The sequence below is a fragment of the Phascolarctos cinereus genome, unplaced genomic scaffold, assembly GCF_003287225.1.
Source record: "Phascolarctos cinereus isolate Bilbo 61053 unplaced genomic scaffold, phaCin_HiC Scaffold_2;HRSCAF=192, whole genome shotgun sequence".
Lineage (NCBI taxonomy): Eukaryota > Metazoa > Chordata > Mammalia > Diprotodontia > Phascolarctidae > Phascolarctos > Phascolarctos cinereus.
Window position 1 is genome coordinate 36,683,697 of NW_027555625.1, and position 72,089 is coordinate 36,755,785.

The 72,089-nt window shown below is 38.3% G+C and overlaps 3 protein-coding genes across 3 annotated transcripts in view; all 3 read right to left on the minus strand.

Moving 5' to 3' along the window:
* Positions 1-2,315: 2,315 nt before the first annotated feature.
* Positions 2,316-23,759, minus strand: LOC110202771 (uncharacterized). Its single transcript, XM_020979057.2, has 5 exons — positions 23,311-23,759; positions 22,572-22,667; positions 10,234-10,360; positions 9,404-9,499; positions 2,316-7,573 (listed from the first exon to the last, which is right to left on the minus strand). The coding sequence occupies exons 2-5, from the start codon at positions 22,605-22,607 to the stop codon at positions 6,165-6,167; spliced, it is 1,668 nt and encodes a 555-aa protein (XP_020834716.1). The 5' UTR covers positions 22,608-22,667; positions 23,311-23,759; the 3' UTR covers positions 2,316-6,164.
* Positions 23,760-44,920: 21,161 nt separating this feature from the next.
* LOC110202781 (uncharacterized) lies at positions 44,921-57,514 on the minus strand. The gene is given in 7 exon segments (XM_078149301.1): positions 44,921-45,981; positions 45,984-47,182; positions 47,184-47,325; positions 48,960-49,055; positions 49,815-49,941; positions 56,868-56,956; positions 57,308-57,514. Coding segments are annotated over 6 exon segments (1,716 nt in total). The 5' UTR covers positions 56,901-56,956; positions 57,308-57,514; the 3' UTR covers positions 44,921-45,862.
* A 4,459-nt stretch (positions 57,515-61,973) lies between these two features.
* LOC110202780 (uncharacterized) overlaps positions 61,974-72,089 on the minus strand; it is a 283,878-nt gene continuing 273,762 nt past the window's right edge. The window contains 3 exon segments of the mRNA XM_078149297.1: positions 61,974-66,193; positions 68,843-68,938; positions 69,712-69,838. Of these exon segments, the coding sequence (XP_078005423.1) occupies positions 64,311-66,193; positions 68,843-68,938; positions 69,712-69,838 (2,106 nt within the window). The 3' untranslated portion in view covers positions 61,974-64,310.

Genomic DNA, 72,089 nt, shown 5'->3' on the forward strand with positions numbered 1-72,089 from the left:
GCTTGAAAGGAGATTAAGCTAAAATAACTGGAAACAACACTATCTTTACTAAGAAAAAGGAAAAAAACCCTTAATTTAGGGGAAAAAAACATATTAGAGAAAATGGAAACTATAAACCCAATTCATAAATTTAAATGTGAATGGATTATACACACCAATAAAATGAGAAGTGACAGAGTGGGTAAAGCAGAGAGGGGAGGAGAGAATAAGCAAATCCATAATGCCTACTGCATGCCAAGTGCTTCACAAACACCTCATTTGATCCTCACAACAAGCCTAGGAGGCAGGTGCTATCATTACTGCCTCCACGTTACAGCTGAAGAAGCCAAGGCAGGCAGCATCTATGTGACCGGCACAGGGTCACACAGCAGGCAGGAGTCAAGGAAAGGGAACAAAACTCATCGGAAAACACAAGGACCAGCTATGAAGCATTCGAGGCAGGATGAAATCAAGGAACAGTCCATCGATAATAACAGCTAGCATTTACAGAGCGCTTCCAGGATTACTGCCTGACATACAGTTTCAGACTGTTAGCCAATAATGAAGCCTACTGATTTCTGGTGCACTTGGAATGTTCGGCCACAGTTTCTCTGCAGCAACTTATCCTGAAGCAGATATTTCTACTTCTTCCTCCAAGGGTGACATGATATATAAAGGACTGCCTCATAAAATTAAAGTATTTCCCCTATAACTTTAAAAATGGAATATATCATTGTTCTCATGCAACCACAAGCGACTCACACGTCACGGCATCTCTTTCATGAGATACAGGAAAGTTCCTAGACTCCAATCCCTGGAATCTTTCAATGGCCATACCTGACCAAACGGAAGTAGGGCCTCCATCATAGGTGATGGGGGGAGAGGTTAGCAGCTGGACTTACTGAGCCACCCTGAGCCATAAACCTGAGAAGGTTTTTGTTCAAGTCTGCTGCAGAATGATAGCCCTGCTGACAGTAAGAGGCAGCAGCAGCCTCCACAGGGCTGCTGATGACTAAGTGGTTAGTGAAACCCCTGGCAGGGTCATAATCACTGAACTGGGCTGGGACTCCAGAGGCCAACTTGGAGGAACTTGATAAGAAGCGTGGGTGGCTGTCCTTGCTTCTGTTGGTACCAGTGTAAATGCTGGTAAGTGCTTGAACTGGCCTTACAGTTGATAGTGACTCTCCCAAAGTTAGCGATAAGGTGGCTGTTAGCACACTGGCATCTCTAAAATACGAAAATGCAGAAAAATAATGACAACACAAGAAAATGTCACTCCAGGACAGCAATGGAATCCACATTCCAAATTTTTACAGACACCTCTGTTCAATGCCCCGAGTCTAAACTGATTACTGGTAAAGCTCTGGTCTGTGTCTAATGATACTGGGGCAACCTCTTTCCTTGGCCCCACTTCTTTTTCCCTGAAAAAAACCCTATAGTTCTCAGCATCTGAAGAACCAAGATCTCATTCTCTTCTTGAGTATATTTATCCTGTTTTTGACCATTTTCTCCATGGTTGGAACAGAAGTCAATTCTATCTCCCTAACCTTGCACAGATAATGGTATGTATCATGGTCTCCATTCCCCTGGTCTAGTACTTTCTTGAGGCCATCACGCTATTCCTAATGTTTTCCTTCAGAAGTGTTGTGAGCTTTCACTTCAATTTTGCATCCATAAAATCCATGAATCCATGAGTTCCTAGACCATTTATACATAGTTTCCCAGTAGGTATCCCTCTAAACAACCCTAGTCCTATTTTCCATGTGTCTTACAGTGTCTAGCAACTCTTCAAAACTAAGTGGGTTCTACTTAAAGCCTTGGCTACTCAACTTTAATGATTTTGTTGTATTTGAGACCTGTATACAATTGCTCCAAACTAACTTCATCCCTCATCTCAGGCTTTACTTCCTTTAGGTCTACTCATCTCTATAAAGATTTGAGCTCTGTCCAGAGCACAAAGTCACATGGCTTCTTACCTCTTCAAGGATATGTAGCTACAATAATTGTGGAATATGCTTGACTTGGGGCAGCTAGGTGACTCAGTGAATAGAGTCCAGGGCTTGAAATCAGGAAAACTCATCTTCCTGAGTTCAAATCTGGCTGTGTGACACTAGGTGTGTGACCCTAGGCAAGTCATTTAACCCTACTTGCCTTAGTTCCTCATATGTAAAATGAGCTAGAGAAGGAAAGAGCAAGCCACTCCAGTATCTCTGCCAAGAGAATCCCAAATGGTGTCATGAAGAGTCAGACGTGTCTGAAATAACTGAAGAAGAAAAATGCTTGACTTGGTTTTTCACTGTCGACCTGAAAGTTGGTTAAAGAAACAACAAGCTAGGTGATAAGTAAATCCATATCATTTATTCCCTTAAGTTAGCAACATGTACATGGAGCCAGAGCTTTAATTCTGACCGACTCAAGAAATTTTAGGAGGACATGATGTCTGTGTTATGAAATATATCTATATATATGCATATGTATATGTGTGTGTGTATATATATATATATAGCCTCCATATGTTTTTAACATATAGCATGGGAAAGGAAGTCTCTTAGTTGAATAAGTTGTAAATACAATAAAATGGGAGAATGTCAAAGTGTCAATTGAAATTATAGAGCCAGGTTATCTGTGTCTTCCCTACATAACATATGGCCATAGGATACCAAAATAAGAAAAGTCCCATTATTCAAGGCTATGTCTGGTCCCAGGTGTCCTGTCCTTAGTGATCCCAAACAGGAAGAATGCTGGTCCCGCAGCTGCTGACACAGGAAGGGGCACTTTTAGTTCAATCAGGGAGAAAAGATTAATTCAGATTTTTGGCCCTTATTGGGGCTCAATTGATCTTAAATGATTATCATTACCTTCCCTAAAGGATTTTTCAAGCTTTTGCAAGCAATTTTGCCACATCACATCTTGATTCCTGGCCACCAGGACTCCCCTATAATAGAAAGGCATTTTTCCTGAGGCACTCTTTCAGCCAGCCTTGCTTTTCTGTGGTTGAGGCCCTCAAACTACACGTTGCCATGGACAACCATGTAATCCACGCTTTCTGTGTTTGTTCTCCAATGGTGTAAATCTCCTTTCCTAAGAAAGCTCTGAAGAGGGGGCAAAAGTATTTCTCTCACATGACAGGCCTCATCTTTTGCCTGCCATCAGCTAGAACTTTTTTGCCTAATCCTGTGAGCCCAGCCCCTTTTTCACACTCAGAAGAGATTTCATTGTATGACTGGGGAATTGATTACTTCAACAATGCCCTCTATGACATTCCGTTCATCTGTCTTAGGGTAAGCTATTGGATCTGGCATTAGGTGCTCTCCCTGATGCCACACTGACATTAGCCTCAGGGCAGATATCCTACTGTAGAAATGATCTCTTTTGAGATTATCCCAATATACTAGACTCATACCCATGTGCTCTTCCTAAGTAGACTCCTAACAGCCCTAAGGGTGAAAAAGTTCTTAGGGGTTCCTAAGGAGTATATTTAGGAATAAAAATAATTTACTCTTATTAACTCCTTTATGATTTCTCACTCATGCTTACCTTTTTATACTTTTCTGAGTCTTGTGTTTAAGTGCCAGCCATTTTCTATTCAGTAATGATCTTTTCATCATGAAAGCTTGAAAATCCTCCATTTTATTAAATATCCATACCCCTATCCCCCATAACATAATACTCAGTATTGCTGGGTAGATCATTCTTGGTTATAATACAAACTCCTTTGCTATCTGGAATATAATACTCCAAGCCCTCTGTTCCTACAGCTTATGTGATTCTTACTATGGTTTCATGGTATTTAAATAGCATCTTTCTGGCTGCTTGTATTTTCTCTTTGACCTAGAAGCTCTGGATTTTTGGCAGTTATATTTCTAAGAGTTTTAATTTTGGGATCCCATTCAGGAGGAAATTGGTGGATTCTTTCCATTTTTATGTTGCCCTCTGATTCAAATACATCTGGATAGTTGTGATTTAAATGTTGAAATATGATGTCTAGCCCCATTTTTTAATCATGGTTTTTAGACTTCAATAATTCCTAAGGTTTCTTTCCTTGGTCTCTTTTCCAGGTCAGTTGTCTTTCTGATAAGATGTTTCACATTTACATGAATATTTTCATTCTTTGGACAATATTTTGTTACTTGATGTCTCATGGATTAGCTTCCACTTAACCAATTCTAATTTTTGAAAGTTATTTTCTTCTGTGAGATTTTTGTACCTCCTTTAACTATTTAATCAATTCTGATTTGTAAGAAGTTATTTTCTTCAGAACTTTTTTGTGTATCTTCTACCAAGCTGTTAATTCTTGTGTCATAATTGCTCTTATTTCTTCTCCCAAACTTTGCACTATCACTTTTACATGATTTAAATTATTTCTCTATTAAAAAAAAATTCTCTTAAGCTTTTCAAGGAATTCCTTTTGGGCTTGTGTCCAATCTGCATTTTTCTTTGAGGCTTTCATGTAGAGATTCATACATCATTGCCTTTGAGTTTGTCTCTCAGTTTGTCTCAAGGTTCCCTGTGCCCACAGAAGCTTTTACTGTCAGGTTCTTTTTTTGTAGTTCTAATTTTTCTAGCTTATTTCTTTGAGTTTGACTTTTTGTTAGTGCTGGGCTCTGATCACCTGTGAGGGCAGGCATCCAATCTGGTCTTCAAATTTTTATGTCCTACTGCTTTCTGAGGTTAAGTCTAGGGACTTGAAAGTTTTTGTTGCTTCTAAGGTAGTGTGATCCAGAGAGAAGCTGGGTCACTGCCCTGCAAGTCTGCAAACTGGTATCTTACCTTAACCAGGTGAGGTTATCTGCTCCCTTGCCACTGTAACTGCTCCTCTCTACCCTGGACCTACAACTCAGAAGTGGGTAATGTGGTAATGGAGCTGCCAAATGGCCCCTGATCCTGCATCTACAGCTAGCACGGGATCCCCTGGAATCTCTTTTTAACAAAATGTTCAGTCCCCTTACCTCCCTTAGGCACTAGGCTGTTCACTGCTGAGCTTACACTCTTTGTACTGTACTCCTGACCAGTTTCCACCTCACAATCTACATAACTCTATGACTTCTTAGGTTCCTGTTAGAATTAGAAGACACTGTAACTTTTCTTTCACTTTCTCCCTCGGAATTCAGTTTGGTACATTTTTAGTTATTGCAGAATGAGTGTGTTGGGAAAACTAAGCAAAAAATACTAGCTTCATTCCACCATCCTGGCTCTGCCCTGTGTTTCAGTGTGAAAGCCTTCCCATATTCAGTAAATGCATAACATTCCACTCTAGTATGATTTCACTGATGCACAGTAAGAAACACCCACAGTCTAAAGACGTTCCCACATTAATTGCTTTCACAAAGTTTTTCTCCAGTAAGAATTCTCTGATGTCAAGTAACTTCTGTGATGCCACTACAGACATTCGTATATTCATACTGTTTCTCAGTAGTATGAACTCCTAGATGTCAACTAAGTTCTGATTTCAGGTAGAAGGCTTTCTCAAAAATATTACATTCGTAATTTTTCTTTCTAGCAAGGATAAGTCATTGAATGAGTTCTGAGTTGTAGTGGAAGGTATTCCCACACAACTTACATTCATAAGGAATTTCTCCAGTAGGAATTCTCTGATGCATGCTAAGTTGGGTCTTATTCTTGAAGGCTTTCCCGTATTTATTATGTTCTTAAGTTTTCTCTCTCATAAATTTTACTCTCTGATGCACAGTTACTTTTCAATTCATGCAGAAGGTGTTTCAAGACCTTCTATTCAAGTTTTTCTCTAGTATGGATTCTCTAGTTCTGAGTAAGCTGTTCCTCAGTCTAAAAGCCTTCCCACATTTATAAGGCTTCTCTCTAATATGTATTCTCTGATGTGGAATAAATTGTTTCCTTAGCCTAAAGGCCTTCCCATATTCATCAGATTTATGAGACTTCTCTCCAGTATGAATTCTCTGACATTGAATAAGTTGTTTCTTCAGTCTGAAGGCCTTCCCACATTCATTCATAAAGTGTCTCTCCAGTATGAATACTCTGATGTCGCATAAAATCTGAATTCCAGAAGAAGCCTTTCCCACATACATTACATACAAATGGTTTTTCTCCATAATGAATTCTTTGATGCTGAGTAAGCTGTGGCCTAAGTCTGAAGGCCTCCCCAGAATGATCACATTCATAAGGCTTCTCTCCAACATGTATTCTTTGATGTTGATTACATTGTTTCTTCAGTCTGAAGGCCTTTTCACATTTATTACATTTATAAGTCTTCTCTCCAGTATGAATTCTTGATGCTGAGTAAGCTGGGTCTTCAGTCTGAAGGCCTTCCCACACACATTACATTCATAAGGTTTCTCTCCAGTATGAATACTCTGATGTCGCATGAAATCTGAATTCCGAAAGAAGCCTTTCCCACATTCATTACACACAAATGGTTTTTCTCCATGATGAATTTTCTCATGCTGAGTAAGCTGTGGCCTAAGTCTGAATGCCTCCCCACAATGATCACATTCATAAGGTTTCTCTCCAGTATGTATTCTTTGATGTTGGATAAACTGTTTTCCCAGCCTGAAGGCCTTCCCACAGTCATCACATTTATAAGGCTTCTCTCCAGTATGAATTCTCTGATGCTGAGTAAGCTGGGTCTTCAGTCTGAAGGGCCTCCCACATTCCTTACATTCGTAAGGTTTTTCTCCAGTATGAATTCTTTTATGTTGGGTAAGTTCAGCAACATGGCAGAAGGCCTTCCAACATTCATTACATTCATAAGGTTTCTCTCCAGTATGAATACTCTGATGTCGCATAAAATCTGAATTCCGAAGGAAGGCTTTCCCACATTCATTACATTCATAAGGTTTTTCTCCAGTATGAATTCTTTTATGTCGAGTAAGCTGTACAGTAAGGCGAAAGGCTTTCCCACATTCATTACATTTATAAGGTTTCTCTCCAGTATGAATTCTCTGATGTCGATTACATTCTGAGTTGAAGTAGAATGCTTTCCCACATTCCTTACATTCATAAGGCATCTCTCCAGTATGAATTTTCTTATGTGCCTTAAGTGAAGTATTGCTACTTAAGATCTTCCCACATTCATCACATTTATAAGGCTTTTCTCCAGTATGAATTCTCTGATGCTGAATAAGCTGTATCCTCTGTCTGAAGGCCTTCCCACATTCCTTACATTCATAAGGCATCTCTCCAGTATGAATTTTCTTATGTACCTTAAGTGAAGTATTGCTACTTAAGATCTTCCCACATTCATCACATTTATAAGGCTTCTCTCCAGTATGAATTCTCTGATGTCGAGTAAACTGTATCCTCTCCCTAAAGGCCTTCCCACACTCCTTACATTTATAAGGCATCTCTCCAGTATGAATTTTCTTATGTGCCTTAAGTGATGTTTTGCTACTAAAGATCTTCCCACATTCATTACATTCATAAGGTTTCATTCCAGTATGAATTTTTTTATGTAGAGTAAGTTGTACAGTAAGGCGGAAGGCTTTCCCACATTCATTACACTTATAAGGTTTCTCTCCACTATGAATTCTCTGATGTCGATTACGTTCTGAGTTGAAGTGGAAGGCCCTTCCACATTCCTTACATTCATAAGGTTTTTCTCTAGTAAATTCTTTGCTCTCTGAAAGGAAGAATAAAGGGTTGATTAACCCTGCCTTCTTTCCCTTGCTCTAAAGCTATTCTTTACCACTTTTACCTGACAGGGCCAGTCTCAGTGGTCTTTCAATAAGGATTACACTTTATCTTATGTGAAACTATAATGACTCATAGTTAATATATACAAATGAATTGACTTAGGATGAAATTACCTGGAAGGATGAATAAGCCTTTACTCTACTGTAAATAGATGACATTTGAATGAAATAGGAAAATGAAAGATTATCCACAAAAATTATAGACCTTTCAAAGCTTCCAAATAGATCCTTACCATCTGAGGTGAAAACAGGAAAGGAAAACACTGAACAGAAAGAATGAGGAGGGGGCAGCTAGGTGGTGCAGTGGATAGAGCAACGGTCCTGGAATCAGGAGGACCTGAGTTCAAATCCAGCCTCAGTCACATAACATTTACTTAGCTATGTAACTTTGGGCAAGTCACTTAACCCCAATTGCCTCGATTAAAAAAAAAAAGAATAAGGAGAATCAACCAATTTAGAGTGAGGAGAGATAGGAAAAGACATCAAGTTATTAGAATAAAGAAATATGAGGAAAAAGGGGATCACATCAGATAACTGCTGTCATAAATTTCTGCTAAAAGTCCAATACATCTACTTTGTAAGGGACTGATTCAAATTTATAAGAGTAAGATCCAATTCCAAAAATGAAAATGATCAAGACATACAGGTAGTTCTCATTAGAGAAATTAATAGTTACCTGAAACATTATTCAAACTCAGGTAATCAAAGAAGTCAATTTGAAACAAGCTGGATATATCAACAAATAGTCATCAGATTAGCAAAGATAGCTTAAAATGATAATAAATCTTGGCAGTCATGCTGAAATAAGTATTTGTTCAGCTGCTGCTATCATTTCTCTGAAAAATAACAGAGCAATTTAAGCTAATGCTACACCTGTTCATATACATTGATCCAATGATCCCACTACTAGCTCTACATCCTCAAAATTTTACTGAAAAGAAACAGAATTCTCTCAAAAATATTTACAGCAGCTGTTTTTGAGACAGCACAATCCTAAAAACCTACAGGTTCAATGACAGAGTTATGGCTAAACAAATTGTGTCATATGAATGTATCATTGTGCCATTACAAACATAAATTTCAAACCACAAAAAAAAAAACAGGATGATATATAAAATTACAGACTGAAGGGGAATTAGCTTATGATTAAATATTTTAAAAAGGAACAGCAACAGAGCAACATAATCATAAAAAAAAGATTATCAGGAGACTCAGAAAAAAAAAGTCCATATTAATATTTTAAGTGATGTGCTTATTTTAAAAGGAAGAATGAATTGATGGAAATGAAGACGAAGAATGCCTCCATAAGTTAACATAATCTTCAAAGAACAGGAAAGGGGGCAGCTAGGTGGTGCAGTGAATACAGCTCTGGCCTTGGAGTCAGGAAGACTGGAGTTCAAATCCAGCCTCAGACATTTAACACTTCCTAGCTGTGTGACCCTGGGCAAGTCACTTAACCCCAATCGCCTCACCAAAAAGCAAAACAAAACAAAACAAAGACAAAAACAAAAAAACAAAGAACAGAAGAGAAAATACCTCCCCTATATTTAGGAAATAACTTGCTCTGAGACAGACAGTACATAAAGATGCATAAAAAAGTAAATTCTTTTAAAAAAAAACAACCCTCAGCTCTTTTCCACAGGAAAAGAAGCTATAATAAGATCACCGTGTTTAACATTTTCTAAGAACTCTAACCTAAAATGATCAACACATCTGTACTTTACAATCATTCATTTGCTTGGTTTTTATGTAGTCACCTGGACAGCTGTTTCTTGGGATATCTGTCTCTGGCATCCAAGATGCTTCCTTTCTTTCCATCTGGTATATCACATCTGGCTTGGAAACTGCAAATCCTGTTCATTGAAAAGGGAAAAATGCTAGGGATGGTAATTTAAGAATTCTGTCAAAAAAAAGATTTAAATACTTCACCTTAGTCTCAGTAGAGAGGTGTGAGAATGAGGTGCGGAATGTATCTAATATCATCAAGGGCACTAGTTACGTTAGCTGATTTTGTCTGAAACTGTTTTTTTTTGTTTTTTAACCAACAGGCTGGTGAAGGAGAGAAATAGGGTGTTTTTTTTAGGTGGAGGGGACATCAAGTAAAACATGCATAAAATTTAATAAAAGAATCCTAAACTAGCTTAAGCTCTGTTTTGGGGGAGGGGGAAGGAGGGGGAAGTAGACATGCTAGCAAGACCTCAAGGACGGTACAAATGACCACTTATGGATAGTCTATATTGTGTCGGAATAGGTTACAGGGTAGAACTTTGGGAAAATAGTTCATTTGACACACTCTCTGCTTAGACAATGGGAACACCTTGTATATGATGATATCTCCACTAGGATTATACAGAAAATCTTGGATTTGAAACAACACAGAGGATCTAGGACGACAGCAAACCAAGAACTCAGTTTGCATTCATACTTTGCAAAGATGTTTTCCCTCAAAACAGATACCACAAATACCCTATCTCTTGGCTACAAAAGGAATACAAATATCTTCCTTTTGTATGCCAAAGAATAACCATTAAAATCTTGAAAGTCTCCATAGTATATATTAAGACTCCAAAGGAGTAGCTGTCCTTACCCAAAGAGACCAAGTTCCTATAGTTCTCCAGCATCACATCCCCGTACAACTTTTTCTGAGATGGATTCAAATATACCCACTCCTCCAGAGAGAATTCCACAGCCACATCTTTGAATGTCACTGATTCCTGAAACACCAAAAATATTTGGATTACCCGAGTATAACTCTGACTGTTATGATGTCTGAATGTAAAGTCTTTGCCGTTATGGATTGTTTCATTCATTTATGTGGAACGCAGTACAGTGCCTGGTACAGAGCAGGCACTTAAGAATTCCTGTTAGATTGTAAGCTCCCTGAGGGCATGGGCTATTTTTGCCTTTCTTTTTATCCTCAGCACTCAACATAGTGCCTGGCACATAGTAAGTGTTTAATTAATGCTTACTGTTTTTAGTGGTTCCAACTATATCAATTTTACAACCTGTACCTGTGGCACCTATTTCTACCCTCTGAGCTCAGGTAATAGTATGCTTAAGCCTTTTCTACTTGCTGAAATAAAACAATGAAAATGAAATAGTGAAACACAGCTATCATGTGGTCCTAAGTCTTTCCTTGCAGGCTGAACATTCTCAGATCCTTTGAGCAATCAGCATAATCTCTTCACCACTAAAGTAGTCACTTTCTTCTCTTTAAAACAAAACAAAACATAGCATTTAATATTTTATTTTCCCCCATCTGCAAGTAAAAAGAACTATTAAGGGAATTCCAGTGCCATGATGGCACAGTGAAGGAACTCCCTAAAGCTTTCCTGAATTCCCCTAAAAACAATGTTAAAAAACCCTCAGAACCAATTTAGGAGCAGTGAAGTTTACCTTATTAAAGGTAATTTACCTTATTAAAACCTTAATAACACAGCACAAAAGGACTGTCTCACTGGGGTGGGAAAGTAGGCCTTGAGGCCCAGTTAAAGACACCAATAAGGCCCTCAGCCCCAGTACAAGAAGCTTGGGACACTGCAGGACTAGAGCCAAACTATGACACAAAAGTACAAAGTCATAAAATAGAAAAATTAGCAAAAAAAGAAGGTGACTACAGAAAATTATTATGGTGACAGGGAGGATCAAGGCACAAATTTAGCAGAGGACAAGCAGTGTCAAAACAGCAACACAGGAAGCCTTAAAGAAAAATGTAAATAGGTCCAAAGCCCAAAAAGAACTCCTGAAAGAGCAATGAAGGGCTAAAAAAACAAACACACGAGAAATAGAAGAAAAGTTGTGAAAAGAAATGATAGTAATGCAAGAGAATTATGAAAAAAGAGCCAACAGCTAGGTAAAAGAAACACACAAATGGAAAAAGATACACAAAAACGCAAAGAAAATAGCTCCTTAAAAATAGAATTGGTGAAATGGAAAAGAAGGTACCAAAGCTCAGTGAAGAAAGTAGTACTTGGGGGGAAATTTATAGCTTTAAAGGCTTAATCAACAAAACAGAGGAAGAGCAGATTAACAAATTGGAAATGTAACTTTAAAAACCACTAGAAAAAAAGTAAAAATCCCTAATTAAACACTAACTTGGAAATCTTGAAAATAAAAGGAGGTAAATAAAATTCAAAGGAAGAAAACCATTGAATTAATAAAACTAGAAGTTGGTTTTACAAAAAAGCCAGTAAAATAAACCATTAGTTAATTTGATTTTATTTATGTTTTTTAATTCTCACATTAATCATGTTGTAAAGAAGAATAAGAACCAATAGAAGGAACCACAAGAAAGAAGAAACAAAACAGAAGAAAAAAAAGAACAAATAGTATACTTCGATCTATATTCAAACTCCATAATTCTTTCTCTGGATGTGGACAGCATTTTCCATCATGAGACTTTTGGAGATGTCTTAGATCCTTGCATTGCTGAGAGGAGCCAAGTCTATCAAAGTTAGTCATGGCACAAGGTGGTTGTTACCATGTACAACGTTCTCCTGGTTCTACTCACTTCACTCAGCATCTGGTTAATTTGATTTTAAAAAGGAAAAAAGAAAACTAAGTTGCCAGTATAAAAATTGAAAGGGGTGAATTCACCACCAATAAAGAAGAAATTTAAAAAATTATTAGGAGTTATTTTGCCCAATTATAGGCCAATAAATCTGAAAATCTAAATGAAACAGATGAATATTTACAAAAATATAAATAGTCTTGATTAAGAGAAGAGGAAATAGAATAAATAACCTTATCTTAGAAAAAGAAACTAAACAAGCCACCAATGAACTCCTTAAGAAAAAATCCTTAGGACCAGAAGGATTCACAAGTGAATTCTACCAAATATTTAAAGAACAAATAATTCCAATACTATATAAACTATTTGGGAAAACAGGCAAAGGAGTCCTACCAAATTCCCTTTTACAAATCACATATGGTGCTGCTACCTAAACCAGGAAGAGTCAAAACAGAGAAAGAAAACTATAGACCAATTTCCCTAATGAATATTGATGCAAGAATTTTAAATAAAACACTAGCAAGCAGTTTATAGCAATATATCACAAGGATCATACACTATGACCAGGTAAGACTTGTACCAAGAATTCAGGGCTGGTTCAATATTAGGAAAACTATTAGCATAATTGACCATGGCAGTAAGAAAATCAACATCAATAGATAACGAAAAAGCTTTTGACAAAATACAGCATCTATTCTTGGAGAGCCATAGGAATGGAGTTTACCTTAAGACGATAAGTAATATCTATCTCAAACCATCAGGAAGCATTATCTGTAATTGGGATAAGGTAGAAGCCTTCTCCATAAAATCAGGAGTGATTATTCAATATTGTACTAGAAATACTAGCTCTAGCAATGAGAAAAAAAGAAATTGAAGGAATTAGAATAGGAAATGCGTAAACAAAATTATCACTATTTGCAGACAATATGATACACATAGAGAATCCTAGGAAATCAATGAAAAAAAACTAGTTGAAGTAATTAACAACTTTAGAAAAGTTGCAGGAAATAAAATAAACCCACATAAATCCACTATGTCTATATACTAACAATAGAGTCCACAGCAAGGAGTAGAAAGAGAAATCCCATTTAAAATAACTGTAGACAATACAAAATACTTGGCAGTCAACCTGCCAAGACAAATACAGGTTATCATCCCATCATGTTCAACTCACAGCTGTGTCTTCTGTCCATGTATATTCCTTTCCACTACCTTAATAATGAGAAAGTTCTTAGGAGTTACAAGTTCATCTTCCCATGAGGAATGTGAAGAGTTTAACCTAACTGAATCCCTTATGTTTTCTCTTCCATGTTAACCTTTTTATGCTTCTCTTAAGTCTTGTATTGGAAAGGCCATTTTATTGTATTCAGCATTGGTCTTTTCATCAGGAAAGCTTTAAAGTCCTTTACTTCACTGGATATCCATTTTCCCCACTGAAGGATTATGTTCAGTTTTTTTGCTCAGTAGGTGACTCTTGGTTGTAATCCCAGCTCTTTGTACTGCAGAATATCATATTCCAAACCCTCTAATCCTAAATCTTGTGTTATCCTGACTGTGGCTCCATGATATCTGAATTGTTTCTTTTTGGCTGCTTGCAGTATTTTCTCCTTGAAATAGGAGCTCTGCAATTTGGCTATCATATTCCTACGACTTTTCATTTTGTGATCTCTTTCAGGAGTAGATCAGTAGATTCTTTCACTTTCTATTTCACTCTCTGGTTCTAGAATATCAGGGCAGTTTTCCTTGATAATTTCTTGAAAGATGATGTCTAGGCTCTTTTTGACATGGCTTTTAGATAGTACAATAATTCTTCAATTATCTTTCTTGGATCTATATTCCAGGTCAGTTGTTTTTCCAATGACACATTTCACATTTCTTCTATTTTTTCGTTCTTTTGATTTTGCTTCCTTGTTTCTTGATATCTCATGAAGTCATTAGTCTTCATCTGCCCAATTTTAAATTTTTTAGGAATTGTTTTCTTCAGTGAGCTTTCATACCTCCTTTTCCACTTGGTCATTTCTACTTTATAATGAGATCCTTTCTTCAGTGAATTTTTATACCCACTTTTCCATTTGGCCAATTCTGCTAACTTAAGGCATTTTTCCCTTCAGTGGATTTTTGTGCCTCTTTTGCCATTTAGCCTAGACTGTTTTTTAAGGGTTATTTTCCTCAGTATTTTCTAGTGTCTCCTTTACCAAACTGTTGGGTTTTGGGATGAAAAATAAACTCAAGAGACACAGATATCCATTGTTGGCAATTGCTAGCCTCACTAATAAACTGATTACGCTTGGTACCTTGTGTCTCAGTTTTTATCACAACAATTAGCAACCAAGACCTCCATCTTAGCATACCCTAAGAATCTCTCCATTGTGGAGGAGATCTGGAAGCTCTCATTTCTGAGCCAAATTTTCTCAAAGCAAAGGTAAGCTCTTGAATGAGAAAACCTTAGTAAGAAACCAATTAGGAAAATTTCTAAAGCTCTTAGATAGAGGGGTGGGGAATCTGTGGCCTTGAAGCTTCACAGAACAAATCCCCTTAATAAAAGGCTTTATTCTATAAAGTTTGGATTCAGTGAAAGAGCCACATTTGAGGACCTAGAGGGCCTTATGAGGCCTCAAGGCTGAAGGTTCCCTACCCAAATCCTAGACAGTTACTGTATAAGTAGAATTAAAATTGATAACAATCTTAAAACAGTGCGCTAGATTTTTAGCACAAATTTCAAAGAAAAAACAAAATTCATAAAGAAGAGGGATGGAGACTGAAGAAAACTTTGCAGTTTCCTCTTTGTAGCAGCAGCTGGCCAAAGCAAGAGAGCTCTGCTTGAAGTTCTCCTTTTCTTTTAAGTGGTAGTGGGCCAAAGAAAAATAACATTCAGCTGGCATCCCTTAAATTCTTACTAGTTATTTGGCTCCTTTACAACTGACAAACTACAAATGATCATAAACAACCTACAGCAATCTGAAAGGGGAAATCCTGGAATTCTGCGCTTACACTGGGAAAAGCAGAGGATGCCCTACTAGCCATTGCCCTCTTCTACTCAGGCACTACTGCAGGGTCACTTGTGGCAACTTCCTAATTACCCTCCCGTGAGCCACTTGTGACTGCTGCTGCTGGTTTCCCATTTAATATCCCTTGACAATGGGGTCAGGTGACAGTATTCCTCTATCTCCAGAGCCCTACCCCAGGAAACCTGTTTAAATCCTAAAGTCAAGGCAATCTGCCGAGTCAGCCAAGACTGACAAAAGTGCATGCCATTCTGTTAAATTAAGTGACCTTTGGTCTAAGACCACTAGAGATTCAGTGGATGAACTATTTTAGAATGGCCACTCAAACCCTAACAATCTCACCCTAAAACAAATTAACTATAGAGTTTATTTGTCTGATAGGATATGCTCACTGCTCCTTTAAGGGCCCTGCTACCGAGTATTCTGTTTCCACTGTACTGTACTCTTTTGCTCCTCCATTCCATTCCTTTTCCACCATAGTAAGACTGGCTGCTGATGGATTTTCTCTCCAAAAGAGATTTATACCTGCTGTCACCCAGCCCAGAAATATGATACCCTTAAGAATCTATCTTGTTAATGCAGAAATTGTCCAATATAAAGTCAAAGATAAAGAAAAGAGGAAAGCTAGGCAAAAAACTCAGGAAATCTTAGCCACTCTCCAAACACCTATGGTTCCTTTTTGAACCTTGCCACAAAACCTCAGGTTACAGATATGCTTTTATTGCTGCAAAAGGGCTCTTTTACTAGTGATTGCAGAAGGAAAAAGAGGGATTCAAAAAATAATAATGGGATGCTGGGACAATCTAAACAGAAATTACAGCATGAGAGTACAGGGGTAAGTGTCTGTCTTACCTGTGTTCATCTATGCCAGCAGGCGTTTCCAAGCATCTATTTTATTCTATGTCCTAATAATTCAACCTAGTTTATTCCCTTTGGTCTAATCAGTCAAGGAGAAAAAACCATAAAGAATAAAACTTTCAAACGTCTTCAGGAAAGACAAAGCTCTCTTTTCTCTCTACATGTCCAACACTGGCCAAATTGGAAATTGCAGAGATGAAAGACAGATATAGAAACTAATTAGAGGCTAAATTTCTGTACAGAAAATTTCCAAATTATGATCTGAATGTTTTTGTGGTTTTTGGGGAACCAGTAAAATTTGTAAAGTTTGATGAAAACAAAGATTGGCGGGTCAGCTTCACAAAAAGGAGGAAGTTTAGGATGACCTGAGACTGCTTTTAAAGTTGCAGTTTGCATTTTAAGAACAATTTTATTTAATCTTGAAATCTGTTCAAGAGAGATTCAGTGAAATTTGAGAAGTGTTAATTAAGTTAAGAAGAACTTAGGAAAATAGTACAAGGGAAACTAGAGTAAAACTCCTATGAGTTTAAATAATTCCACAACTCAGAATTTAAAATGAAATAACTTTGCTATTTCTCATTAAAGTAATATGCAGGAGAATTAAAGATTGAGATTAGATCTCTAACTGCTCAAGGCTCACTTATGCAGCAAAAGCAGTCAGATCCATTTTTTGATCAACAAAATCTTTCAAAGCAATTTCACTTTGTCAAGTCTCCAAGTGTGAAGTTTGTAGGTGCCACTCCTGTGGAACTGGTTTTACAAATTTTTGAAAACATACACTTAAAAACTACACTTAAAGGGACTGACAAATTTATCGCAGTATGAAAATGTGATAAAAAAGGCAGAACAAGAAAGCTCATCAGACCACCTTCAGTTTTCTCTCTCAAAAGAAGTAAAACTAGCATTGATTTACCTCTCTTTTGCTTACTGCTTTTAAACAACCAACCTGAAGACACCAAGCAAGCCCTGCTATCAACTCCTACAAGGAGACTCCCAGATTTAGGTAAATCCCAAAGTGCTCCCAGAGAGGGAAAAAACTTGTTTTAAAATCAGGAAGCAACTGAAAAGAAAGTAAAATTTAATGTCTTTTTCTGTGAAGGCTATAATAAGTTAGGATAAGAAAACAGAAGAAACGGACTTAGCCTTCGAGCAACCTGAAAGGAAAAAGAAAAAAAATTACATCTACAGCCCTTCAGAAAATTACAGACTCCATCAGACACTGCTTTTTTCAGAAGTATAATTCTTATTAGTTCTAATTAATACTCTAGTTAGTTCTAATTAATATATGAAGTCAAAGTTGCATTTTTCATAAAAGCAGATATTTAAATCAAGCAATTATTAGGCTACAAAACAAAGTATCTTTTAAATGCAAATCACTTGAGATAAAACTTAGAGACAAAACTTAGAGATAAAAAAGGATCATCTACTTTACTATCAAAGAATTATGGAAAGTGGTATCTTTTCATTAGGGAAGGCTATAAAAAAAAGTCAAAAGATTTGTATGAGTGTACTGTCCAAAGGTATTGTTGTTTAATTTACATTTAATTGAACCTTGATGCTCACAAGTACATTCCTATACTTGTAATCTCACTGTTACTTTATAAACTGAGTTAATTTTTTTTTTAATTAAAGCATAATGATACTATAAGCAAACCTGAAGAGCAAGGAACAGTTTACCCGTCAGAGTTACGGAGAATGGAAGAATTTATGACCAAACAAGAGATAGAAAACATTATGAAATGCAAAATGAATAATTTTGATTACATGAAATTGAAAAGTTTTTGCAGAAAGCCAATGCAACCAAGATTAGAAGGGAAGCAGAAAGCCAGGAAAGAATTTTTATAACCAATGTCTCTAATAAAGGCCTCATTTCTAAAATATATAGAAAACTGAATCAAATTTAGAAGAATACAAGTGATTCCCTAATTGATAAATGGTCAAAGGATATGAACAGGTCATTTTCAGATGAAGAAATTAAACCTATCTATAGTCATATGAAAAAAACGCTCTAAATCATTATTGATTAGAGAAATGCAAATCAAAACAATGCTGAGGTACCACATCACACCTATCATATTGGCTAACATGACAAAACAGGAAAATAATAAATGCTGGAGAAGATGTGGGAAAATTGGAACACTAATGCATTGCTGGTGAAGTTGTGAACTGATCCAACCATTTTGGAGAACAATTTGGAACTGTGCCCAAAGGGCTATAAAAATGTGCATACCCTTTGATCCAGCAATAGCACTTCTAGATCTGTATCTCAAAGAGATCATAAAAATGGGAAAAGGACCCACATGCACAAAAATATTTATAGCAGCTCTTTTTGTGGTGGCCAAGAATTGGAAATTGAGAGGATGCCCATCAATTGGGGAATGGCTGAACAAGTTGTGGTATATGAATGCAATGGAATACTAATGTTCCATAAAAAGTAATGAGCAGGCAGACTTCAGAAAAACCTGGAAAGATTTACATGAAATGATGCTGAATGAAGTGAGAAAAACTAGAACATTGTACACAGCATCAGAAACACTGTGTGATGATTAACTTTGACAAATTTCCTTCTTCTTAGCAATGCAAGGATCTAAGATAGCTCCTAAAGACTCATGATGGAAAATGCTATCCACATCCAGAAAAGAACTATGGAGTGTGAAAGGAGATCAAAGCATACTATTTGCAATCTTTTTTTTGTTTTTGTTTCTTCTTTCTTGTGGTTCTTCTCTTTGGTTCTAATTCTTCTTTACAACATGACTAATGTGAAAATAGGTACAGCCTATATCAGATGGCAAGCCATCTTGTGGTAGGGGGAGGGAAGGGAAGGAGAAAAAATTTGGAACTCACAATCAAATGAAAGTGAATGCTGAAAACTAAAAATAAATTAATATTTGAAAAAAATTAAAGCATAAGTTAATTGATAAAAATGAGGCCTGAAATTTGAAATCTTGGCAGTTAATGGCCCTTGTGAAAATTGAAATTTAAAACTGTTAGCATTAGTGATTATACAACTATTAACTGATTTAATTTAATCAAAAAATTAATGTAATAAAGATTATATCAATTTAAAGTCATCAGAAAATTAAGTCCTCTTTGATGAAAGACAAAAATTAAATTCTTAACTGCTTAATTAGATACAGTAACTTCATAATGTAGAATACTGGAAAATATCATGAACTCTGTGAAAGGAAGAGGCAATTAGGGACTATAATCATTCACAGACAAAGAAAAGATGCTTATGAGTTTCTTTACACATTTAAGTATCAGCACTAAAATTAAAGTTGATTTTACACAACTGACTATAAATTGAGAAACCATCATTGGTCTCTGGTTGATCTACCTAGTCATTACCAAGTAAACTCCTCTATGAAATGGGTGGATAAATGCTTCTCTAGCACAGGAGAGGTTAACTTTGAGAGGGACATAGACAATTTCTTCTCCAAAGTCATCTTACTAATTGAAACTAGTGACACTACAGGGAGGAAGCAGGCAGGACCTTAAACTCTATAGTTGTGCTGGGGGAGTCTATTTGACTATCACATATAAAAACCATGTGACTGTAACCAATGCCAATTGTCCAAAAGGCCTCAAAAAAAGTGGAATGAACTACACATTTATAAGCTCTTAAGAACCCCTACATGTGATAGTATTACCATTAACGGGTTTTGTCTAATAAAAATGTACTAAAGTATAAAGGAAAATTCACTGAAATGAAGATTGTCTGTAGAGTCTTGGATATGATTGGGAAATAAAGACTAAAGGATTAAGCAAGTAGAAGAAAGTAAGAGAAGGATAAGATTAGAATATGGAAGAGGTACTTTTAAAGGGCTTTAATCAAAGGCCATTGGAGATATAGAAAAAGAAAAGGAAGTTCTAACAAGTAGAATTATACTAATTCAAACAATCAGAAATTATAGATTAGAATTTAGAGTTCACAGTGCAAGCCTTAGTTTAGAGAATTTAACTTCCTTAATTTTCTGGGCTACAGCCTGTACTCTCACCTCAGAAGGAGGAGGGAGCATGACACTCTTTGACAAAAATATGGTTTTTTAGTAACAAAACCAGGGAGACAAAAAAAAAAAGAAACAAAACCAATTTCCCTAATGAATATCAAGGTAAAATTTTAAAGAATATATTACCAGAAGATTCCAACAAATGTATCACAAAGACCATACATTATGCCAGGCTGTATTTATACCAGGAACGCACCCATTAGAAAAACTACAAGCATAACTGACCATGTCAATAACAAAACCAACAAAAATCACATAAATAGATGGAGAAAAAGCTTTTGAGAAAATATAACACCCATTCCTACTTTAAAAAAAAAGCCATAAGAAAGCACTGGAATAACTGGAGCTTTTCTTAATATGATAAGTAGTATCTATTAAAAACCAAGAGTAAGCATTATCTGGAATGGAGACAAATTAGAAGCCTTCCCAAAAAAAATCAGGGGTGAAAGCAAGGATGGCCATTGTCAACAATTTTATTCAATATTATACTAGAAATTCTAACTACACTAATTAAACAAGAAAAAGAAACTGAAGGAATTAGGCAACAAGGAAAAAAATCATCATACTTTGCAGGTGAAATGTTGGCATACTTAAGAGAACTCTAAAGAAGCAACTAAAACACCAGGTTGAAACAATGAAAAACTTTAGCAAAATTGCAGAATATAACATAAATGATCAGCATGTCTATATGTTACCAATAAAACCCAGCATCAAGAGATAGAATGTGGACAGCTAGCTGGTGCAGTGGATAGAACACCGGCCCTGGAGGACCGGAGTTCAAATTCGCCCTCAGACACTTGACACTTGCCAGCTGTGTGACCCTGGGCAAGTCACTTAACCCCACTGCTTAGCCAAAAAAGAAGAAAAAAAAAGAGACAGAATGAGAAATTTCATTTAAAATAACTGCAGACAGCTTAAAATACCTGGCAGTTGTTCTGCTCACACACTCAGGAATTAGATGAACATATTTACCAAACACTTTTCACCCAAATAAAGATAGATCTAAAGAACTGGAGAAATATTAATTGCTCATGGGCAAGTGGACAATTCGAACTACATTAATTTACTTTTTCAGCGCCACACCAATCAAACCACCAAAGAATTTTTTCTATACACCTAGGAAAAATAATAAAATTTATCAGGAAGAAGAAAAGGTCAATAATATCAAGGGAATCAATTTTTTTTAAATGCAGAAAAGCAATCTAGCAGGACCAGATTTCAAACAATATTAAAAGGCAGTAATTGTCAAAACAATCTGGTGAAGGCAAAGAAACACAGTAGTTGATCAGTGAAGCAGATTCAGTACATAAAATACACAGGTAAATGACCATAATAATCCAGTGGTTCAAAAACCCAAGGATCCAAATTCAAAAACACAAACAAGGATCCAAGCTTTGGAGGCAAGAACTTACTATTTGATAAAAACTGCTGAGAAAACTGTAAAAGCAGTCTGGCAAAAACCAGACATAGACCAACATCTCACAGGGTATACCAAGATAACGTCAAACTGGGTATATGATTTAAACACAAAAGATGATATCATGAGCAAAGTAGAAAGAATTTACCTGTCATATTTATGTACAAGGGAAGAATTTATGACTCAACAAAAGACACAGAAGATCACAGGAGGTAATATGCATAATTCTAATGACATGAAATTTAAGTCTTTGCAAAAACAAAACCAATGCAGCCAAAATAAAAAGGCAAGCAGGAAAATGGAAAAAGAAAATTTACGCAGTAAAATTCTCTAAATAAAGGCCTCATTTCTGAAATATATAGGGAACTGGGCCAAACTTATAAAAGCCATTCCTCAACTAGAAAAACAAGGTCAAAGGATATTAACAAGCAATTTTCAAAAGAAGAAATTAAAACTATGAATAATGCAATGAAAAAGTGTTCTAAATCAATAATACAGAAATGCAAACTACAACTGAGAGTACCACTTCACACCTCTCAGATTAGCCAAAACAGAGGTGGGGGTCAGAAAAACCTGGAAAAACTTGCATGAACTGAGGCAAACAAAGCAGAATCAAAATAACACTCTATAAAGGAACAGCAATACTGTACCAATAATTAGCTGTAAAAGACTTGTCTGAACCATAGAAGATACATGAAAACTACAAAGGATTCATGACAAACAATTACGAGAACTGATGAACTCTGCTGTAGACTAAAGCATATAAAGCACTTGCTTTTATTTTTACCTTCTTTTTTCTTTGTAACATGGCTAATATGCAAATATTCTGCCTGACTTCCCATACATAACATGTATCCTATTGCTTCCATTCTCAATGGGTGGTGGAGGGGCAGGAGGAAGGGAAAGAATGAAGAACGCAAAATGTTAAAACGCTTACAAAAAATCAAAGTAAATGTAACAATTTCTTTGCAAGGAGAGGACAAATAGATGATTTCTGTGTTAACTTTTAGCTCTGAATGTATGATGCTCTGATCCCCACAATTTCTAGGGTTACATGAGAAAGAAAAGTATCCCATGGTCTTCAAACTGACAAGGTATTTCAGGAAAGAAGCAATTCCCACTCACCCTTCCAGGCCTGGCTGTCAGGAGTACAGGAACCATCCCTTTTGCACCCTGTGAAACCGCCTCCTGGGAAGAGCAGAGGCCCCAGAGGCAAAGGCTCTAGACAGGAAATGACAATTAGGAGAAACACAGGTCAGCTGGATGCGTCCCCGCCTCAGAGGCTAGAAAGTCCCACTTCTCCCCTGAGGTGCAGATCAGGGAGGAGAGTCTTTGGGACAATATCTCTTCAGAGATAAAGCAGAACAACAGATAGAGAGCACTGATCCAGCAGCACAGAAGGCTTCCTGGAAGAAGTGGTACCCTGGAGGCTTTCTGAGGAAGAGGAGATAAGACAGACAACCAGGGAGTCCCGCACGGACACAGAGGTGTCACCTTTTGGGGGCATGGGGAGGGGCATGGACCCCCGGCAGCATCAGGGAAGCCTCCCGGAGAAGGGGGTACCCCGGAGGATGCCGGGAGGAGATGAGGCGGAAGTGGAATGGGGACCCAGGACCAGACACACAGCAGGAGGGGATCCCTTAAGACTCTTAGCACGGGAGAAGGACTGAGGACTGAAGGGTCAAGCGTGAAGGGCGTGTCTAAGGCGGGATTGGAATCCGGCTCCGCCTCCAACGCCCCCCAACCCCAGCCCCTCCAGACTCCCATTCCGTGTACTCCCCGGCCAGCCCCCAGTGCTGGAACACCGCCGCGCCCCCGCAGGCCGCTCCACCTCGGCTTGTTCCCGCTTTCGGGCCCCACTTACCCCGTCACACTTCAGCTCAGGACAAAGAAGGGGAAGCCGATATCGGAAAGCAGGGAAAACCCCGAGAGAAAGGTGTTGGAAGTGTCGTAGTCAGGCCGAAGTCCCTCCCGCCCTTGAGCTTGGAAAATACCCCTGAGGCGAACACGGCCTTCTGGGAATCGTAGTCTGGAGGCTAAGATGCCCTCTGCGCATGCCTGCGGATAGAAACCCCCCCCCCGCCTGGATTGCGGTCCTGCCTCCCTGCCTGCCCCGCCCCTTCCTGCCAGAAGCCTCGCCCCCTCCGCTCCTCTCTTTAACTCCTGCGAGGCCTAGAGCCCACGGGGGTCCTGCGTGGGGTCTCAGAGCTGGAGGGGTCCTGGGGCTGTTTTGCGGTTAGTCCAGCCCGCAGTTTCTCCCAGTCCGGCAGCAAGTCACAACACGCCGCGGCTCTAATGAAATGCTTCCTGTGCGCCGGCATCCTCCCGCAGGAAGTGACGCAATACGCAAGAAGCCACGGCTCTGAAGAGGGAAACCACGGGGTGAGGGTGGATGGCAGGAGCGCGCGCTCAGCCCCCTGGGGCTTCCAGGAGGAGCAGGACACGAGTGGGCCCCGGACGGCTGAAGGCCCAGGCCACCAGCTGGGACCGCGGGACGACGGAAGACTTTGCTTTGCCCTGGGCTGTTTTGAGAAAGCAATGTCGGGGAAAAACCGAGGATCAAAGAAGGGCCGGGCCCTGTGTGCGGTCCGTGGGACGAGGATCACAGACACGGGGAGAAGGCAGAGCCAGGCAGAGCTCCCTTTGCGTCCGTTTCTTCTATCAAGGAGACTGACCCGAGGGAAACCAGGAGACGTGGAGAGCGTTTAGCTGTGCCTGGGGAACGCCAGTCGTTTGCTTAGATGGGCTCAATAAAACAGGAGAAACAGAATTGTTCCAATTTTCAAAAACCAGAAGAGAACAGAATCAGGAAAATGTAGGTGCAGTGTTGTTGTTCAGTCCTGTTCAATTCTTCCTGATCCCATTTGGGGTGTTCTTGGGAAAGATGCTGGAGTTGTTTGCCATTTCCTTCTCCAGCTCATTTTACAGGTGAGGAAACTGAGTGTTAAACAAGGTTAAATGACTTGCCCTGGATCACAAAGCTACTTGTTTCTTTTGTCATTTTTTTTTTAAATTTTTTTTTTAAAATAATTTATTTTTAATTTTCAGCATTCACTTTTATAAGGATTTTCAGTTTTAAATTTTCTCTCCCTCCCTCTTTTTCCCTCTCCCCAAGACAGCATGCAATGTGATATAGGCTCTACTTACACATTCATATTAAGCATATTTCCCATTACTCATGATGTAAAGAAGAATTAGAACCGATGGGAGGAACCATGAGAATGAAGCAATAAAACAAAACAACAAAAGAAAAAGAGAGCAAACCATATGCTTCCATATGCATTCAGACTTCATAGTTCTTTCTCTGGCTGTGGGTAGCATTTTCCATCATGGATATTTTGGAGTTATCTTAGTTCCTTCCATTGCTGAGAAGAACTAAGTCTATCAAAGTCAGTCATAGCACAATGTAGCTGTAACTGTGTACAATGGTCTCCTGGTTCTGCTCACTTCACTCAGCATCACTTCATATAAGTCTTTCCAGGTTTTTCTGAACCTACTCATCATTTCTTAATTTTTGTTGTGTTTTTAATTTTTTTTTTTGCTACTCATTTCTAATACCACAATAGTATTCTATTACATGCATATACCACAACTTGTTCAGCCATTCCCCAATGGATGGGCATCCCCTTAATTTCTATTTCTTTTCTACCACAAAAATAGCTGCTATGAATACTTCTGTACACATGGGTCCTTTTCCAATTTTTTTTATCTCTTTGGGATACAGACCTAGAGGTGGTATGCACAGTTTTATAGCCCTTTGGGCATACTTCCAAATTTTTCTCCAGAATGGTTGGATCAGTTCACAACTCCACCAACAGTGCATTAGTGTTCCAGTTTTCCCACATCTTCTCCAACATTTATCATTTTCCTGTTTTGTCATGTTAGCCAATCTGATAGGTGTGATGTGGTTCTTCAGAGTCATTTTGATTTGCATTTCTCTAATCAACAGTGATTTAGAGCATTTTTTCATATGACACTCTATTGACTAGGCTATCTAACTATTCTCATAGGCTCTGTGAGTGCTTTTATTATCTGACAAAATTTTAGGTTGTATTTTCAAAAGTTATTGATATGTTTATTTTTATATTGCCTTCCCACGTCCAAATTTATTTTTCCCCTTCCCTATACAAAGAATCATCCCTTATAACAATGAATAAAAAGAGATAGAAAGCAGTTCAAGAAATCTAACAAACACTTATTGCCTCAGACAACATAAGTCATATTCCACAAATATGGCAGAAAAGGAAAATGATAAATGTTGAAGAAGAGGTGGGAAAATAAGGGGACTGATGCACTGTTGGTGTAGTAGTGAACTGATCCAACCATTATGGAGTGCAGTTTGAAACTCTGCTAAAAGGGCATCACATTTGTGCATACCCTTTGATCCAGCCAGCAATACCATTATTGGTATGTATGTCAAAGAGATCAAAGAAAAGAAAAGGGACCTAGAAGTACAAAAATGTTTATACCAGCTCTTTTTGTGATGGCAAAGAATTGGAAATTGAGAGGATATTTAATGATTGGGGAATAACTAAACAAATTGTGGCATAAGATTGTGATGGAATACTATAAGAAATGATGAGCAGGTTGGTTTCAGAAAAAGATTTATAGGAACTGATGAAAAGTGAAGTGAGCTGAACAAAGGGAACATTGTAAACAGAATAATGGCATATACCAATCACCTGTGAATGACTTAGCTATTCTGAGCAATACAGTAATCCAAGACAATTCCTAAGGACTTATGATAAAAAAAAAATCCTATCTATATCCACAGAAATAACTGATGGACTCTGAATGCAGAACAAAGCATACTTTCAAAATATTCCTTATTATTCAAGATTTTTTTTTTTGGTTTTGGTTTTCTTTTGCAACATAGCTAATGGAAATATTCCACATGATGACAGAGATATAATCTCCCTCAAATTGCTTGCCTTGTCAAGGAGTAGGGAGTAAAGGGAAGGAATTTGGAACTGAAAATTTTAAGAAATATTAAAAATTGTTTTCACATGTAATTGAGAAAAAAATAAAAAATTTTTAAAAGTCCTCTTTCATTAAATATCACTTTCCCATCCTGTATAATTATACCCATTCTGCTAAGTAGATTATTCTAAGTTGCAATCCTACTTACTTTGCTTTATAAAATATCATGTTCCAAACATATCCTTTGATTATATGATATCTTGTGAGATCCTGACCTGTGAGGAAGTTGATTCATTGAAGACTCCTACTCTATTCCAATCAGTATCAATTTGCTATGATTATAAATTCTATATATTTGTCCCCAGAGCTAATAATAATATAATAATCACTTGCATAATCATAGCAGGCTAGCTAGAGGCCCTCCACCTTTGTTTTTCCTTCTCATGGTAACCAAGTCCAGTGTGATGGAGGTGGCTCAACTACATGGAAAGTCTCCCAACTATTTTTGTACCTCCAGACCATTCTCTCTTTTCCAGCAAGAGCAGGTATGTATTTTATAACCACCTAGTCGGCAAAATATTTCCTACGTTACCTGTGACCCTGATATGTTGTTTTGCTTATTTTAGTCTATGCATCAAATGTCAACCAGTGGAATTATTCTGTATTTGGTACAGCTGTTCTTGAATGTTTAAATATCTAACACTATAAAAATATGTCCCTGGAGGGAGGGGGCATCTCAGATTGTAAGGAAGATCTGAAGTTCACATTCATCACATGGACCTTTTTAAGAAATCACATTGTCTCAGAGCTCTGCCTTAGTCTCTCTTATTATAGGTTGGATAATTTTAATCACTATGCCTGAGAGACCTGGGTTTTGGTTAGAAGATTCCTGGAAGTTTTTATTTGGGGGTCTTTTTCAGTAGGTGATTCGTAGGTTCTTTCCATTTCAACTTTTCCCTCTAATTCTAAAATATTTGGGTCATCTTCCTTTATAATTTCTGGGGGGGAAAATGATGTTTAGGTTCTTTTCTTGATCAGGTAGTTCAATAATTCCTAAATGATCTCTCCTCACTCTACTTTCCAGGTTAGTTTTTTTTTTCTATGAGATATTTGACATTTTCTTCTATATTTTCAGTTATGTGACTTTGTTTTATTGTTTCTTGATGTCTCATAAAGTCATTAGCTTTGAACTGACCAATTCACGTTTTTAAAAACTTGTTTTGTTTTTTTCTGTGAGGTTTTGTGTTTCATTTGCCATTTGGACAGTTATGATATTTTAATGAGTTATTGCCTTCAGTATTTTTATGTGTGCCTCATTTACAAAGTGGTTAATTGTCATTCATAATTTTCTTGCATTACTCTCATTTCTTTTCCTAATTTTTGCTCTAGACTCTGATTATTGAAAGCACTGTCTTGCTTTTTCTTTGGCTCTTCTAGGGAATTTTGTTGAATTTGTGTACAGTCGTATTTTGGGGGCTTGCTTATATTTTAGTTATTACCTTTTTCTGAGTCTGCATCTTGAGCTCCCATAGTCACCATAGTACCTCTTGATGGTTTGGTTCTTTTTTGATTTGTCCATTTTTCACACTTTTCATTTTTGATACTGGTACTTTGGTTTTCTTTTTTAAATCAAATTAACCAAAGGTTCGTCCATCTTATTGGTTTTTCATAAAACCACCTCATAGTTTTATTTGTTAGCTCAATAGTTTTCATAATTTCAATTTTATTAAACTCTCTTTTGATTTTCAGAATTTTTAATTTGGTATTTATTTGGGGATTTTTAATTTCTTCTTTTTCTAACTTTGTAAGTTGCATGCCCAATTTATTGATGTCCTTTTTCTCTATTTCATTCATATAAGCATTTAGAGATATAAAATTTCCTCTAAGAACCACTTCTGCAGCATCCCATAAGTTTAGTTATGATGTGTCATTATTGTCATTCTCTTAGATGAAGTTACTGTTTCTGTGATTTGTTGCTTGACCCACTCATTCTAAATCTAATCCTAAGTATTCAGTTTCCTATTAATTTTTTTCTATATTTTCCATGGTCCTTTATTCCATGTAATTTTTATTGTATAATGATCTGAAAAGGATGCATTTAACATTCTGCCTTTCTGCATTGGATTGCAAGGTTTTTATGCCCTAGTACATGGTCGATTGTGTAAGTGCCATATATTGCAAAGAAAAAGGTATGTTCCTTCCTATTTCCATTCAGTTTTCTCTAGAGGTATACCGTATCTAACTTTTCTAAAATTCCATTCATCTTAACTTCTTTCTTGTTAATTTTACAGTTAGATTTATGTAGTTCTGAGAGGGGGAGGTTGAGATGCCTCACTAGTATAGTTTTGCTATGTATTTCTTCTTATAACTCCTTTAACTTCTCGTCTAAGAAACTGGATGCTATAACACTTGGTGCATATTGTCTATGGTACCTTTTAGCAGCAAGTAGTTTCCTTCCTTATCTCTTTTAATTAGATCAGTTTTTGCTTTTGCCTTGTCTGAGATCAGGATTGCTACCCCTGCTTTTTTTTTTTTTACTTCAGCTGAAGCATAATAGACTCTGCTGTAGGCCCTTACCTTTACTTTGTGTGTATCCCTCTGCTCTCAAGGATCCAATCAGTGGGAGACAGGCACCCAGCTATATACAAACAATATATAGGCAGGACAAATTGCCCCTATTTTCCCACATCTTCTCTAATATTTATCATTTTCCTTTTCTGCCATGTTAATCAATCTGATAGGTGTGACATGGTACCTCACAGTTGTTTTATTTTGCATTTCTGTAATCAATAGTGATTTAGAGCATTTTTTCATATGACTATAGATAGCTTTAATTTCATCCTCTGAAAACAGCATGTTCATATCATTTGACCATTTATAAGATACAGAATGATATGTATTCTTATATTTGACTCAGTTCTCTATGTATTTGAGAAATGAGGCCTTCATCAGAAACACTGGCTATAAAAACTGTTTCCCAGATTTCTGCTTTCCTTCTAATCTTGGTTGCATTAATTTTTTTTTGTGCAAAACCTTTTTAATTTAATGTAATCAAAATTATCCATTTTGTATTTCATAATGATATCTTTCTGATGTTTGATCATAAGTTTTTCCCTTCTTCATAGATCTTACAGGTAAACTATTCCTTCCTCTCCTAATTTGCTTGTCACCCTGTATGTCTAAATCATGTACCCATTTTAACCTTCTATCAGCTTTGTATATCATAACATGTTTAGCCATTCCACAATTGATGGGAACCTCTTCAGTTTACAATTCATTGCCAGTATAAAAAGAGCTGCTATGTTTTTGTACATGGGTCATTTTCTCTTTCTCTGATACCTTTGCACCTAGTAGTAGTACTTTTGGCTCAAAGGATATGTGCATTGTTTAGTAATTGTCTCAGGATAGTTCCAAATTTCTTTCAAGAATGGCTGGCCCAGGTTGTAGCTCCATCAACAGTGTATGTGTTTCCCTACAGCCACTCTAGCATTTGGCATTTTTGACTTTTTGTCAACTCTGCCAATCTGATGAGTGAGGTGGTACCTCGGAATAGCTTTAATTTGCCTTTACTCCTATGCTTTATGTTTTTGTTTTTGTTTAACAAGAATAGGTATTACATCTTGTCAAAAGGCACTGGGTGGCTAAGTGGATAGACTGATAGGCCGAAAATTAGAAAGACCTGAGTTCAAATCCAGCCTCAGACACTTACTATCTGTGTGAATCTGGCCAGTCACTTAACCTCTGTTTGCTTCAGTTTCAACTGTAAAATGGGGACAAGTGGATGAGGAAATCACAAACCACGTCAGTATCTTTGCCAAAGAAATCCCACAGCAGTCAAGAAGGGTCAGAGACAATGGAACCACTCAACAGCAACAAAAATCTTGTTAAAAGCTTTGTCTGCATCTGTTGATATAACAATATGATTTTCATTTTTCTTTTTATTAATATAATCTATTATGTAGTTTTCCTAATATTGAACCAAATCTAAATGCCTAATATAAATCCAACCTGGTCATACTATATAACCCTGATATGTTGCTGTAATCTTTCTCTGGTTTAAGTAACAACATTATATTTGTTTACAGAAAGAATTTGGTAGGATCTTTTTTCTATTTTCAAAAACAGGTTATATAATGTTAAAATAAGTTGTTCCTTAAATGTTTGAGGGGAGGGGGAGATCGAGCCAAGATGGTGAAGTAAAAGCAGGAACTTGCTTGAGCTCTCCACCAAACCCCTCCAAATACTTGTGAAAAATGACTCTAATCAAATTTTGGACCAGCAGACCCCACAAAAATACAGTGAAATAAATTTCCAACACAAGACAACCTAGATGGTCGATGGGAAGGGTCTGTTGTTCTGGGCTGGGAGAGGAGCTCAGTTCAGCACAGGCTGCGCCATGGGCAAAGACTAGGACTGGGCAAACCTGGCATAGGCCTTAGGGGACTGAATCAAGGGGAGCTGTTTCCAGACTTCTCAACCCACAAACGCTAAAGACACCTTAGAAGGTCTGTGGGAAAGGTCTGTCGGACTTGGGTAAGAAAGCAGCATAGTCCAGCCCTGGCCCTAGTGCAGCCCCAGGGTAGAGGCTGCTTCCCGAGTTCTTGGCCCATAGATGGCCCATAGTCTCTCTTTCACCCTTTCCCAGTGAAATCCTTTCTCACCCCTTGATTTTATTTTACATAATGATCCTGTTATGTTCATCTCACACCCATAACCTCTGTGTATATATACTCCTAACTGCCCTAACAATGAGAGTTTTTAGGAGTTACAAATATCATCTTCCTATGTAGGAATGTAAACAGTTTAAACTTATTATATCCCTTATGATGTCTCTTTCTTGTTAACCTTTTTCTGCTTCTCTTGAGTCATTTATTTGAAAGTCAAATGTTGTATTCATCCATAGTCTTTTCATCAGGTATGCTAGAAAGTCCTCTGTTTCACTGGATGTCCATCCCCTGCCCCCCTTAATGGATTATATTTTGTTTTGCTGGTTAAGTGATTCTTGATTGTAATCCTAGCTCTTTTGGCCTCTAGAGTATCATATTCCAGGCCCTCTGACTATTAATGTAGAAACTGTTGAATATTGTGTTATGCCAATGGTAGCTCCATATTTGAATTTTTTTTTTTGGCTGCTTGCAATATATTCTCCTTGACCTCGGAGCTCTGGAATATAGTTATAATATTCATGGGAGTTTTCATTTGAGAATCTCTTCAAGGGGTAAACCAGGTGGAATCTTTCCTTTTCTATTTTACCTCTGGTTCTACAATATTGGGGCAGTTTTTCTTGATAATTTATTGAAACACAATGTATAGGTTCTTCCTGGAATCATGGCTTTCAGGCAGTCAAATAATTTGTAAATCATCTCTCTTGGATCTATTTTTCAGGTCAGTTGTTTTTATAGTGCGATACTTCACATTTTCTTCTTTTCATTCTTTTGATTTTGACTGTATCTTCATGTCTCATAAAGTCATTAGCTTCTACTGACCAATTCTAATTGTTAAACAAGTATTTCCTTCACAGACCTTTTATACTTCCTTTTCCATTTGGCCAGTTCTACTTTTTAAGGAGTTTTTTCCTTCACTGAATTATTGTATAACTTATTCAATATGGCCAGTTGTGTTTTTCAAGGTGTTTTTCTCTTCATTGGATTGTGGTGCCTTGTTTACCATTTGGCCTATTCTATTATTTTTGTTTTTGTGCCTTTTTTACCAAGCTGTTGACTCTTTTTTTCATAACTATCTTGCATCATTCTTATCTCTTTCCAATTTTCCTATACCTCTCTTACTTGATTTTTAAAAATTCTTTTTGAGCTCTTCCATGGTCTGAGATCAATTCATATTTTTCTTTTGATGCTTTAGATGAAGCAGTTTTGAGTTTGTTGTCTTCTTCTGAGTTTGTGTTTTGATATTCCCTGTCACCCTAAAAAAATTTATAGTCAGTACCTTTGCTTTTTACTCACTTACTCAGCTCATTTCCTGACATTTAACTCTATGCTAAAGTGGGCCTCTGCTTCTGGAGTGGAAGGGGCACTGTCCCACACTTCAGGTTTTTTGTACAGCTGTTTGTAGAGATGATTTGGGGACCTGTAAGTTTTTGGTTCTTCCAAAGTGATATGATCTAAGGAGAGGTGTGTTTACTGCTCTCCTGTTCTGTGCTATGGTCTATTAGCAATCATAAGCACTCTTTTCCATCCTGGAACTGTGACGAGAGACCCAGATCCCCTGTGGCCATAAACTATGGTGTGCTAATGTTCCTCCTTGCTCTGGGACTAAAATTCATGAATGCAACCCAGATCCAAGTAAAGACAATGCAACAATCCCTAGTGCCAGCAAAAGGATCCCTGTAATCTCCTTCTGATGAGTTATTTCATCCCCTCTTATCATCTGTGGGCTAAGAGGTCCAGAAACAGCCACTGCAGCCACTAATTCAGTAGCCCCCAAGGCCCACTGCTACTCTGCTGGGGCACAGCCTGCTCTGAATTACACTTCAGTATCACCCTAGTGCAACAGACCTTTCCTACTGGTCTTCTCAGTTGTCTTCAGCTGGGAAACTGTTTCATGTCATCCTTCTGTGGGTTCTTCTAATCCAGAATTTGCTTTAAGGCATTATCTAATGTTGTTTAGAAGGGTTTGGGAAAGAGCTCAGGCAAGTCCTCACTTTTCTCTACCATCTTGGCTCTGCCCACAAACACATCAATGGCTTGTTTTTAAAAGTGAGGCTCAGCTGGAGAACATATTGGAGAAATGAGGCAGTCAGAGATACTTAATGTAAATTTCCCCCTCAGTTTCCTGTTTTCTCATTTGGGCTGCATTAGTTTTGTTTGTGCAAACCATTTTAATGTCATGTAATCAAAAGTATTCCTTTTCCTTCCTCTACTGTGCTTATAAAACTCTTCCCTTATCCATAGATCTGACAGGTACATTTTCCCATGTTCCTCCAATTTACTTATGTTATCACCCTTTAATTCTAAATCAGTTTTGACCTTATCTTGATATATGATGTGAGATGTTGCTTTGTGCCTAGTTTCTACCAAACTGCTTGCCAGTTTTCCCAACAATTCTTGTTAAATGGTAAGTCTGTTATCTTTGCATTTATCAAACACTAGATTATTGTGGTCATTTACTCCTTACTGTGTATTGTGTACCTAATCCATTCGATTGATCCAAAGTCTATTAGCTTTCCTTTCATCACATTTTTTTCATTGATTCTCCGTATATTCTTGACCTTCTGTCGTTCCGGGTGAATTTTGTTCTTTTGGCTAGCTGTATAAAATCATTCTTTTGTAGTTTGATTGTTGTGGCACTGAATGAGTAAATGAATTTAGGTAGAATTGTCATTTTTGGCATATTGGCTTGGCCTACCCATAAGCTATTACTATTTCTCCAACACTGTTTTGCAGTTATATTCATATTATCCCTGGGTTTCTCTTGGCTGTACTTAGAAATAACTTCCAAGTATTTGATGTTATTTTAAATGGAATTTCTCTATCTCCTCCTGCTGGGTTTTGTTGGAAATGTAGAAAAATACTGATGATTTATGTGGGTGTATTCTATAAACTTCAATGCTGCTGTTCTTCACTGTTTCAACTACATTTTTAGGTTTTTGGGGTTCTCTAAAGTTACCATCATGTCATCTGCAAGGAGTGATAGCTGTTTCCTCTTTGCTTATTTTTATTCCTCCAGTTTCTTTTTAATTTTATTATAATAGATATTGAGCATAAGACTCAAATAGTAGTCGTATGAATGACCATACTTGCTTCACCCCTGATCTTACTGGAAAGACTTCAACTTTATCCTCATTTCAGATAATGCTTGCTTTTGGTTTTAGATGAATATTTTCCATTTTACTTATGCTAGTGCTCAATACTTAGCAGTTTAAGAAAGTCCCTACTTATTCCTATGCTTTGTATTGTTATTAATAGGAATGAGGGTTGTATTTTGTCAAAAGCCTTTTCTGCATCTTTTGAGATAATCTTATGATTTTTCTTATTGATATAGTCACAGACTATTTTCTTAATCATCATCTCCTACATACGATTCAATTAATAATTAGAAATTCAGACCCAGGTTCCAGCATAGCTATGGCCTACAGCAGTTTCCCAAGAAACCTCTTTCTATACCACCATAGATATAACATGCTTTGTTTTTATGATAATGCTTGCAATGCCTCAGATCACTCACACCACTTAGTATATATGGTTGTCACTCTATGGTTTTTTTTCCTTCCTCTTATATTTCATCCATTATATCAGAGCTTAAACACAAATAATTGCACACTATGCAAAGCCAGTTAAAATGATTCTTAATAATCAGTCTATGAATACCTAAGGAACGTAACAATGACTCCAAGGATCAGGGTAAAATCCCCAAATTAAGAAATACAAATATTCTGGAAAACATCAAAGATGCAAGTCTAAAGACCCAGTAGCTCCCAAACTGAATGAATGAGGCTAAAGGTTACCATCATAATGATAAAATTTGAAGAAATATATATTGGGCCCCAATTTTTCCAAACTGCTTGTCAATTTTTTCACAATGTTATAGTTGATACAACATCATAGCTAAGAAGTACCCTCTGTCCATCTCTCTACTTGTAAACAATTTTACTTTTATGTTATAAGGAACAGCTTATAAAACTGCCTGTGCTCAGTTTTCCCTTTTCATCACATGCTACAAATATGAGATGCAATTTTTTGTAATTAGATCTCAAAGAAATGACAGAAGGTTCTGTGAGTCAAATGTTGCCTCTCCCAGAAATTGTTTGTATTCTGAGTAAAGACTGAAAGACTTTCACCACAAAATCAAGAGTGAAGTTGGATTCTTCCCATATACTAACAATGAAACTAGTCCAAGGAAAATCAAGTAATAACAAAGGAAGAAGATCAGAGACCAGTACCAAGTTTTATATATCCTTCTTATCTGAATGTTTAAAGCCTCTGAGTCATCTGGAAACTTAATCTTGGCTTCCCTACAGTACTAACATGTGAATTCAACCAGTTGTCTTGGAGTAGAAGGTGAGAAACTGGGACAGGCTCAAGTTATTTGTGGACCTTTCAGATTCCTGGCTTTAATATGCTCAGTATGATACTTACAAAAAAAACCCCAAAACTGTACAGAGGTCACTAGATCTCCTAATCCCTCCAACCCATGAGTCACTATCAAGGTTCTACCATAAAATCTTTCATCCCACCCACTGCCTCTTCCCAAAGAGCTAAGGCACCATCTGGCTAAGTTGAAGAGGCTTGAGTCTGACCTGGTTTGAAGATTCTCCTGACCAACATACCACTATAGCCTCTTAACTTACAGATGGCATCAGTGAGGTGAGTGTTGTGCTTTGTGCACAAAGAGGACCAAAATCACATCACTATGTTGGGGTCAAAATACAGTGTGCCTGACAAGTAACTGATCAGAACAATACCATCTCAGAAGGCTCTACCACAGAATGTGCACAAATAGTCCATATGAACATTTGAAGTCATGCATCCATGTAGGCCTACATCAAAGGAGCTGTATTGCACAACATTTCTCTCACCAACTCCATTTCCCCTACAACGTCAGCTTAGCATTGTCTCCCATTGTTTTCATGAGAAATCATTTCTGCCACATACTCTGCCTGTGGGAACAAGGCCTCATACATGTTCCTAAGTCCACTTGCTGCTATCCTGTACAATCTCTTCTCCCTCTTCTATCTACTAAGGCATGGAAGGATTGAGGGAAGGCAGGAGGTTATGACTACCTACTCATGACACACAGTGTGACTCATGGTTACTGAACAGTTCTGAGCTATAAGGATGCTGTCCTTGTTTCTCACCTTCTACTGCTGTGCTTACGTATGCCCTAGGTATAGAAATCAGTTTTCCGATATTCGAAGGAAGCCATATGAAATGTCCCTAGGGCCAGATGGAGAAAGGGTAATGGGAGAAGGGCTGGGTTAAGAAACAAACTAATTTTTATTTAATTGTGACTGACCTGAAACTGACTGCACAGAATCACATAATTTGAGTGTAAGAAAGAAACTTGTGGGCTATGTACTCCAAATCATATTTGAAAATGAATTCCTCCGTGATACAGCATTAAATGTACCCATCCAGCCTGCAGTGAGGGCAGAGCCTCTTCAGGAAGCCCACTCTTCTCTTTCAAATAGGTATAATTGGTAAGTTTTTAAAATTCAAACCTAAATTTGCCTCAATGCAGTGTTTACCAATTATTCCTAATCCAAAATAAGTAATTCTAATTCTTCTTGCATAGGGTAGCTTCAAACCAATTAAATAATCAAAAACAGTTATTAAGCACCTACTATGCATCAGGCAGAGTTCAACAAAGGTGACAAAGGCAAAGAATTAAACAATCGTGATTTCCAAAAAGCTTACATTCAAATGTGTGTATCTGTGCACACATACATATACGTATACATACATATTGTTGTTCTGTCATTTCAGTTAGGTCTGACTCTATGACCGCATTTGAGTTTTCCTGACAGAGATACTGGTGTGGTTTGCTATTTCTTTTCTTTTCCTTTCTTTCTGTCTGTCTGTCTGTCTGTCTGTCTTTCTTTTCTTTCTTGCAAGTGGGGTTAAATGACTTCCGCAGAGTCACACAGCTCATGAGTACTGTATGTCCAAAGCTGGATTTGAACTCAGGTCCTCCTGACTCCAGAGCCAGTGCTCTATCCACTGCGCCACCCAGCTTCCCCCATTGCCATTTCTTTCTCCAACTCATTTTACATATGAGGAAACAGAAACAAACAGAATTAAGTAACTTGCCAATGTCACACAGCTGCTAAACATCTGACTCAATGATTGAATTAGCAAGATAAGCATTCCAGACTCCAAGCCCAGCACACTGTGCACTGCACCACCTAGCTGCCCCTTACATAATGCTGTGTCAAGTGTCTGAGGCCAGGTTTGAACTCAGGTCTTCCTGAATCCAGGCCTAGTGCACTCATACATGAATATACTTCACCCACTCCTTATCCACAGCCTGCTTGGGAACTGTGCATAATACAATGTACTTGATCAGTCTCCATACCACCTCTCTCTGTTCCATCCCTTCTCTGAGGCAGATGGCTTTCCTTTACAGACTCAAGTTGCTGCATTCCTCTTCTCTGCCTCTTCCTCCTTTTTCATCTTAAAAATTATGAACTAATCACTGCACAAGCACAAATGTTGCCATTCATAAAGAACACAAAAAGGAGGGTGGTGTATAAAGCCATAAACTCTTATTCCATGCAGTTCCTTTTTTACAGTATTACATTTAAGAAGGTAATAAGGACCTTCGCCCCTTACCCCACGAGAATTTGGGTCCCATTTGTTTAAGGAGGGAATGATGAAGATGTGATCTAGACCACAAAAAGGAAAAACCCTGGACTTTCCCACATGGGCAAATTGGAATTTGCCTGAGGCTATAATCCTATCAATTGGCCTTTCATTTTAGCTACACCCAATCTCCCAATTCTGTCTTTACCCTTAACCTAGCCTAGAACTCCCTATGGCCCCAAGTCACTTCCCACCCTTAATCCTATTTAGGCTCCATTCTCCCTAGGCCAAGTGGTCCAGGTCCCTGGAGTTCTATTACTTCATAGACTACTTGGCCACTCCTAGATCCCTCCCATAGTCTTTCTGTATATAAGGCCCATCTTGTCTCCATTAAGATGCTTAGATATTTAAAATCTAGCCATTGCTCAGATTCTTAAAATCTAGTCAATAGTTTAGTAATGTTCAGACTCCTTAAGAGTCTCTCCAATATGACAGATGTTCTAATAACCTTGTCTTAGACTGAAAAAACAAAAACCCAACACATTTCCATTCTTTAGAAGGGGAAACTGGGGCAGATATTAAGTGACTTGCCTACGGTCACATAGCTAGTGCAAGTGTTTAAGGCTAGATTTGAACTTGGGCCTTTCTGGTTCCAGACACGGTGTTCTATTCATTGTGTCAGCAAGCCTAGTAGATATGGCCACTTTTTCCTAAGAACCCCACACATCACACTCCATTCTTCCCTCTCTGACTTTCAGGTAATTTGGTGGATGGTGGTGGAATTAACTACAGCTGGGCTAGGTCTGGGTCACAGAATCGTGGCCTACAACCCCCTCCATATTTGGTCACAGGGAGCCTATATGGGGAAAGGACCTTCTTTTGAATATAAGCAGAAACCTGTAAACCATAAGAAAGAGGGATTGCGTATGTGATCTTGGCCCTCTCAATACATATCTCTGGCTTCATTTTCTTCATTTGTAAAAACGAATGCTTGGAGGACATCATCATTGTGGGCCATTCTAAATCCTCTGATCTTGAGTGAAGGGAATATTTGAAGGAATGAACTAGGCCATCTTACATGTTCCACATGACAAGGAAAACTGGGACAAGATGGAAGAGAGGTAAAGGTACTGGATGCTAATCCACTGTGGTCTGTGCTCCTGGGTTCAAGTCACTTTCTTGTGGATGTCTTTCATCCATGTTCCCATCATCCTGAATGTGTCCTACACATGTGGCTATACCTCTTTGAAAGTGTCTGACCTCACTTCATCTCAGAAGCTAAGAAGGGTCAGGCTTAGATAACATGTTGACAGAAGATTGACTAGGAATGTTTGCTACTGCATCTGAGAGTCAGCACAGTGTAATTCATACAGTAGTGGACTTGGAATAAGGAAGGCTTATTTTCAGATCTCACCTCAGAAACTTAGTAGTCCTGTGATTATGGGCAAGTCACTCCATCTCTCTATGCTTCAGTTTCCTCCTCTACAAAATAAGGACTTTGGTCACAATCACTCTTCAATGGGATTTTTTTTTAATTAAGCAAAATCTGTTTTAATTTTCTTTCCCTCCCAAATTCAGTGTATGTCATCACCAGTCCTGTGGTCCACAGACTAACAGGTTAGACCTTCACTCCAAATTAGCTCTTATCATTTGAGATGATACAAACCAGGGAGTCAAGCAGTCTCAGGAATCACTTAGAACAGGGCTCAGGAACTTCAGGTGTGAGAGACCAATGTTTTTTTGTTGGTGGTGGTGGTGATTTGTTTTTGTTTGTTTTTAAAGAAATGGGAAGTAGAAAGCTCCCACTCAAAGGGCATTGCCTCTGAATTTCTCAGGACAAACAGAAATCTGTGCAGGATCAGAAATAAAAAATCAGAAATCAGAGATCAGGGTGGGATAATTGCACAGAGGTCACTAGATCTGCTAATCCCTTCAACCCATTATTCACTGTCAAGGTTCTACCATGAAACCTTTCATCCTACCCACCATCTCCTCCCAAAGAGCTAAGGCATCATCTGGCTAAGCTGAAGAGTCTCAAGCTGAAGTGGTTTGAAGATTCTCCTGAACAAGATCCTGTAACAGCCTCTTTTTTTCTTACTTAATAGTATTTTATTTTTCCAGTTACATGTATGGATACTTTTCAACATTCACTTTGATAAGATTTTGAATTTCAATTTTTTTGTCTCCCCTGCCCCAACCCAGACAGGAAACAATCTGATATAGGCCATAAATAGATGTACAATCATATGAAACATATTTCTACATTAGTCATGTTATGAAAGAAGCATCAGAACAAAAGGGAAAACCATGACAAAGAAATAAAGAACACAAAAGGTGAAAATGCTACCTTTCCTTCTGCATTCAGACTTCATAATTCTTTCTGTGGATGTGGATAGCATTTTCCCTCATGAATCTTTTGATACTTGTATTGCTGAGTAGAACTAGTTCTATCAAAGTTGATCATCACACAATGTTGCTGTTACTGTGTACAATGTTCCCTTGGGTCTGCTCACTTCACTTAGCATCAGTTCATGAAAATTTCTACTTTTTCTGAAATCCGTCTGCTAATCTTTTCTTATAGCACAACAGTATCCCCATTACATTCATATACCACAACTTGTTCAGCCATTCCCCAATTTCGAATTCTTGGCCATCACAAAAAGAGCTGCTATAAATGTTTTTGTACATGTGGGCCCCTTACACTTTTTTATGGTCTCTTGGTGATACAGACCTAGTAGTGGTATTGCTGGATCAAAGGATGTGCACTTTTATAGCCCTTTTGGCATAATTACAATTGCTCTCCAGAATGATTAGATCAGATCACAACTCCACCAACAATGCATCAGTGTTTCAATTTTCCTATACCTATCATTTTCCTTTTCTGTCATATTAGCCAATCTTATAGGTGTGAGGTGGTGCCACAGAATTTTTTTAAAATGCATTTCTCCAATCAATACTGGTTTAAAGCATTTTTTCATATCACTATAGATAGCTTTAATTTCTTCATTTAAAAAGTGCCTGTTCATAACCTTTGACTATTTATCATTTGGGGAATGAACTGGTTTCTTATAAATTTGACTTAGTTCTCTATATATTAGAGAAATGAGACCATTATCAGAAACACTGGCAGTAAAAATTTGTCTCCCACTTTCTGCTTTCCTTCTAATCTTCCTTGCATTGGCTTTCTACAAAAATTTTAAGTAATCAAAATTATCCTTTTTCCATTTCATAATGTTCTCTACCTTCTGCTTGGTCACAAATTCTTCCCTTCTCCATATAGGTAAACTATTCCTTGCTATCCTGGTTTCACGACCTTATTTCTTCGCCAGTACCAAATCTTTGATAATTGCCACTCTATAATATAGTTTTAAATCTGCTAAGTCTAGGCCACCTTCCTTTGCAATATTTTTCATTAATCCTCCTGACATTCTGGCTCTGTAATTTTTTGGTAGTTTGATTGGGATGGCATAAGTAAATTAATTTAGGTCAAATTGTCATTTCTTTTATATTAGCTCAGCCTGCCCCAGGGGCAACTGATATTTTGCCAACTCTTTAGATATGACTTTATTTGTGTTAAAAGTGTTTTGTAATTGTATTCATATAGTTCCTGGGTTGTCTTGGCAGGTAGATTGAGTGGAATGGATTAGGTACACAAGACACAGTCACTGACTGTAGAAATCTACTATGATAAACCCAAAGACTCCAGCTTCTGGGATAAGAACTCACTATTTGACAACAACTGCTGAGAAAGCTGGAAAATAAATAGTGTGCTGGAAACTAAGCAAAGAACAACATCGTATACAACATACAACATAACAGCCTCTTAACGTTGGGATGGCATCAGTGTGGTGGTGGTTGTCCTTTGTGCTCAAAGAGGACCAAAATGACATCACTGTGTCAGGGTCAAAGTACAGTGTGCCCATCAGTGGCTGATCAGACCAATATGAACTCAGAAGACTACAAGTTAGATACAAATACTCCATATGAACATTGGGAATGGTGCATCAATGTGGGTCAAAGGAGCTGTATTGCACAAATACTTCTTCCACTATCTTCTGTTCCCTCACCGTGTCAGCTTAGCACTGTCTCCCATCATCTTCATGCTAAATCATTTGTGCCACATTCTTTGTCCATCTGCCTATGGGAACAAGCACTCTTACATGTTCCTAACTTCTCTTGCTTGTATCCTGAACAGTTCTTCTCCCTCTCCTATCTAGCAGGGCATGGAAGGATTGAGGGAGGGAAGTAGGTATGACTCCCCACTCAGGATACAGAGTGTGACCCGTGGTTCCTGTACATGTTCTGAGCTATAAGGATGCTATACTTGTTTCTCACCTCCTTCTGCTGTGCTTAAGTAAGCCCAATCATATTGTTTTTTCTGTAGTATAAGTTCTCTGATGCCTAGTAAGATGTGCCTTCCTGAAGAAGGCCTTCCCACATACAATGCATTGATAAGCTTTCTCTCCAGTATGAATTATTTGATGTCAAATAAGTTCTGAGTTGTATGGGAAAGCCTTCCCACACTCCTTACACTCAAAAAGAAAGTTACCAATGTTAATTTGCTGATGCACGTTAAGATGTACCTTTTCTTTTGAAAGACTTTCCACATTCACTACATTCATAAGGTTTCTCTCCAGCATGAACTCTCTGATGCATTATAACATGATCTTTACTCCTGAAGGTCTCTCCACAATTCACTACATTCATTATTATAGCAGAGGGAAAGAAGGGAGGGAGATGAGCTTGTTTGAACCTTATTCTCAGCAGATTGGCTCAAGAAGAGAAATAACATAATGAATTATGTACTAATATTGATGGAATTAACCCTTCTCAGCAATACAAGGATCTAAGACATCTCCAAAGGCCTCATGATGGAAAATACTGTCCACATCCAAAGAAAGAACTATGGAATTTGAATGCATATCGAAGCATACTATTTTCTTTTTTTTTTCTTCTGTAGTGTTTTGCTTCCTCTTTCTGATGATTCCTCCTATTGGTTCTAATTCTTACAACATGACTAATGTGAAAATATGTTTAATAGGAATGTATATGTATAACCTATATCACATTGCTTAGCCTTAGGGAGGGACGTGCGGAGGGAGGAGGAAAAAAGTTTAAAACTCAAAAGCTTATGGAAGTGATTGTTGATAAATCAAAATAAATTAAAAAAAAAATAAGAAGTTGCAGAGAAAGTCTTGACCTGTACTGGTATAGAGTGTTTGTTCATCTGAAAATACCTCATAGCAATGAAGCTAAAGGTCCAGTCTCTCTTCCTACCGATTTCCACCAATGTACACTACCTCCTAATTTGAACCTCACTCCCAGACCCACTGAAAAAGGTAAGTATAAGCAAGCAAGAAAAATCAATATACTGACCATGTCTGAAAATGTGTCTTATTCTAAACATCTGCTCCATCAGTTGTCTGACATAAGGTGGGAGGAAGGATTCATTATCAAGCTTCTGAAGTTAGGATTTTCCTAGTCTCTTTCCAGGTACAGTTCTATGTTTAAAGCTACTACCCCATACACTTCACAAACAGTTTAGACTGCCTATTTAAAGGATAATTCTGACTGTGATTTTTGACATACTGATTTTAGATACAAACTCTATACAGAACAGGACCTGGTACCTAGTAAGCCCTTAATAAATGCCTGTTTCCTTTCTTAGCCACATTTTGTCTCTTGCATTTATTGTTTTCCCTGCTTTTTCTCAAATTCCCAGAAAGTTGTTTCTGACTCTACTTCTCACTCAAATCCTTTTCCCTCATCATTTAAAAAAATATTATTTATTTTAAACATTCTTTTTTAAATTGAGTTCTAAATTCTCCCTCAGTCATTGAGAAGACAAGGAATATATCAATTGTACATGTGAAATCACATAAAACATATTTCTATGTTTTAGCCGTGTTAGCCATGTCCTAAAAAAGCAAGAAAATTAAAAAGTTAAAAAATATACTTCAATTCATACTAAGTGTGGCAATGGTCAGCTCTGAAGAGTCAGAGGATTCAGGCCAGTCCAGGTTTTCCCTGTTGTTTTCCTCTATCCGATGGCTGTGTAGGTCAGGAATGTTGGCTCTCCAAACCCCCCCTCAACTTGCCCCCCGTTCTATCTCTTGAGAACAGAAGGACCTTGAAGATAACAGGGAAGAGGAGATGATCAGGGTGATTCTCCTGGTGAATGTTCCCATGAGAAAACTGCTTGTTGTTGCTTTTCCTAAAGGTATATAAACCCTTACCCTCAGATTAATAAATGGAGTCTGTCCTTTACAACCTCTCCCAGCTGACCTGCACATTTCTCTCTCTTCATACTCAACCAGCATCTAATCATAGCCACGGAGGTAGGCACTCATGGCATCTCTGGAGGTAGGCAGCAATTTTTTTTATCATGAATCCTCTGGAATGGTCTTAGATGATTTTCTTGATCACAGTAATTAAGTCATTCAGAGCTGATCATGTGCTGTTACTCTATACAAGGAGCTCCTGGTTTTGCTTACTTCACTATGCATCTATACACATAGGTCTTCCCAGGTTTTGCAAAACCATCTCCCTTGTTTCTTAGAGCACAACATTCCATCACAATCACATACGACCACCTCTTCAGCCATTCAGGAACTGATGATCGTCCCCTCAATTTCCAATCCTTTGCCCCCACAGAAAGGCCCCCCATAAATATTTTTGTACACATAGGTCGTTTTCCTTTCATCTGTGTGGAATACAGACCTAGCCATGGTATTGCTGTGTCAAAGGGTATGTACAGCTTTACAGTACTTTGGGCAGTTCCAAATTGTTCTCCACTATGCTTGGACCAGTTCTGACTTGTGCATAGTGTACCTATTTTTCCATATCTCCTCCAGAATTTGTCATTTTCCTTTTCTGTCATGTTGGCCAATCTGAGGTAGTGTGAGGTATTACCTCAAAGTTGTTTTCATGTGCATTTCTCTAATACATTTAGTAATTTAGAGTACTTTTTCATTATTATTGATAGCTTTGATTTCTTCATTGAAAACTCCCTGTTTATATTCCCTAACAATAATAGGAATCTTGTTTATCTTTTCATGTGTATCACTAAGTGGATGACAAGGCATTTGGCTACCATAAGGAGTACATAGTCAATCCTGCTGTTTACCTGCATTTCAATGATTTCTTCTCTTTCACATTCAGAGCCCTGCTTCAAAATCTGCCACAGGCCTTCGTGATGTTTTGTTTTAATTAAGATGATTCCAAGTCTTTATGGTCCACCCTGGCTACCCAAATGAACATGAGCAGAAGTAGCACCAGCAAAATCAGGAACAAAGCTCATAATGATTTATCAGATTATGCTTTATTCCTCAAGCACTGTCAACAATAATTCATCACTCATTAGACTCAGGCTCATCTGATGGCCAAGAGCTAAACCCCAAGCATCTTGCACACCATATTCCCATGGATCAAAGTTAGTACTAAGGCTCTCCACTCAGTAATCTCTGACTCAACCAGCATAAGCTCTCTCCCTGAAGGCCCATGAGAGGATAACACTAACTCTTTACCCCTTTAGAGATCTGTGCAGGGGTGGGGTGGGGTGGGGTGGGGTAGGGTGGGGGGGGGAGATATCTTCTCCCATGCAGTCTTAAGATTCTCTGAACTACATCTAGGGACGCAGAATCACAGTGTAATCAGCCGGTGGGATCTTCACACACTCCTTATATTCATGAAGAATCACTCTAGCATGAATTCTCTGATGGACATGAAGTAGGTCCTTTGTCTAAAGGCTTTCCCAAATTCAAAAGGTTTCCCTCCAGAATTAATTCTTTGATGTTGAGCAAGTTGTGTTTCAGCCTGAAGGTCTTCTCACATTCACTGCATTCATAACATCTTTCTTCAGTATGAATGCTCTAATACTGAGTAAGATCTACACTCAAGTGAAAGCCCTTTCCATGTACATTACATTCATAAGGTATGATCTGAAGTTGAGTAACATCTGATTTGTGAAAGAAGGTCTTCCTACACTACTCGTATTCATAGAGAATTTCTCCAATGTGAATTCTCTAATGCACAGTAAGGTGTAACTTCTTTCTGAAAGCCTTCTCACATTCACTATATACATAGGGTTTTTTTTCCAGCATCAATTTTTGATGTTTAATAAGATGTGAGTTGCAATGGAAGGCCTTCCCACACTCCTTACATTCATGAGGAATCATAAATTCTCTGATGGACATAAAGTAGTATCCTCAGTCTAAAGGCCTTCCTACATGCATTAAACATTTAAGGTTTCTCTCCTGAATGAATTTTTTGGTGTTGAGTAAGCTCTATGTTCACTCTGAAAATGTTCCCACATACAGTGCATTGATAAGGTTTCTCTCCAGTATGAATTTTTTTGGTCAAGTAACATCTGAGCTGTAGAGGAAAGTCTTCCCACACTCTTTACATTCATAAAGAATGTCTCAAGAATGAATTTTCTGATGCACAGTAAGAGACGCCTTTCTCTGGAAAGCCTTCTGACACTGACCACATTCATAAGGTTTCTCTCCAGTATGAATTCTTTGATGTCGAATAAGTTCTGAGTTATACAGGAAAGCCTTCCCACACTCCTTACATTCAAAAAGAATGTCACCAATGTGAATTTTCTGATGCACAATAAATTGTGTTTTACTCTTGAAGGCCTTTCCACATTCACTACATGCATAAGGTTTCTCTCCAGTATGAATTCTTTCATGCACTGTAAGTTTTGAGTTACATGTGAAGGCCTTCCCACATTCACTACATTTGCAAGGTGGATCTCCAGCATGAATTTTCTGATGATCAGTATGACCTGCTTTAGTCCTAAAAGCCTTTCCACATTCATTACATTCATAAGGTTTCTCTCCAGTATGAATTCTCTGATGCTCAGTATGACGAGCTTTCGTCCTGAAGGCCTTCCCACACTCCTTACATTCAAAAAGAAAGTTACCAACATGAATTTGCTGATGCACATTAAGATGTGCCTTTCTTCTGAAGGCCTTTCCACATTCACTACATGCATAAGGTTTCTCTCCAGTATGAATTCTCTCATGCACTGTAAGTTTTGAGTTACATGTGAAGGCCTTCCCACATTCACTACATTCGTAAGATTTCTCTCCAGTGTGAACTCTCTGATGTATTGTAAGTTGTTTCTGAATCCTGAAGGCCTTTCCACATTCACTGCATTCATACGTTTTAGGTTTTTCTCTAGTATGAATTTTTTGATGTTGAGTAAGATATGAGTTATAGGGGAAAGCCTTCCCACACTCCTTACACTCATAAAGTTTCGCTCCAGTGTGAATTCTCTGATGCACAGTAAGCTCTGACTTAATCCTGAAGGTCCTCCCACATTCACTACATTCATAAGGTTTCTCTCTAGTATGAACTTTTTGATGTCGAGTAAGATATGAATTGTAGGGGAAAGCCTTCCCACACTCCTTACATTCATAAAGCATCTTTCCAGTATGAATTCTCTGATGCACAGTAAGCTCTAACTTAATCCTGAAGGCTTTCCCACATTTACTACATTCATAAGGTTTTTCTCCAGTATGAAGTCTCTGATGCAGTTTAAGTATGTTATCCTGAAGCCTTCCTACATTCACTACATTCATAAGGATTATCTTGACCACTAGGAATTGTCTGACACATAGCAAGATGCTCCTTGCTCCAGAAGGCTTTCCCATATCCATTACATTCCAGAGGTTTATCTCCAGCAAATTCTCTGCTCTCTGAAAGGAAGAATACAGAGCTGATTAACCCTAACTTTTTCACCCTTTTCCAAGGTACTTAGTTGCTCAAAGGTTTTACAGCTATTCTCTTGCCTTCTCAAGTGAGAAGGCCAGTCTCACTAGCTTTCCACTAGAGATTGGTTTATCTTATGTGAAAGTATGATGAGTCAAAGGTAACATGTAAATAAACCGACATAAGATGAAATTACCAAGGGGGATGAATGAACCCTTACTCCACTTTCATTGGCTGACATTTGCATGGAAAATACTATGCAGAAGAAAAAACAAAAACATGATTTTGATGTATCCTTACTCTCTGAGATGAGAATAGGAAGGGAAAAGACTGAGCAGAAAGAAAATAGATAATGAAGTTTAGAGTGAGGAAAAGAAATAGATACAAGAAGTCAACAGAATAAAGAAGAAATATGAGGGTGAAAACATGACAACAGTTGCTATAAATTTCCTCTAAAAATCTAACATATCTACTTTGTAAGGAAATGAATGAAATTTGGGAGATGTAGACTTATGGTGTTTTTCAAGAGAAATTACTAATAATTACCTGAAACATTACTCAAACTCTGTAATCAAAGAAGCAAAATGAAAACAATTTGGAGGTAGCAATAAATAGCCTTCAGATTAGCAAGACACTTGAAAATGATAAATTTTGGGAATTATGTTAAAACAGCTACTTAATAAGCTGCTGCTGCTACCATTTTCTTAAAAGATAGGAATTTCAGCTAGAGCTACAAAACTGTTCATACCCTTTCAACCAATGCCCCCAGTAGTAGGTGTACATCCTCAATATGTTATTGAAAGCAAACAAAGCATTCTCAGTAAATTTTCACAACAGCCTTTTGCAAAAAAGCAAAATAATAGAGGGCAGCTAGGTGTCACAGTGGATAGAGCTCTGGCCTGGAAGTAAGGAAGACCAGAGTTCAAATATGACCTCAGACCAAACAATTGACATGCAATAACTGTGTGACCCAGGGAAAGTCCCTTACCCCCACTGCGTTAAAAAAAAAAAAGTATTCTTTAAAAACGAACAGCAAAATAATGAAAATCTGTAGATCCAATGATGTGGTTATAACTATACAACTCCTGCAATATGGACATATTAATGTGTCTTTATAAACATAATTTCAAAGCATAAAGAAAAAACAGGATGACACATAACATGATAGGCTGAAGAAATGGTAATTAGGTTAGGATTATTTTTAAAAGTAACAGCAAAGCAATACAATCATAAACCCAAAACAGAAGAAAATATCAGGAAACAATTCACAAGCAAAAAGAGCACACTAATACCTTGAATAATGTGCTTATTTTAAAAGAATGAATTCTTGCAAGTGAGGCAGGAGAACTAAGATGATCTTCAATAAACAGAAGAGAAATAACTGCCCTGTACTGAGGCAATAACTTTCTTGGAGAGTGGGGGTACATTTGAGTAAAGAGATACATTAAAAAAAATAACTTCTTGAGGTAAAAAATGAAGTTAAAAGTCTCAACTCCTCTCAACTCCTCTCAGGCAAGCTTTCATAGACCACTTTGTTCAATGTTTTTCAAGAGCTTTGACCTAAAATGACCAACAGATTACTACTTTGCAATGACCCATCTGTTTGGCTTTATGTAGTCACCTGGACTGCTGTTTCTTGGAATATCTGCCTCTGGCAAGGAAGATGCTTCCTTTCTTTCCAACTGGTCAATCACATTTGGTTTGGAAACTGCAAATCCTGTTCATTGAAAATGAAAAAGTGCAAGGCAGTCATCTCATATCGAGTTCCATCACTGAACAGGTATGAAATGCTCCCTCCAACTTTACCACAAAGGTGGGGGAATAAGGGTGCTGGATATATCTTATACCACCAAGTGCATTATGTTAGCTGATTTTGTCTCAGTTTTTTGTTTTTCTTCAATCATGGGGGCTCAATCGGTTGGTTGGAGGGAGAAGTAGGAATTTTCCTTTTTTTTTTTTAAATGGCAGGGGAAGGAGAAATTAAATTTTTTTCACCAAGTATCCACAAAACTTAATAAAAGATTTCAAAACGAGTTCAAACTCTCTTTGGAAAAAAAGGAGGCATGCTAGGAAGACTTAAAGGATAGTACAAAAGACCACTGGAAGGATACTCTGTATTATGGTAAAATAGATTACTGAGTAGGACTCGAGGGGGAAGAAACACTTCAGTTGACTTACTGACTGCTTAAGCAGTGGGAACACTGCATGATGAACCCTACATTGGGATTAAAGAGAATATCTTGGATTTGAGGTAAGAGACAGGGAAAGATACATTCTCAAGGATAACAAAAAATCAAGAAATCAATTTCCAGGCATACTAAGCTTAGACCTTTTTCCTGGAAACAGGCAGCACAAGTAATCTGTCTCTTGGCTACAAAAGGATTAGGAAGAGTTTCCTTTTGGATGCCAAAGAATAACTGTTAAAATCTTGCTCTCATAGTATATATCAAGACTCCAAAGGGGTAGCTGTTCTTACCCAAAGACACCAGGTTCCTATAGTTCTCCAGCATCACATCCCTGTACAATTTTTTCTGAGATGGGTTCAATTGTACCCACTCTTCCTGGGTGAACTCCACAGCCACATCCTTGAACGTCACTGATTCCTGAAATACCAAAACCATTTGTACTTACCCAGCCATAGCTCTTGACTGTTATGAAGTTCAAATATAAACTACTTGCCATTAAGGTGAGGGAATTGAGGGTTTTAGGACAGCAAGTGGTACAGGCAATTGAGTCAACCACACTGACTCTATTTTGTGACTCAATTCTGGGAGTAGCTCAGTTCTATTTCTGCTCAATTATAGGTCTAGTCCAACTTCGGTATTATGAGAAAAATTTATTCAATTGTAGGAATTGGGAGAAACCTAATTGCATTGTTTGAACTTAGTGCATGTCAGAAATGAGAGCTACTCTAAGTGCTGTTCAGTCCTTAAGGACCTAGGTCATGCTGATCAGAAACCCAGTCAATGGCAAAAACACTGATGTAAGGAGTTTTCTCACAATTGTACATCTGAAGCAAACCATAAGTCTTATCTCAAAGCTGCCCCCTACTGAACAATTACTTACTGTTCCCACATTATTTCATCGTATTCTACTTTCAGGTAGTGGGACACCTCATTCTGAATTTAGGGAACTGAACCTGTTGCCTTTACCCCTCCTGACATGAAAAGTCCCCAGTCGTTTCTCCAATTAGAAATCAGATTACCTAACATTTTATTATTTGCTTTTAATTAATTGGTCTTCTTTGATTGTTTTAAATTTATAAAAGTATGCCTTCCCCTATTCAGGGTCCAGCCCTAACATGAGGAAGGGGCCTGGTCCCAGTTTTTTGTGAAACAACCATGCATTGGTTAATATACTGATATGCCGAAAAAATTTAATCTTTGTTTCTACAGCCATTTCATCTTTCACTTGCCATAAGGAATTATTTCATTTATTTATTTGCATACCAGTACAGTGTCTGGTATATAGCAGGCACTTAAGAATTCCTCTCCCAAAAAGAACTAATATAAGTGTGTATAGAATGGTTTTACATTCACATATACATATATACATACATACATACACACATACACACAGACATAGACATTTGTATCTCATTGCAGCCATCTCTACAGTTTGGGGGGGAGGGAAAAAATTTATATGAAATTTTATTACATATTAAAAGGAATAGCAAGTTGTAGATAACAGATTTTTAGTTTCCTATACAATCATCTTTTTTTATTACATATGTATTGGAAGTGCTTGTTTTATTCCATAAATTAAAAATTAAACAAACAAAACTTTAAACAAAAAGAATTCCTCTCTGATCAGTCTGTAAATTCCTTAAGGGAAGGAGCTATTATTGTCATCCTTGGTATCCTCGGCACCTTAGCACAGTGCCTGGCACTAGGTAGGTATTTAAAAAATGCTTATTGTTATAAATGGTTCCAATGACATCAATTTTAAACTTGTCCTTCATTTTTTTTTTACACTGAACACCCATGGCTCCTACTTCTACCCTCTGAGCTGAAGGAGTAATATGGCTAATTTCTTTTGTACTCACTGAAATAAGCAACGAAAATGAAATAGCTAAAGATAGCTATCATGTAGTCCTAAGTCTTCACTTCCAATCTAAACAACCCCAGTTTCTTTGACCAATCAGCCTGGTCTCTTCACAAATAAGACAGTTACCTTCCTCCTTTTCATCCAATCACTGTGCTTCTTAAAATGTGCTGCTCTGAAATGAACACCATTGCTTTCCATGCTCCTGGAACCACAAGAGCAAAGGCAGCATGAGGGACTACAATCTCCTGTCTGTAACAGCATGTGAACAATTTTTTACTATTGAAAAAGGTGTTAAAGGACCATTACTTTCCAATTCATGTATTTAGAGAGGGAAGAAACTTAAGAATTCAATTTTCTCATGTTACAAATTAGGGAAGTGAGGCCTTCAGATGGAAAGTTGACTTGCTTCAGGTCAAAAGGGGAGGAAATGGTGGATCTACACTTTGAGCGCAGGCCCTCCTGGCTTCAAATCCAGGGCTATTCTTAATGTATAATGTTGCCATTCCCTTTCAGTATAACCAGTCCAAGGCCACAATTCTGTTTTTGGACAAAAACATTCATAAGAACACTCTTTGAGGCAGCAAAGAACTGGAAACAAACTGAATTCTCACACTAAAAAATAGGTGAAAAAATGGCATATGAATAACAGTCATTTATATAATTAAAAATGATAAATATAAGCAATTCTGAGAAGCATTTGAAGATATGCATTAACTGCTACTGCAAAATAAGCAGACCTAACAAGATATAATACACAAAAACTTCAAAAATATAAATAATTTAAAAAAGATTCTGAATTATGAAAAAAAATAGTCCAAGAAACATTTGGGGTGGATTATCTAAATTTAATCATCTCATATTTCTTTTGAGCTACTTCCATTCTGCTTTGCTGAAAGAGCACAGCACCTTCTCTTATGAGGGCAAGCCATGATGGGCAGTCCTGTACCAGTGTCTCTCAAGTCACACATCCCATTCCAAAGTTCTTAAAAGAGACCTTGAGAATCCTTCCTGTTACACCAAAGTATCAGGAACAAGGGGATACCCATCAACTGGTAAATACCTGATGATTTCATGAAGTGGAATATTATTGTGCCCTATGAAATCTTGAAAACGATACTTTCAAAGAAAATAGGAAGACTTGTATAAAGCAATGAAGGGAGAAAATAGCAGAACTAAGAAAACAATTTACAAATGAGAATAAACATGCTACCTAAAATCTGACAGAAATGTGGTGACAAACTTGTTTATTTATTTTACATGCCTATGCTTACTGGCTATAAGTGCATCGTGGTTTCCTTTTTTTACTCGAGGTGCAAGGAGAGGGTAGGATTCAAAAGGAAGAAGCTAGAGATACTGTTGTCAGAAAAAAAGAAAAAGATGCACAGAAGAGAAGAGAAGGAAGTTGAAAAAGAAAAAGAGGACAGTTTTAAAAGTCACCTGTTGAATTTATTAGAAGAGAACAACCAAAAAAATCTATACTGAAGCCTCAAAGAAACATGCAGTTTAGACAAAAGCCCAACAAGAACTGATGGAGTTGTGAACTGATCTGACCGTTCTGGAGAGCAATTTGGAACTATGCCAAAGGGCTATAAAACTGCACATTTTTTAATCCAGCAATACCATTACTAGGTCTGTATCCCAAAGAGATTATAAGAAGGGAAAGGGACCCACATGTACAAAAATATTTATAGCAGCTCTTTTTCTGGTGGCAAAGAATTGTAAATTGAAAGGATGCCTATCAATTAGGGAATGGCTGAACAAGTCGTGGTACGTGAATGTGATAGAATACAATTGTGCTATAAGAAATAATGAGCAGGCAGATTTCAGAAAAACAGGGGAAGACTTATATGAACTGATGCTGAGTAAAGTGAGCAGAACCAGGAGAACATTATACACAGTAACAGAAAAATTGTGTAATGATCAAGTTTGACAGACTTGGCTCTTCTCAGCAACACAATGATGTAAGACAATTCCAAAAGACTCATGAGGGGAAATGCTATCTACATCCAAACAAAGAACTATGGAGACTGAATTCAGAGCAAGCATACTATTTCCACTTTTTTTGCTTTTTATATTGTTCTTTCTCGTGGCTTTTTCCACCCTATTCTGATTCTTTTTTCGCAACAATTATGTTAATATGAGTGTATATGTGTAACCTATATCTGACTGCTTGCCATCTAGGAAAAAGGGAAAAAAAGGCTGGGAGGGAAAAAAAATTTTGGAACTCAAAATCAAAAGTGAATGTTGAGAACTATCTTTACATGTAACTAGAAAAAATATATATATTTTCAAAGAATTTATACCTCTTTCTCCAATTGGCTTTCTTTTCATAATTTTTTCAATTGCTTTTTTTTTCTAATTTTTCCTCAATCTCTCTCTTCTAATTTTTCAGCTCCATTTTAAGTTCAATTAAGAGTTCTTTTTGGGCTAGTGAACATTTCACATTACTTTCTGGGACAGGAGGGACTTTTTTTTAACCTCACTATTTTCCTCTGAATATAAACCCAGATACTCTTTATCACCAAAGTATCTATCTATGATTAGGTTCTTTTTCCTTTGCTTGCTTATTTTTATTTTCAGCAGTTTATTATAATCAAGTTTTAATCCCCAAGCTCTGGGTAAAGTTGCCCTAGGCCTCAAGTCCTGTTTACTGTTATTTTCTGAATTCTGTCCAAGGGCTCAACCTCAGGGACTCCTCTCCTCCCTTAAATCACAGTTCAGGCCTCTAGCCATTCTGTCCCCAAAATGTTCTTCCTCCCTGTGGTACTGCGCTCACCAGGTATGGGCTCACTTTTCACTAACAGCTACAACCCCAGATAACTTCTGGTTAGCTCTGCTAGATGTAGCTTTGGGAAACAGAGGGAGGGGGCTGGAGGGTTTTTCAATCTTCCTACACTCACCCATCTGCTGGTCCTTAGGCAAAAGTTTGAGGTGCAAGTTTGTGAGGTAAAATTTCTTGAGGCCTAGCTTGCTTCGTGACAGAGCTGATCCAGGGTTTGTTCTTTGTTGATTCAGTAAAGTCAGCCTGGAAGTGACTACACTTCACTTACCCCAAGACTCAGACCTTGGAGGGACCTCTCTTTTCTAAGATCATCTCAAGTTTTCTTAGGAGAACAACTGCTTTACCCCTTTATTTCTGCTGCTCTCCATTCATTTAATGGCAATTTTCCATCTGTTTGGAGGAAATATGGAGAGCATTTTCTTTTCTATGAATTTTCCTGTCTTTTTCCATTTGGCCTACTCTGTTTTTTATGGAGTTATTTTCTTCAACATTTTTTTGTGTCTCATTTACCAAGCTGCTGACTTATTTTTCATGACTTTCTTGCATCACTCTCCTTTCTCCTCTGCTTACTTGATTTTCAAAATGTTCTTTAAGCTCTTTCATTGCCTGACACCAATTAATATTCTTCTTGTAGATTTTGGATGTAGGAGCTTTGACTTTGTTTTCTTCTGAGTGTGTGTTCTGATCTTCCTTCTCACCATAGTAATTTTCTATGGTCACAATAGGGCTGTACTCACTCCTGTGACCCACTCCCACCAAGGTGCAACAGACCTTTCCTGCTGACCTTCTAAGTTGTTTTTGGCATCTGTAGGCTGAGAGATCTGGAAACCACCACTGCTGCCAGTAATTCAGTCACCCCAAGGCCTGCTTCCAGTTTGCTGGGCCCTGATTGCACTGGCACAACCTGTGCAGAACTGCACTACTCTCTCACCTTGGTGCAATACACATTTCCTGAAAACCTTCTAAGTTTTCTTGTTTCATTCTGACTTTTTGTAGGTTCCACTGCTCTAGAATTTGTTTAGAATAATTATTAAAGGTATTTGGAGGGTGTGGGGAGGGGGCCTCAGGGGAGTCCCTGCCTTTTTTACACCGCCATCTTGGCTCCAGCTTACATTAAATTAACTTTAAAAGGTTTTGTATAAATGAAACAAATGTTGCCAAGATCAGAGGGAAAGCAAGAAATTGCAAAAAATATTCTCTAGACTGTTCTCAGATAAAGGTCTTATATCTAAAATATATAAAGAATTTTGTGAAATGTGTAATACAAATCATTCCTTGATTGATAAGTGGCCAAAGCATATGAACAGGCAGTTTTGTAACAAAGAAATCAAAACAATTTATACTGATATGAAAAAATGCTCTAAATCATAATTGATTAGAGAAATGAAAATTCAAACAACCTAGAGATATCATTTTATACCTATCAGTGTGGCTGAAATGATAGATAGGGAAAGCAACAAATATTGGGAGGGGATGTGGAAAAACTGGGACACTAATTCATTCTTGGTGGAATTGTCAACTGATCTAACTAACTATTTTGGACAGCAACTTGGAATTTTGCCCAAAAAGCTACTAAACTATCTATACTCACTGATCCAGCAATACCGATACTAGATCCATTTCCAAAGATGATTAGGGAAAAAAGAAAAGAACCCATATGTTCTCAAATGTTTATAGCAGCTCTCTTTCTGGTGGCAAAGAACTGGAAATTGCAGGGATGCCCAACAAGTGGGGAATGGCTGAACAAGTCGTGGTATACGATTATTATGGATTATTACTGTAATATAAGAAATGATGAGTGCAATGATCTTAGAAAGACTTACAGACAGCCAAGGGAACATTGTATATACTAATAGCAATGTTGTTTTAAGAACGAATTTGAACGAATATGTTATTTTGATTACTGTAAATACCTAAATCAACTATGAAGGACATATGAAGACATTATCTGCATCCAGGGAAAGAACTGAAAATTAAAGGATGTATAGAAGAATTTTACATACATATATATACATACAGGGATACACACAAACACACACACGCTCCTACTTGTGTCTAATGGTAGCCATAGTGGGGAGGAGGGAGAAAAAAAAATTCACACGGTAACTTTGTAATACATTTAAAAAGAATAACAAGTTGAACATAACAGATTTGCAATTTCATATGTAATTCGTTTTTTAATTTATGTTATGAAAATGCGTTTTATCCCATGAATTACAAATGACATCAATAAATGTGAAAAGTGAGAAGAAATAGGAAGACTGAGCACAGCAGCAGCAGTAATGACCAGCTGTGAAAGACTCAGCCACTCTGATGAATACAATGACCCAGGAAAAGTTTAAAGGACACATTATAAAAAACGGAGAGAACTGATGAACTTTGAGTAAGGACTGAAGCACATTCTTTTTCACTTTCATTTTTCTTACTTTTTTTTTTTGAACCAGGGCTAATATGGAACTGTTCTGCATTACCTTACATGCATAATAGTTATCCTATTTTTTCCTTCTCAAAGGGCGAGGGAAGGATTGGAAGTTGGGAAAGGATTTAGAATTCAAAATTTGAAAAAAACACAAAGTAATTATAAGTTCTTTTTTTTTCAGTGCGGAGAGGATGCAGTGTTGTCTGTGGTTATATGATTCTCTGATGGCCACAATTCCTACTGTTACAGCACAGGACAAAGAAGCTGCAAACGGCACTCACCTTCCTGGGCCTGGCTGTCAGGGCAGCAGCCATTCCCTCTTCCTTCAGGCTGTCCTCCTGGGGCAGAGCAGAGGCCACAGAAGGTAGAGCTGGGGAGGAAATGAGAACCAGGAAACGAGGGGTCACACCGGAGGTCCGCCATGCTCAGACCAGATATTGCCACTTCTCCACTGCTGGGAGATCGCGGAGGAGGCAGGGAGCTGGGGGCGTGACTGAAGAATTAGAACCCACCCCCAGGTTCCGCCTCTGCCTTCTAGGCCTCGAAACCCGGCCTGCCCCCAGGCAGGGGCCGGCCACAGACCCCTGGGAGCCCCTTGAGGGCTTTCTTCCTCCTCTAGGAGACCCTCCTCCCATTCTCCTTGAGCTTCCCAGCCAATCCCCGGTGCTACGACCCCACCGCACCCCAGCAGCCAGCTCCGCCTGGGCCTGGCCCCGCTCACCCTGTCACACTTCGGCTCAGGACAGAGAAGGGGAAGCAGGAACCAGCAAGGTTGGAAGAGGTGGACAGAACAGGAAGCGGAAGTGTCATAGTAAGAAGGAAGTCCAATCCTCCCTTCCTTGAGGTTGAGAAATTGCCCCTGAGGCGACCACGGCCTTCTGAAGGGTGCGGTGCGTTGGGTGCATGCCTGGGGCTCGGCCTCTCCAGGATCCTAAATGGTGTCCTACCTCCCTGCTTGCCCCGCCCCTCCACGACTTTCCTGCCAGGATCCCCGCCCCCTCCAGTCCTCCCCTGGTGGGAGTCAGCAGGTCTGGGGTCACAGACCTTGAGGGGTCCTCCTAGAGTACTTAAGGCCATAGTCTATTCCGCTGGCAGCCAGTCACAACAGGTCGCGACTGTAATGAAATGCTTCCCCTGCACCAGCATCTTACCGCAGGAAGCGACGCAAACACGCAGGGAAGACACGGTCTGAGGAGGGAGACCATGAGCTGGGGCAGGATGCCGGGAGCACTCGCTCAGCCCCCTGGGGCTTCCAACAGGAGCAGGACAGGAGTGAGCCCTGGGTAGCAGACGAGGTCAAGGGGCCGCCAGCCAGAGCCAGGCCGTGCTCGCTTTATCTCTGTTTCCTCTGCCAAGGAGACTGACCTGAGGGAAACCAGGAGACGCTGAGAACGTTTGGCTGGGCCTGGGGAATGCCAGTCTTCTGGTAGATGGGCTCAATAAAACTCAGAGCTAACGTTTACGTGCAGCTCACTGTATTCCAGGCAAGGCTAAGTAACTTACAAGGACTACCTCGTCTAGTCCTCACACCAACCTTGGGAAGTAGGTGCTCTTAAAGACCCTATTTTATAGACGTGGAAACTGGGGTAAAATGACTTGCCTAGGGTCCCACAGCTAGCAAGTGCCTGAACTTGGATTTGAGCTCAGGTCTGAGAGAGGTAACAGCAACAATGGGACAAGTTTGATTCATAACAGGACTTCATCACCGGAACATGGGTAATTGGTGCTTTTCTGAGTTCAAAGACTACCTGGTCAGAGCAATATCACAATTATATGATTTTGCCAGAGGGTGATATCACCCAGATGGTGAGGACAGAAGATCACTGCTATGCCAAGCTCAGGACACAGCTTGCTTACTTGGCCTTAGCCCTGGAAAACAAGGTATTTCTGAATAACCTGACAAGTGAATATTGACAAGCAATAATTTAGCCTGGTACCATCAGCCACCAAGACAGTCTCCCAAGCTCCTGATCTTTGCTGCTACCATCCTGCATTCTGGAGTTCCTGCCCGGTTCAGTGGCAGTGGGTCTGGGACAGACATACTCTCACACTCATCACTGTAGAGACTGAAGATGCTGGACTGCATTACTATCACCATCATTACAGCTGGCCTGTCACAGTGATCCAGCCCTGAACAAAAACCTCCTGGTGAAATTTGGTTGCTTTAGCATAGGGTCACAGCAGTGACTGCTGTCTTGTCAGGACTGAGCTCTGTTGCCCCCATCTCGACCCCCACTTCCTAACTCATCTGGGGCTCCACATTATTCACACATTAGATTTTCCCAACAAAGGCAGGGCAGAGAGCTGAGAATAATCCTGACAGGGATTTGGGGGAATGTGGGAGGGACATAAGTTGGATAATTAATATTAATATTGCAGATACATCCAAAATACATCATTCTATCCTTCATGTTCACATTAGAGAAGCAAAACTGTGGGTTTTACTAAGAATGACAAATGCTGGCTCATTTTGATCCAAGCCTCACACCCTTCAGGTAAATCAGGCAGCTAGATGGCACTGCCTGAATTCAGGAAGAATCCTTTTCTTGAGTTCAAATCTGGCCTCTGACACTTATTGGCTGTGTGACCCTGAGCAAGTCACAGAACTTGGTCTGCTTCAGTTTCTTTATCCATGAAATGAGATGGAGGAAGAAATAGCAAACCACTCCAGTATCCCGGCCAAGAATACCCTAAATGGGGTCACAAAAGGGTCAGACACGACTGAAATGACTGAACAACAACCGACCTTACATCCACGTCTGCATTCATTCACAGTCATTCAGGGTAAGTCATCAAGCATTTTTAAGCACCTTCTGTGTGCCAGGCACTGTGCTAAGTGGTGCAGGTACAAAGACAGGGAAAATCAACCTCTGCTCTCAAGGACCCAGTCAGTGGGAGACAACAACAGGCACCCAGCTATGTACAAACAGTATGTAGGCAGGATAAATTGGAGTTAATCAGTAAAAGGTCCATTCTGGGATTAAGGGGATGGGGGGAAAGTTCTTGCTGAATGGACATGAGATTTTAGGTGGGACCTGAAGGAAGCCTGGGATGCCAGGAGATGAGCAGGAGGAAGGAGAGAGCTCCAGGCATGGGGCAAAGCTGGTAGAAATGCTCAGTCAAGAAATCGGTTCTGAGAGATGATTTCTCAGAAGTGAAGCCTCCTCAAAGGGTCATTAGTTCTTGTTAATGGTTCTGGTATTGTTGCTTTTGAGTGGTACATTTTTACCAACACTAAGTGAAGACCCCTCAGAATGCAAGACCCCCTCCCCTAGCCTTCTCCCTCCCCTGCTCTTAGGTAGTGTTAGCAGAAATTCCTGAGCCACAAGAGCATCCTGCCTATCTCATCCTCTAGTTAGTTATATGATCTTGGGTAAAAGACTGCTGAAAATGTGAGGCCTTGAAAAGGGGAACGTGCTAACATAATTTCAACATCTCTTTGTTCTCTCTGTTACTGGGGTAGTTTTTACACAAATAGATTGTATACCTGAGACTCAGTCAATGAGCCCACGGGAAGAGGGTTAGGGTGGTCTGCTACATTAGGGTCTATATAATCTTGCCTTAAACAAAGAGCACTCAAACTCTCGGAGCAGCTGAGGCAGCATGGGGGTGCACTTTTTCGAGAAAGTCAATAAAGAGATCTCTCCTTTTTGCAAATTTTTGTCAAGACTCTGGTTTTTAACTGAGTGAAACAATGTAAACAATGTGAGATCTCTCAGATGGACTGAGTGTAGCAATTTCTTAGACTGTTACAAACTCAAGGTTGGTTACACTACCCTGAATAGGCCTAAGTTTCAGGTTCCTAGAAATCACATGATTTGTATTGTTACATCAGCATTAGGTAATGGGTAATTAATAAATAAGGATAAATAGCTAGGATTAGTGGTATTATAATGTGGTTTCTTGTTTCTGGGGTAGATTTTTCCCATTTTAGATTGTAAGGCTGAAATTCCTGTCCAATGCAAATTCAAAGCCAGTGGTGGGTTGGTATCTCTATGTTAGGGGTATATAACCTTTGTCCTGGCCTTTGTGCCTTGCCTCCCTTCCCTCAGACTGCTAACTAAGCAGACGCCCGCTTCTCAGAGAATGTAATAAATCTTTCACTTTATACCTAGAAAATCTGAGCGTTATTTTTGGGCAGCTATAGCACACCAGGTTGTTGATGTGTTATAGTAGTGCAGAAAGACTGCAAAAGGAGGAGGCAGCCAGGTTAGGAAGAGTTTAGAAAACCTCATAGGACATTATATTTGATTCTGGAATAGAAAACCACTGCAATTTATTGAATACAGAACTGACGTGAAGAGACCTTAAATAGAGGATCAATTGAACAGCTGAGAGGGAAATGGACTGGATCAGGGACAGAGTTATGGCAGGGAGAGCCATCAGAAGGCCTTTTTTTGGGTGTGTTTTTTTTTTTTTTGGTGAGGGCAGTTGGGGTGAAGTGACTTGCCCAAATCACTTTCTTGTGGATGTCTTTTATCTATGTTCCCATCATCCTGAATGTGTCCTACACATGTGGCTATACCTCTTTGAAACTGTCTGACCTCACTTCATCTCAGAAGCTAAGAAGTGACCGGTCAGGCTTAGATAACATGTGGATAGGAGATTGCCTAGGAATGTTTGCTACTGCATCTGAGAGTCAGAACAGTGTAATGCATACAGTAGTGGACTTGGAATAAGGAAGGCTTATTTTCAGATCTCACCTCAGAAACTTAGTAGTCCTGTGATTACAGGCAAGTCACTCCATGTCTCTATGCTTCAGTTTCCTCCTCTACAAAATGAGGACTTTAGTCACAATCACTCTTCAATGGGATTTTTTTTTAATTAAGCAAAATCTGTTCTAATTTTCTTTCCCTCCCAAATCCAGTGTATGTCATCACCAGTCCTCTGGTCCACAGACTAACAGTTTAGATCTCCACTCCGAAATGGCTTTTATCATTCGAGATGATACAAACCAGGGAGTCAAGCAGTCTCAGGAATCACTTAGAACAGGGCTCAGGGACTTCAGGTGTGAGAGACCAATGTTTTTTTAGTGGTGGTGGTGGTGGTGGTGATTTGCATTGTTTGTTTTTTAAAGAAATGGGAAATAGAAAGCTCCCACTCAAGCAAGGGGAATTATACTCTAAATCTCTCAGGAATAACAGAAATCTGTGCAGGATCAGAAATAAAAAATCAGAAATCAGAGATCAGGGTGGCATAACTGCACAGAGGTGACCAGATCTGCTACTCCCTTCAACCCATTATTCACTGTCAAGGTTCTACCAGAAAATCTTTCATCCCACTCACCATCTCCTCCCAAAGAGCTAAGGCACCATCTGGCTAAGCTGAAGAGTCTCAAACTGAAGTAGTTGGAAGATTCTCCTGAACAAGCCCCTGTAGCAGCCTCATTTTTTCTTACATAATAGTATTTTATTTTTCCAGTTACATATAAGGATAGTTTTCAACATTCCCTTTGATAAGATTTTGAATTTCAATTTTTTTCTCATCCCCCTCCACCCCAGACAGTATGCAATCTGATATAGGCCATAAATAGATGTACAATCATATGAAACATATTCCTACATTAGTCATGTTATGAAAGAAGGATCAGAACAAAAGGGAAAACCATGAGAAAGAAATAAAAAACAAAAAGGTGGAAATGCTACCTTTCCATCTGCATTCAGACTTCATACTTCTTTCTGTGGATGTGGATAGCATTTTCCCTCATGAATCTTTTGATACTTGTATTGCTGAGTAGAACTAGTTCTATCAAAGTTGATCATCACACAATGTTGCTGTTACTGTGTACAATGTTCCCTTGGGTCTGCTCACTTCACTTAGCATCAGTTCATGAGAATTTCTAGATTATTCTGAAATCCATCTGCTAATCTTTTGTTAGAGCAGAACAGTATTGTATTACATTCGTATACCACAACTTGTTCAGCCATTCCCCAACTGATGGGCATCCCCCCAATTTCCAATTCTTGGCCACCACAAAAAGAGCTGCTGTAAATATCTTTGTACACGTGGGCCCCTTACACTTTTTTATGATCTCTCAGCAATACAGACCTATTAGTGGTATTGCTGAATCAAAAGATGTGCACTTTTATAGCCTTTTGGGCATAACTTCAGTTGCTCTCCCGAATGATCAGATCAGGTCACAACTCTACCAACAACGCATTGGTGTAACTTTTCTGTCATATTAGCCAATCTGATAGATGTGAGGTGGTACCTCAGAGTTGTTTTTATATGCATTTCTCCAATCAATAGTGGTTTAAAGTATTTTTTCATATGACTATAGATAACTTTAATTTCATCTACAAACTTCCTGTTCATAACCTTTGACCATTTATCATTTGGGGAATGAACTGTTTTCTTATAAATTTCACTTAGTTCTCTATATATTAGACAAATGAGACCATTATCAGAAACACTGGCAGTAAAAACTTCTTTCCCACTTTCTCCTCTCCTTCTAATCTTGGTTGCATTGCCTTTGTACAAAAATTTAAAGTACTCAAAATTATCCTTTTTCCATTTTATAATGTTCTCTACCTTCTGCTTGGTCACAAATTCTTCCCTTCTCCATATAGGTAAACTATTCCTTGGTCTCCTGATTTGCTGATGGTACTACCATTTATGTCTAAATCATGTCCCCATTTTGACTTTATTTGGCTGATCTACAACCTTATTTCTTAACCAGTACCAAATCTTTGATAATTGCCACTCTATAATATAGTATCAGATGTGCTAAAGCTAGACCACCTTCCTTTGCAATATTTTTCATTAATCCTCCTGAGATTCTGGCTCTGTAATTTTTTGGTAGTTTGATTGGGATGGCATAAGTAAATTAATTTAGGTCAAATTGTCATTTCTTTTATATTAGCTCAGCCTGCCCAGGGGCAACTGATATTTTGCCAACTCTTTAGATATTACTTTATTTGTGTTAAAAGTGTTTTGTAATTGTATTCATATAGTTCCTGGGTTGTCTTGGCAGGTAGATTGAGTGGAATGGATTAGGTACACAAGACACAGTCACTGACTGTAGAAATCTACTATGATAAACCCAAAGACTCCAGCTTCTGGGATAAGAACTCACTATTTGACAACAACTGCTGAGAAAGCTGGAAAATAAATAGTGTGCTGGAAACTAAGCAAAGAACAACATCGTATACAACATACAACATAAGAGCCTCTTAACACTGGGATGGCATCAGTGTGGTGGTGGTTGTCCTTTGTGCTCAAAGAGGACCAAAATGACATCACTATGTCAGGGTCAAAGTACAGTGTGCCCATCAGTGGCTGATCAGACCAATATGAGCTCAGAAGACTACAACAAGTCAGATACAAATACTTCATATAAACATTGGGAATGGTGCATCAATGTGGGTCTGTCAAAGGAGCTGTATTGCACAAAAACTTTGCCCACTATCTCCAGTTCCCTTACTATGTCACCTTAGCACTGTCTCCCATCATCTTCATGCTGAATCATTTATGCCACATTCTTTGTCCATCTGCCCATGGGAACAAGGACTCTTACATGTTCCTAACTCCTCTTGCTCATATCCTGTACCATTTCTTCTCCCTCTCCTATCTAGCAGGGCATGGAAGAAGGATTGAGGGAAGGTAGGAGGTATCACTCCCCACTCAGGATACAGAGTGTGACCCATGGTTACTGGACATGTTCTGAGCTATAAGGATGCTATACTTGTTTCTCACCTCCTTCTGCTGTCCTTAAGTAAGCCCAATCATATTGTTTTTTCTCTAGTATGAGTTCTCTGATGCCTAGTAAGATGTGCCTTCCTCAAGAAGGCCTTCCCACATTCAATGCACTGATAAGTTTTTTCTCCAGTATGAATTATTTGATGTCGAATAAGTTCTGAGTTTTATGTGAAAGCCTTCCCACACTCCTTACATTCAAAAAGAAAGTTACCAATATGAATTGGCTGATGCATGTTAAGATGTACCTTTCTGGTAAAGGACTTTCCACATTTATGACATTCATAAGGTTTCTCTCCAGTATGAATTCTCTGATGCACTATAAGTTTTGAGTTACACATGAAGGCCTTCCCACATTCACTACATGTGCAAAGTTTCTCTCCAGTATGAATTCTCTGCTGCACTGTAAGATATGAGTTAGTCCTGAAAGCCTTCCCACACTAAATATATTCATAACGTTCCTGTCCAGCATAAATTCTCTGCTGCATTATAAGTCATTTCTTAATCCTGAAGGCCCTTCCACATCCACTACGTTCATAAGGTTTCTCTCCAGTATGAATTTTCTGATGCATGGCAACCTCAAACTTTTTCCTGAAGGCCTTCCCACATTCACGACATTCATAAGGTTTGTCTACTCCAGTATGAACTCTCTGATGCACTATAACATGATCCTTACTGCTGAAAGCCTTTCCACATTGCCTACATTCATAAGGTTTCTCTCCAGTATGAACTCTCTGATGCACGTTAAGCTCTGAGTTACTCTTGAAGGCCTTCTCACATTCAATACACTCATAAGGTTTCTCTCCAGTATGAACTCTCTGATGCACGTTAAGCTCTGACTTACTCCTGAAGGCCTTCCCACATTCACTACATTCATAAGGTTTCTCTCCAGTATGAATTCTCTGATGCACAGTAAGCTCTGACTTACTCTTGAAGGCCTTCCCACATTCACTACACTCATAAGGTTTCTCTCCAGTATGAACTCTCTGATGCACGTTAAGCTCTGACTTACTCCTGAAGGCCTTCCCACATTGACTGCATTCATAAGGTTTCTCTCCAGTATGAACTCTCTGATGCACAGTAAGCTCTGACTTACTCTTGAAGGCCTTCCCACATTCACTACATTCATAAGGCTTCTCTCCAGTATGAATTCTCTGATGCACAGTATGATTTCCCTTACTCCTAAAGGCCTTTTTACATTCACCACATTCATAAGGTTTCTCTCCTGTATGAATTCTCTGATGCACTATAAGATGATCCTTACTGCTGAAAGCCTTTCCACATTCCCTACATTCATAAGGTTTTTCTCCAGTATGAATTCTCTGATGTACTATAAGATGATCTTTATTCCTGAAGGCCTTTCCACATTCAGTACACTCATAAGGTTTCTCTCCAGTATGAATTTTCTGATGCACAGTGTGATTTCGCTTTTTCTTGAAGGCCTTCCCACATTCACTACATTCATAATGTTTCTCTCCAGTGTGAATTCTCTGATGCATTCTAAGCTGTTTCTTAATCCTGAAGGCCTTTCCACATTCACTACATTTATAAGGTTTCTCTCCAGTATGAATTTTTTGATGTTTAATGAGATATGAGTTATAGGGGAAAGCCTTCCCACACGCCTTACATTCATAAAGCTTCTCTCCAGTATGAATTCTGTGATGCACAGTAAGTTCTGACTTACTCTTGAAGGCCTTTCCACATTCACTACATTCATAAAGTTTCTCTCCAGTATGAATTCTCTGATGCACTGTAAGTTGTGTCTTACTCCTGAAGGCCTTTCCACATTCACCACATTCATAAGGATTATCTCCAATATGAATTGTCTGACACACACCAAGATGCACCTTGCTCCAGGCTTTCCCATATCCATTACATTCAAGAGGTTTATCTCCAGCAAATTCTCTGGTCTCTGAAAGGAAGAATACAGAGCTGATTAACCCTGCCTTTTTCACCCTTTCTCACGGTTCTTAGTTGCTCAAAGATTTTAGAGCTATTCTCTTGCCTTTTCACTTAAGAAGGCCAGTCTCAGTAGCCTTCCACTACAGACTGGTTTATCTTATGAGAAAGTATGATGACTCAAAGGTAACATGTAAATGAATTGACATAAGATGAAATTACCAAGGGGGATGAATGAACCCTTACTCTACTTTCATTCGCTGACATCTGAATGGAAAAGACTATTCAGGAAAAAAAAAAACAACAGATGATTTTGATGAATCCTTACCCTCTGAGGTCAAAATAGGATGGGAAAAGACTGAACAGAAAAAAATACATAATGAAGTTTAGAGTGAAGAAGAAAAATAGATACAAGAAGTCAACAGAATAAAGAAGAAATATGAGGGTGAAAACATGAGAACTGTTGCTATAAATTTCCTCTAAAAATCTAACATATCCACTTTGTAAGGAAATGAATGAAATTTGGGAGATGTAGACTTACGGTGTTTTTAACAACAGAAATTACTAATAATTACCTGAAATGTTACTCAAACTTTGCTAATCAAAGAAGCAGAAATGAAAACAATTTGAAGATAGCAATAAATAGCCTTCAGATTAGCAAGAGACTTGAAAATGATAAGGTTTGGGAATTATGTTAAAACAGGTACTTAATAAGCTGCTGCTGCTGCTACCATTTTTCTTAAAAGATAGGAATTTCAGCTACAGCTACAAAACTGTTCATACCCTTTCACCCAATGCCCCCAGTAGTAGGTCTGCATCCTCAATATGTTACTGAAAGCAAACAAAGCACTCAGTAAATTTTCACAACACCTTTTGTGAAAGAGCAAAATACTAGAAGGCAGCTAGGTGGCGCAGTGGATAGAGCACTGGCCCTGAAGTCAGGAAGACCAGAGTTCAAATCTAACCCCAGACCAAACAAGTGACATGTTCCAGCTGTGTGACCCTTGGAAAGTCCCTTAACCTTATTGCTTAAAAAAACATATTCTTTAAAAAAAATATAACAAAATTATGAAAATCTGTAGGTCCAATGATGGTCATATCACTTTACAAGTCCTGTGATATGAACATATTACTTTCCCTTTATAAACATAAATGCCTAAAAACACACAGTATTCTTTAAAAAAAAAAATAATGAAAATCTGCAGATCCAATGATGTGGTTCTCACTATACGAGTCCTGTGATATGAACGTATTAATGTGCCGTTATAAACATAATTTCAAAGCACAAAGAAAAAAACAGGATGACACATAACATGATAGGCTAAAGAAAGGGGAATTAGGATTATTTTTAAAAGTAGCAGCAGGCAGATGGGGTGTTACGCATCCCCAAGAGAATGGCTGGTGCTCTGGCTCTGGCTGCAGCTCAGGGACATGCTGAAGCCACCAAAGGCATCCACGGCCCGGGCCCCGGCCTCGCAGCCTCCGGCACAGGCCCAAAGTAGGGCCCGCAGAGAAAGCTTTCACCAAGAGCAAGGATGGCTGGCCAAAAGAAAGGGGATGGCCTATTTTGCTAAATAAGTTCGACTTACTGAAAAACATGAAGAAATACTAGCACAAACATTACTGTTACTTGAAAAAATGGAGAATGATCACGGTGGCCAGAAGACTGAAAAAAAGGCATCTTACATGAAAGCAGCTAAGTTAGCCAATAAAAGGAATTGGAACCTTTTAAAGGATATAAGAACACTAGAAGAGAAACTTGAAAAAAAGGTACATTTACAGTCACATGCTGAAATGGTTAGTCTTCAGACTCACTACTGGGCATCAATAGAAGAACAGGCCTCCGACTGGGAGCAGTTTCTTTTAGGAAGAACACAATATCCCATTGCTGTTAGGTAATCAAAATCCAGCAGGTAATGACATCAAAGAAGCCACAGAGAGATAACCACAAGAAAAATATCATTTTTCCTTGGGGCTCTGATTCAGAACATCTGTTCAGGAAAGCAAAACTTATCTGGACATTGTATAAATCCAAAGGAACTTGTTCAGCTAAAGGAATATATTAATGTGTATTCTGTTACCTATCTCTGTGACAGTAGGGAGAATTTTAAAATTTACTGGAAATTTTGTCAAACCAGGATTGAAATATATTACAGTCTTTTAAAAGAATAAGAATTGTCATTTCATCAAACTTTTAAAAGTATAAAAGAAAATTTTGAAAGATGAAACAAATTAAACACATGGTTAAAATGTGGATAAAAAAAGGAGCAGCAAAGCAATATCATAAAAACAAAACAGAAGAAAATATCAGAACTAACAAGCAAAAAGAGCACACTACTTAACTTAAATAATGTGCTTATTTTAAAAGAATGAATTCATGCAAGTGAGGCAGGAGAACTAAGATGATCTTCAATGAACAGAAGAGATATAACTGCCCTGTACTGAGGCAACAACTTTGAGAGTGGACATACATTTCAGTAAAGTGATACGTTAAAAAAGTAACTTCTTGAGGTAAAAAATGAAGTTAAAAGTCTCAACTCCTCTCAACAGGCCAGAGAAGCTTTGATAGACCACTTTGTTCAATGTTTTTCAAGTTTTCACCTAAAATGACCAACAGTTTACTAGTTTCTAGGGACCCATCTGCTTGGTTTTATGCAGTCACCTGGACAGCTGCTTCTTGGAATATCTGCCTCTGGCAACAAAGATGCTTCCTTTCTTTCCAACTGGCAAATCACATTTGGTTTGGAAACTGCAAATCCTGTTCATTGAAAATGAAAAAGTGCAAGACAGTCATCTCATATCAAGTTCCATCACTGAAGAGACAGATGAAATACTCCCTGCACCTTTAGTAGAAAGGTGGGGGGAATAACACTGCTGGATGAATCTTACACCACCAAGAGAACCATGTTAGCTGACTGTGTCTCAGTTGTCCTTTTTTTCTTCAATCATGGGAGGCTCAATGGGTAGGCTGGAGGAAGAAGTAGGATTTTTTCTTTCTTTTTATTGTGTTTTTTTTTTAGGTGGCAGGGGAAGGAGAAATTAAGTTTTTTTCAAAAAGCATCCACAAAACTGAATAAAAGAATTCAAAACGAGTTCAAATTCTCTTTGGAAAAAAAGGAGGCATGCTAGGAAGACCTCAAGGATAGTACAAAAGACCACTGGAAGGATACTCCATATTATGGTACAATGGATTACTGAGTAGGACTTGGGAAAATATAGCTCATTTCACTCACTGACTGCTTAGGCATTGGGAACACTGCATGATGAACCCTACGTTGGAATTAAACAGAATATCTTGGATTTGAGGTAACAGAGAGGGGAAGATACATTCTCAAGGATAACAACAAATCAGGAAATCAATTTCCAGGCATACTAAGCTTGGACCTTTTTCCTAGAATGAGGTAGCACAAGTAATCTGTCTCTTGGCTACAAATGCATTAGGAAGAGTTTCCTTTTGTATGCCAAAGAACAACTGTAAAAATCTTGCTCTCACAGTATATATCAAGACTCCAAAGGGGTAGCTGTTCTTACCCAAAGAGACCAAGTTCCTATAGTTCTCCAGCATCACATCCCTGTACAATTTTTTCTGAGATGGGTTCAATTGTACCCACTCTTCCTGGGTGAATTCCACAGCCACATCCTTGAACGTCACTGATTCCTGAAATACCAAAAACATTTGTGCTTACCCAGCCATAGCTCTTGACTGTTATGAAGTTCAAATATAAATTACTTGCCATTAAGGTGAGGGAATTGAGGGTTTTAGGACAGCAAGTGGTACAGGCAATTGAGGCAATTGAGTCAACCACACTGACTCCATTTTGTGACTCAATTCTGGAGGTAGCTCAGTTCTTTATCTGTTCAGTTATAAGTCTAGTCCAACTTCTGTCTTGTGAGAAAAATTTATTCAATTGGGAGAAAACCTAATTGCATTGTTTGAACTTAGCCTTGTGTGGCTGAGAAGAGACCTACTCTACCTGCTGTTTAGTCCTTAAGGACCCAGATTATGCTGATCAGAAACTCATTCAGATGCAAAAAGACTGATGAAAGGAGTTTTCACACAATTGTACATCTGAAGCAACCCATATGTCTTATCTGAAAACTGGCCCCATACTGAACAATTAATTACTGTTCCCTTGTTCCTTTCATTGTATACTACTTTCAGGGAGTGGGACACCTCATTCTGAATTTACGGAACTGAACCTGTTGCCTTTCCCCCTCCCAACATGAAAAGTCCCCAGTCGTTTCTCCAATTAGAAATCAGATTACCTAACATTTTATTATTTGCTTTTAATTAATTGGTCTTCTTTGATTGGTTTTAATTTATAAAAGTATGTCTTTGCCTATTCAGGGTCCAGCCCCAAGATGAGGAAGGGGCCTGGTCCCAGTTTTTCATGCAATGGCCAGGTACTGCTTAATATACTGATATGCCCAAAAGACTGAACCTTTGTTTCTTCAGCCATTTCATCTTTCACTTGCCATGAGGAATTGTTCCGTTTATTTATTTGCATCCCAATACAGTGTCTAGTATATAGCAGGCACTTAAGAATTCCTCTCCCAAAAAGAAGTGTGCATAGAATGATTTTACACACATACACGCGCACACACACACACACACAGAGCTGTATATAATGGTAACCATCTCTAGAGTTGGGGGGAAGGGAGAAAAATTTATATGAAACTTTATTATATATTTAAAAGGAATAGCAAGTTGTAGATAATAGATTTTGAGTTTCCTATACAATCATCTTTTTTTTTAATATAAATGTATTGGACATGCTTGTTTTATTCCATAAATTAAAAATTAAACAAATAAAATTTAAAAAAAAAATTCCTCTCTGATTAGTCTGTAAATTTCTTAAGGGAAGGGGCTATTATTGCCATTCTTGGTATCCTTGGCACTTAGCACAGTGCCTGGCACTATGTAGGTATTTAATAAATGCTTATTGTTGTAAATGGTTCCAATGACATCAATTTTAAAGTCGTCCTTCCTTTTTTTTTTTTTTTTTACAACGAACACCAGTGGCTCCTACTTCTACCCTCTGAGCTGAAGAAGTAGTATGGCTAATTTCTTTTCTACCTGCTCAAATAAACAATGAAATAGCTAAGGATAGTTATCATGTAGTCCTAAGTCTTCTCTTCCAGGCTAAATAAGCATAGTCCCTTTGACCAATTAGCCTGACCTCTTCACAAGTAAGGCAGTTACCTTCCTCTTTTCATCTAATCACTGTGCTTCTTAAGATGTGGCGCTCTGAAATGACCATGATTGTGTGTAATGTTCCTGGAACCATAAGAGCAAAGGCAAGCATGGGGGACTACAATCTCCTGTAACAGCATGTGAAAACTTTTTAGTGCCAGAAAGGGTGTTAAAGGACCACTACTTTCCAGTTCATATATTTAGAGCTGGAAGAGACATGATAGTCCAATTTTCTCATTTTACACATTAGGGAAGTAAGGCCCAGAGGGTGAAAATGACTTGCTTAACATCAAAAGGGGAATACATGGTAGATGAGCACTTTCAGCCCAGGTCGTCCTGGCTCCAAATCCAGGGCTATTCTCACTGTACCATGTTGCCATTCCCTTTCTATAATACCACCAGCCCAAGCCACAACTGAGTTTTTACAGAAAAACACTCATAAGACCACACTTTGGGGCAGCAAAAACTGGAAACAAACTGAATTCTCAAATAATAGCTAGAAAAAATTGACACATGAATTAACACTGGACTCTAATGATACAGTTAAAAATGACAAATACGAGGAATTCTGAGAAGCAATGGCAGATATATACTGACAGTACAAAATAAGCAGATCCAACCAAATATAATACGCAAAATTACAAAAATATAATTAAAAAATAAAAATAAAAATATGCTAGACTCCAAGTAATTGGAAAAAAAGTTGAACATATTA

Excerpts from the sequence above, each read along its gene's own strand:
- LOC110202771 (XM_020979057.2), bottom strand. The coding sequence starts at position 22,607 with ATGGTTCCTGTACTCCTGACAGCCAGGCCTGGAAGG. Across the intron at positions 9,500-10,233 it reads TAGGAACTTGGTCTCTTTGG|GATTTGCAGTTTCCAAGCCA; the intron begins GTAAGGACAGCT and ends TTCAATGAACAG. Across the intron at positions 7,574-9,403 it reads CCCAAGAAACAGCTGTCCAG|AGAGCAAAGAATTTACTAGA; the intron begins GTGACTACATAA and ends TCTTCCTTTCAG.